We start from the raw sequence: 72,089 nt of genomic DNA, 5'->3' as shown, positions 1-72,089 counted from the left end.
GGTCAGCTGGGGGACGCCCCAGTCTCCTCCAAGACACTGTCCGTCGTGTGAAAGTTACTGTCTCATTTCTCTTTGGGCCCCGAGAGCCTGACGGCGAGCTCACTACATCAACAATGTGGTTGGTGTCACAAAGGGGAGGGCTTCAGTAGAACCTGGGAATTGCGAGGCGTGAAATACGAATGGGTTTACTAAGCGATTAACTCAGGAAGACGTTAGCCCAGGTATAAGGGTGATAGGGCTTGAATAAGATCATGGGTGTAAAGTGATCAGCGGAGCGCCTGGCACGTGGCAAGTGCGCGTAAATGTTATTTCACACCACGCAGCTCACATTTAACAAGCAATTACCATGTGCCAAGCACTACACTAAGTGGTTTATTTAACTAATTTAATCCTCATGTTAAGGCTATAAAGTCAGTACAATTGTCCCCGTCGCATTGGTCAGGGGCTAAGCAGTAAAACAGAGACCACTTCAAGTGTCACGGGCAGGGGGAATTAATAGAAGGAATCGGTGGGTGACGCAGGTGAGGGAAGAGCCGACAGACCCGGAAGGACGAAGCGACCACCTGGATGGCGGCAGTGGCGGGGAACTGAAGGGACCCCGGGAGGCCGGTTTGCTACAGAGCCTGGGGGAGGAGGTGCCCCGCGGAGGCTGGAAGCCCAGGGGAGGGAGGAGCCTGGTTGAAAGCAGCCCTGCAGGGTCTCCCAGAAACTGCGGGGATGGGGGTGGGGGGTGGGGGGGTGGGGGGGTGGGGGGGTAGAGGCTGAGACCCGGGATTTTTAGCGCGAAAACCAGCAATCCTGGACAACCTGGGACAAGTTGGGCGCCCTGGGACCCGGGGGAAGAAGGCAGAAGAAATCTCGCGGCTTCTCCCTTCCTCTTTCCTCTCGGTCTCCAGCTCGCACATCTCACAGGTTGGACCTAGTGGGAGGTCATTCTGGGAAACATCCCGCAGGGGTCAGTCCCCCTGCCGTGCGCAGGCAAACAGCTGGGAAGGGGCTCGAGGGGCAAAAGGCCCGGGCGGCACAGCTGCATTACAGGTAAAGAAAAGGTAAATAAAGGCAACGAAAGCCTTTGCAGCCTGGCACCTGGAGTAGCGCTGATCTCCAGGCTTGGGCTTGCACCCGCTTTGGACCACACAGGGTCCTCTTAGCCCTCGAAGGGCTGTGATTATTCCACGAGCATGTCACCTGTGCCCTCAGCCTCTGGTGCCGCCCATTCCCCTCCCACAGGATGTGAAACCCAGTTCTGTGGGGTCTCAGGCTGGCCAGCCCTCGGCACCAGGGCTGCGGGGCACGGGGGTGGCGTTCCGTTAGAGAGTTTGTGCCCATGTAAGTTGACTGCATCGCTAAGAGGCCGTTTAGTTCAGCTGATGTTTTATTTTCCTAGCAAGCCTGTCTTGATGAAGCAGGCAGTGCACTGACCGACTTTCCCGCACAAGCACCTCATCTTGTCATGGACCAGCAACAGACACTTCTAGAATGGCTACCAGTCCTTGGGCCATACTTCAGTTACTGTTGTCTTTGGAGAAGCAATGAAGTGGAAAGGTAGAGAAGAAAAACTCCAGATCAGGGCTTGAAATCTACTTCTGTGGCTAACTGTGTGGAAATCCCTGAACCCCTCTCTTAGGTCCATTTCCTCCTCTGTCAAATGTACCAAACCCGGCTGCCCTGTGGGCCACACCCGCCCTGTCACTGTCACTCCACTTCCGCAGGACGTTTCCTTCACTGTCGGGCTGAATCCATGATGGTTTAAGAGAGGGGATTTTATGAAGGGGCACGTGCACCCCAATGTTTATAGCAGCAATGTCCACAATAGCCAAACTGTGGAAAGAGCCTAGATGTCCATCAACAGATGAATGGATAAAGATGTGGTATATGTATAAAATGGAATACTACGCAGCCATCAAGACCCCCCCAAATCTTGAATTTGCAACGATATGGATGGAACTAGAGGGTATTACGCTGAGTGAAATAAGTCAATCAGAGAAAGACAATTATCACCTGATCTCACTGATACGAGGAACTTGAGAAACAAGACAGAGGATCATAGAGAAAAGGAGGGAAAAATCAAAGAAATTGAAACCAGGGAGGGAGACAAACCGTAAGAGACTCTTCATCTCAGGAAACAAACTGAGGGTTCCTGGGGGGAGGGGCAGGCGGTGGGAGGGAGGGGGTGGCTGGGGGATGGGCATTGGGGAGGGTGGGTGCTACGGTGAGCGCTGTGAAGTGTGTAGGACTGATGATTCACAGACCTGTACCCCGAAACAAATAATACATTATATGTTCATTAAAAGGGGGGGATTTTATATCCTATACCAGCCATAATACTTGGAGTGGGAAAGCACAGAACTGTAGGGACAGAGCCACGCTCAGGAACAGAGGCCACCGAGGAACAGAGAGAGCTCTCAGAAGGGAAAGGCTGGCACCAAATAACCCTCCTGCACTGGTCTTGTGACAAACTGTGTGTGTGTGTGTGTGTGTGTGTGTGTGTGTGTGTGTCGGGAGACAGGGTAGGGTTAAGACAATGGAGAGAGTGAGGAGTGGGGGGGTTGCCCGAGAGACTTTCCCAAGGGAAGGAGCGGGCAGGTGAGATGACTGAAGGGGATGGGTTCAAAGATCCCTGGGGGGTCCCTAGGTGGGCGGGCCCACCAATAGGACGATGCCACGTGCAAGCGACAGTGGACTATGCCGAAGAGTCAGTGGAAGTGGTAAGAAGGGTGTGCCTGCCCGAGCTCACATCCTAGCAGTGACACAGCGTGGGGAGCCAAATTCACCTGTCTTCCCAGATGTGGACGTGGCTACCGTGGCCTACCTACCTCAGCCAGGAGACTGGGTGAGGGTCAGAGCCGCCCATGGGCACCTGTGTGTTCACTCTCAACAGCTGCCGCCTCCTAAAGAGCAGTTTTGTATTCTTCTGGTCAGAGGCCAGTCCTCCAGCTGCCATCCTGGGAAGGGACACGGGTCATTAGTAAGGACAGAAGGGGACAAAAGGGACCCTCTTGTGTCTCTAGATCCTGGACCTCCCTAGCTGTTCCACTGGGCACAGACGTCTGTGAACTCTGTAAACCATGTCTGATGGCCAAGGAGGGCAGCGGGCTGGGCTGGGAAACCAGGATTCTGGCCAGCACTGTCTGCACTGGACTATTGCCCAGGACGGATCCCCCTGTCCAAATCCACACCAGGGGAATGTCCAGTGGCAGATCCAGGGATCCCAAGCTCTCCAGGCCCATGATGTCCTCACATGAAATACACTGTGCCTGTTCTAAGAGGGCCCCTCGATCTTGTCCGAAGGCCAGATGTTAAAGCTGGCATCTTGAGGCTGTAGCTAGAGAAGAGTGTTCTTGGGGAGCCAACAGCCCATCTGGGCACAAGGAATATGCTCAAAGTTTGGGGGAGTTCTGGTGATGGACCCAGGTCATCCTGTTGCTCTGATAGATCTGCTCCATTTGCTGAGATCCCAGGAAGCTCCCATGGAGAACTCCAAGTCCTTGGGGTTCAGACCTCAAACAGAGCTTTCCAGCCCTTTCTCTGCGATATTCCCCTCACTTAGTCTCTCTTCTCTTCTGTCTCTTCCAGCTCTTCCCATTTGATGCCCAGTGATCAGCAATTCTGGAGGCTCACCCCCACTCAGTTCCCTAAACTGGTCTCCTCCCTGCCGGCACTGAACTTGTTTCAGAATTTAGCTCAGATCTGGTACTAGGCAGTTCTGGGAGGGGCAGGAGGGCCCTTTCTGGGCAGCATACGGACTTGACAGCCCCAGAATCCCATGCCTCCTATTTTCGTAGAGGCAACCAAGAACGGCAGCGAATGTAGAAGCAACAGCTCTATTCACTTGACACGGTCATAGACAAGACATTGGCTCGGCTGTGTCATATGCTGACACACGGCCAGCAGGGACCAGTGGACTGTAACAGGACAAGACTGCCTGGGAGGGACCAGGCGATGGAACCATCATTCTCTTGCGGGAGTAAGTGCTAAGAGAACGGGTCCAACTCTAGGTGACAGTGTACTCCAATGGGCAGACCATGGGCATCGGGGTAGGCTGAGGGTGGGCATTAGGGCTCCAGCCTCCAGGTTGGGACCTGAGAGAAAGTCCTAGGAAGCATGTTCCCAGTCTTCAAAGGCCAGGAACACGAGGTCAGGGCAGTGTGGTGGAGCGAGCATTGGCTTTGCTTAGAGCATGACAGGCTTGTGTTCAAATCCCAGCAAAGTCACTTAGGACCCATGTACAATTGGGCAAGTGATAGAACCACTCTGAGTCTCAGTTTTCTCATCTGGCAAGTGGAGACACATCTATATAATCTTTCAGGGTTAATTTATGGGGTTCAATGAGACAAGGTCTGTGAAAGAACTTAGGACAGGGACCAACATTACTATTGAAACTTCAATCAAATGTAGGAAGTGCTCCTGGAAGAAGGCAGAAGCCCAGCTATTATCACAGAGTGGGGAGGAATAGATTTTCTAGAAGAGAACATGGAAGCCAATCCCAGAACCCTGGCCTGGGGCTACTTATAGATTAGGCTTAGCCTTGGAAAGGAAAGGAAGATTTTAAGCAGAAATGTTACCAGATCAGATTTAAGGGGGGTCAGAACAAAAGTTTTGGAGCTGGGTTGACTTGGGTGTAGATCCTTAGCTCTAGCACTGAGTAGCTATGTGACCCTGGACAAGCTGTTTAACTTCTTTGGGCATCCGTAAAATTGGAATTATGATGCCTACTGTGTTGGGTTGAATTGTGTCACCCCAAACTTCATATGTGAAAGTCCTGACACCCAGCACCTGTGAATGTGTCCTCATAGGGAAATAGGGTCTTTGCAGATGATCAAGTAAAGATGAGGCCAGGAAGGTGGGCCCTGTTTAATGTGACTGGTGTCCTGAGCATACGGAGAAATTGGGAGATGGAGACACACACGCAGGGAGAACACCACGTGATGTTGGAGGAAGATGAAGGTGGAGATTGGGATACTGTGTCTACGAGCTCAGGAATACTAAAATGTCAGCAAACCATGAGAAGCTAAGAGCTAGGCCTAGAACAGACCTCCCCCCACCCCCGCCCACAGCTCTCAGAAGGAGCCAATCCTGCTGTCACCTTGATCGTGGACTTCCAGCGTCCCAAACTGTGAGACAATACATTTCTGTTGTTGAAGTCCCTGCTTGTGGCACTTCGTTACAGCAGTTCTGGAAAACGAACAACCTACCTTAAAGGATGATTACAGATCATCTAGGTTCATCATCATGATTACATCATGATTACACCATCATTAAGTGGTGGCTATTATTAGTGTTATTTCCTTCAGCTGCTTAACCAGATGTGGCCGGGCAGCTCCTGAGGACAGTGAGTTGTGGAGCAGAGGCTCTGCGGTCCCACAGTTTTGTTGCCATGGTCAGGTCACTCAAACCCTTGACCATCGGGTTCATTAGTTGTAACATGGAGGAAAGAATAGGAACCATCTTCACAGGGTTGTTGTGAGAAACGCATGAGAGGAAGCAGGTAAAATGCTAACTCAACACAGTGCCTGGCACATGAAAAACACTCATGAAATGATACTATTGTTACTATTACTGCCACATTATTATATGCAGTATAGTTCTGTAGACTCAAGTGTTTTGTTTTCTGTGCGAATGAGTTTTCTTTCCTCTTAACTCCTGCACACCACTCCCTGACAGTTCATTACGTATTACCTGTGGGCCGCTTCGGCTGTCCCTCCCCTTATTCCAAGGAGACTGAAAGCTCTATGAAAGCACAGGTTATGCCTCATTATTTTCCTGCAACGCATACAGCCCCTAAACACAATGCTAGGCCTTTTGTAGGTGCTCGGTTGTTGCTTACTCATCAATTGACTGGTGGGTCAGCAGGGGTTTGAGGGCAGTGGGGAAGACTCATCTGTAAGTGTGCCCAGACTTTGAGTTACCCCAGCTTAAGGGATAGATTTTTAACGATCTATCCATATGCCTCGTTTGATGTCCCCTTTCCAAAGCAATAATGTTCTACTGAGTACTGCTAAAACCATTTAAGCACCACCCCATGTATATATGTTACAATTAATAAATTTCTTTCTCAAAAGAGATTAGATAATTGTTTTGTAGAGGAAGGGAGGGGCAGAGAGAGAGAGAGAATCTTTTTTTTTTTTTAGATTTATTTCTTTGACACACACACAGAGGACAAGCGGGGGAGTGGGAAAGGGAGAAGCAGACTCCCCACTGAGCAGGGAGCCCCACGCAGAGCTCTCTGGGATCACGACCTGAGCTGAAGGCAGGTGCTTCACCAACTGAGCCACCCAGGCTCCCCGAGAGAGAGAATCTTTTTTTTTTAATTTTTTATTTCTTTTCAGTGTAACAGTATTCATTATTTTTGCACCACACCCAGTGCTCCATGCAATCCGTGACCTCTCTAATACCCACCACCTGGTACCCCGACCTCCCACCCACCCCCCCGCCCCTTCAAAACCCTCAGGTTGTTTTTCAGAGTCCATAGTCTCTCATGGTTCACCTCCCCTTCCAATTTCCCCCAACTCCCCTTCTCCTCTCCATCTCCCCATGTCCTCCGTGCTATTTGTTATGCTCTACAAATAAGCGAAACCATATGATAATTGACTCCGAGAGAGAGAATCTTAAGTAGACCACGCGCCCAGTGTGGACCCCAATATGGGACTCGATTTCATGACCCTGAGCTCATGACCTGAGCTGAAATCAAGATTCAGATGCTTTAACCAACTGAGCCACCCAGGTGTCCCTTAGATAATAATTGTTAAATATTGATTCTGTAGATTAAAACATGTGGGTGGGTAGAAGAAATGGACTGAAAAGATGGGTATAGGACCAGATTGTGAAAGCTTCTGTAGTTGGTTCATGCCAAGGAGTGAAGATTATGTCTCGTTGTGGAAGCTGGAGGATCCTGCTTTCTCTGCAGCCTCTCCAGTGAGCTCAATTTCCCTCTTTAGCAGATGGCCTGGGGTCAGGTTCTTTTTTCTAGCTGTTAATTGGGGCTTCAAACTATTATTCTCTACCCTGCCATCTTCCATTCATTAATCTACTTCCTGGTCACTTCCCAAAATTTATTGAAGACTGTGGGCCCTGACTCTAGGCTTCCCTTCTACCCCACACTTTGTCCTTCTGATGGGGATTTCAGTGCCCATGGTGACAACTCACTTGCCACCCTAGCTGCTCATTCTCCTGACCTCATCTGCAGTGCCCTTCCCTACCCTCCAGCTGAGCCAAGAGTCCATGGCCATAGCCACAGGCTTAGTCTGTTCCTCTTTTTCTAGTTGAGATGTAAAATTAGATTGTCTCTGATCTTTATTTTTTCTTAATACGGGCATTTATCACTATAAATTTCCCTCTTAGGGCTGCTGTTGCTGCATCCTATAAGTTTTGTTATGTAGTGTTTCCATTTTTGGTTGCCTCTAGATATTTTTATCTCCCTTTTGATTTCTTCTTTGATCCATTGGTTGTTCAAGAATGTGTTGTTTAATTCTACAAATTTGTGAATTTTCCAATTTTCTTCCTGATACTGATTTTTAGTTTCGTATCATTGTGGTTAGAAAAAGGTACCTGATAGACTTTCTATCTTCTTGAAATTGTTGAGGCTTGTTTTGTGGCCCAGCATATGCTCTATTCTGGAGAATGTTCCATTCTAATCTATACATTAGAAGAATATATAAATTCTTCTGTTGCTAGATGGAATGTTCTGTATATGTCTATTAGGCCCATCGGTATAAAGTATATTTCAAGTCCAATATTTCCTTATTAATTTTCTGTCTGGATGATGGGGCCATTGTTGAGAATGGGGTATTGAATTCGCCTATTATTGTGCTTTTGTCTCTTTCTTAAAATCTGTCATTGTTTCCTTCCTATATTTAGGTGCTCTAATGTTGGGTGCATATACATTTACAATTGCTATAGCCTCTTGATGACTTGACACTTTTATCATTATATAATGACCTTCCTTGTCTTTGTCTTTTGTTACACTTTTTGATTTAAGGTCTATTTTGTCTAAGTATAGATACCCCTTACTCTCCTTCTGTTTCCATTTACATGTAATATCTTTTTCCAACCCTTCACTATCAACCTATGTGTGCTTCTTAATTTTTTTTCACTGAATGGGGGCACTTTTATTTGACACATGGGAAAGGGGAGGGCGCACCTTGGGGTGTACACTCTCAGGGCCCCACACAGGCCCAGAGCTCTGCTGCACCCTCTTCATCAGCTCTTCATTCTGCATAGACAACTCTGTTAACTTTTTGCCCATCTACTCATGGATGTCCAGGTACTTGGAGACACAGCGGTCCAGGCACACAGACTCGCCTTTGGACAACTCTGCTTCCTTGTAGTGCAGAGATGCACACTTCCAGTGGTAGGCACTGTTCATTCTGCTGTACATATCAGCCGTCATCTCTACCTCCAGCTCTGTTGCCAGCTGCTGGGCCCTGAGTGGATCCAACTCAGCCCTGAACCGTGGAAGAGATCTCCTTCTGGCCTCCTAGTCCACAGCTTGGGGCCAGGCATATTGACTGCTGTTCCTTAACTTCAGGCAAATACCTGTGCTTTTTAATTTTTTAAAAAGATTTATTTATTTAATTGAAGGGGGAGGGTCAGGGAGAGAGGGAGAGAGAAACTTAAGCAGACTCTGTGCTGAGCACAGAGCCCAATGTGGGACTCAATCTCACAACCCTCAGATTACGACCTAGAGCTGAAACCAAGAGCTGGAAATTTAATCATCTGCACCAACCAGGTGCCCTGTGCTTTTTAATTTTTAACTGAAGTACAGTTGACATATAATATTGTATTAGTTTCAGGTGTATAACAAAATGATGCACTGATTATATACATTACAAAATGCTCACTATGATAAGTATAGTTACAAAGTTATTATGATATTATTGACTATATTCACTATACTGTACTTTTCATCCCCATGACTTACTTATTTTATAACTAGAAGTTTGTACTTCTTAATCCCTTTAACCTTTTTCACCTATTCCCCCAAGCCCTGCCCTCTGGCAACCTCAGTCAGTGGGTCCTTAAAGCTGAAGTGAGTCTCCTATAGGCAGCATATAGTTGGGTCTTGTTCTTTTGCTTTTATCCATTCGGCTACTTTATGTCTTTTGTTTAGAAAATTTAACCCATTTACATTTCAAGTAATTATCAATAGGTAAGGACTTACAAATACTATCTTATTATTTTATGGCTTTTTTGTATTTCCTTTGCTCCTTTCTACTCCTTTTACCATCTCCCATTGTGAATTGATGATTTTCCATAGCGGTACACTTTGTCTTTTGTGTATATACTTTTGCTTTTTGGTTACTATTAGGCTAACATAAAATATCTTATAGCAATCTATTTTGAGCAGATAACAACATAATCTCAAACACATAAAAAAAAACTCTGCATTTTTAACCCCCCCCACACTTTATGCTATTGATGACACACTTTACATCTTTTTATGTGGTGCACCCATTGGCAAATTATTGTAGCTACAGCGATTCTTAATATTTTTTTCTTTTACCTTTTTTTTTTTAAAGTAGGCTCCATGGAGTTTGAACTCACAACCCTGAGATCAAGAGTTGCATGTTCTACTGATGGAGTCAGCCAGGCACCCCTGTCTTTTCACTCTTATACTAGACTTAAAGGTGATTTATGCACCACCATTATAGCATTAAAGTACTCTGGATTTGCTTATATACTTAACTTTAATAATGAGCTTTATACTTTCATACGTTTTCATGCTGTTACTTAGGATCCTTCCAATTGAGATATAACTCCCTTATCATTTCTCATATTCCAGGTCTACTGGTGATGAACTCCTTCAGCTTTGTTGTTTGGGAATGTCTTTATCTTTCCTTCATTCCTGAAGGACAGCTTTGCTGGGCATAGTATTTTTGCTTGGCAGTTTTATTCTTTTAGCATGTTGAATGTATCATCCCACTCCCTCCTGCCATGCAAGGTTTCTGCTAAGAAATCCACTGATAGCTTTATGAGGTTTCCCTTGTATGCATTGAGCTACTTTTCTCTTGCTATTTTCATAATTCTCTCTTTTTCTTTGATTTTGGACAATTTGATTATAATGAGTCTTAGGGTAATCTTTGAGTTCACCTTGCTTTGAGTCCTTTAAGCTTCATATATCTCTGGATGTTATATCCCTCCCAAGATTTGGCCTGCTCTCATGCCTCTCCTCTTCTCCTTATGGAACTCCCATAACGCCATACATTCATTTTACTGATGGTGTTTTATAGGTCCCATATGCTTTCTTCACTCTTCATTCTTTTGTTGTTGTTGCTCCTCTAACTGGCTAATTGCAAACATCTTGTCTTCAAGTTTGCTAATTCTTTTTTCTATATGATCATTTTGGCTATGGAATAGCTATTGAATTTTTTGGTTCTGTGGCTATATTCTCCAGCTGCAAGATTTCTTGGTTTAAACTTCTTCAGATTTCTCATTTTTTTTTTCATGCAATGTTTTCCTGATTTTACCTAGGTGTCTCTGTTCTCTTGTATCTCATTGAGCTTCTTTAAGATGATTGTTTTGAATGCTTTGTCACCAGTTCACAGACCTCCATTTCCCTGGAGTCTGTTACTCAAGCTTAATTAGTTTCTTTTTGTGGTGTCATGTTTGCCTGATTCTTCCTGATCCATGTAGCCTTGTGTTGGTGTCTTTGCATTTGAGAGAGCAAACCCTTTTCTAGTCTTTGTGGACTGGTTTTGGCAGGTAAAGATCTTCCTCTGATGGGCCTCTGGGCTGATGGTATTGCCTCTGGGGTAACAGACATGTGAGGTTGGAACCAGATCACATGGCTGTTAACTGGATCCATGCTGGGGCTCTTGGTTTGCGGACTTGTTACCAGGGGCTTTGGGTGGGTGTGGATTCTGATCTCTAGTAGGATGGGATTACTTCTAGGACATTGGTCATTAGGACTGGTGCTGGGACAAGGGTACACTTCAGGGTCCACAGTTGAGTCAACAGACTGTGTGCCTGTTACTATGTGCACAGATGGATGTGGCTCCTGCTGGGTCCCTGGGAGGGCCCTCTGTAGGTCACTGGGTGGGTCTACTGGGTGGGGCCCTGGACTGAAGCTGAGAGGGGCTAGAACTTAGTCACAACACTTCAGGGCTCACTGTTGGGACCAAGGTCTTTAGGCGCACCTTCAGGGACATGGATTGGTGTGTCTCCTGCTGGGTTCCTGGGCAGGCAGGGATGCTTTTGCACTTTGGCAAAACAGGGCTAGAGCTGGGTCACAGGGCTGCTTTAGGATTTGCAGTCAGATTCAGTTTGGCAGGCTTACCTTTGTGAGCACAGAGCAGTGTGTCTCCTGCCAGGTCCCTAAGCAGGCAGGCCAGCTCCCAGACTGAAAGGGGCTGGGGACAAGTCACAGGGCCACCACTTCAGGCTCCACCATCAGATCAGGTCACTGGGGCTGCTTCCAGTGGAACTTACAGACGTGTCACTTGGCAGGTCCCTGGTCAGGCAAGACTGCTCATAGACCATGGCTGGGAGGGACTGGGGCTGGGTATAGTCCTGCCTGAAGATCTGCAGCTGACAGAGATCAGCAGGCCTGTTTTGGAGACAAAGATGTGTGTGTCTCCTACCCAGACCCCAGGCAGGAAGTACTGTGCCTGGGCTGTCACTGGGAGAAGCTACAGCTGAATTATAAGATGTTTTTAGGATCTTCAGTGGGACAGAAATTGGCAGGCCTAACTTTATGGGCTGGGATGGACACGACTCCTGGTGAGCTCCTGGGAGGACAAGACTGTTCCTGGCCTGTGGCTGGATCTCTCAAAGCTCCCACAAAGGCACCCTTGTCCATGTCTGCTGCCAGATTTTTGTCACTGAGCAGAAAGATGAGCAGGAGACCTCCTACTTTGCCATCTTACTGACTTCTTCTCAGCATTTTCTTTCAAACCACTATCCTATTACCTCCACCCTCATTCTCCCTCACCCTCAGTCTTTTTAATTTAGAAGGAGAATTGGAGCTACCAGGTAGCTCAACCCCGTTTCCCTCTTCCCTACCACACACAGTACTTATGTTCAGCCACACCATTCTTTTCTATCTCATGGAAAAAGTATGTCTTATTACTTCTGAAAGCTAATTTCTTCCCTCGTATCCTGAATCCCTTCTCTGCTCCGTGACATTATTCCTTGTCTTTCCTACTCCTTTCAACCTCTCCTTGAATAACATGTAAATATATTTAAGTAATTATCAATCTAAAAAAAAATCCATATACCTCTAAACAAAGACCATCTTTGAAATATGATTGTCTAGTTCCTTTACTATATTAAGTTCCAAGGTAACATGCTAGCAATCCTCAAAGGTTGCTGCTATATTCTAATAGTTAACTTTTGGCGGGGGAGTGGTTAGAATTAACTCCTTCCACTCAAGGAAAGTTCTACTTTACTCAAGAGAAGATTCTACTGGGTGTTTTCTTGTTAGTCAAATAGCATTCCCGGCATAATCTTACCATTAATAGTTCAGTTAAACAAACATTTACCGAATGCCTATTACATGTGAGACATTGTTGATAGCTTCTCCCTTGCCTCTGTGTCAGCAGTGTAATCTGTATTAGGAAAACATTTTTCATGGTCTTTATCTGGCCAGTCCATAGTCTACACCCATAAGGATAATAATAGCTTTATTATTTATTAAGCTCTTAATGCCTTGCCCCATATCCAAATGGGCTGACTTGGAAATGTGGGAGAATTAGCACCCATGGGAGATGGGAAAGGATATATAAATGCCCATCCTTCCTGTGTTCTAATGGGACACTTCAGAGGCATGTCATACTAGCCTTCTCAAAGGGGGTTCCCTGTAGGATTGAGCCCCCCTTGTCCATAGCAGTAACCTGCCCATCAATGCACATATTATTGGTTATTTTTTTCTCTTCTTGCCTCAGTCTTCCCAATTCATGACTTATGCTACGTCCCCAATAAACCACCTGCAACCTAGTTCGTCCTTGTTTCAGGGTCTGTTTAAGGCATTACCCAAATGAGTACTTACTATGGGCCAGGTATTATGATATTCCCTTCATAGTACTTTAACACAGTGTTTAGGAGTGAGATTAGACAAGTTAAAACATATACAATTCTTATACAGGACCTAATACATAGTAGGTACTCAACAAATGTTAGCATATAGTATATCAATCAGGGTCCAGTCAGAGACAGAAACCACATCAGTTTTAGGAACAGAGAGTTTCGTATAAAGAATTGTTAACTAGGGGCGCCTGGGTGGCTCACTGGTTTAAAGCCTCTGCCTTCAGCTCAGGTCATGATCTCAGGGTCCTGGGATCGAGCCCCGCATCGGGCTCTCTGCCAACAGGGAGCCTGCTTGTGATCTCTGTCAAATAAATAAATAAAAATCTTTTAAAAATAAAAAAAAAATTAAAAAAAAGAATTGGTAACTAGGCATAATAAAGTTGTTTCTTAGGTAACTAAAAAAGTAAAAGGAGAAGGGTCTAAAAGTGTCACATAGATAGCAATTTCAAGAAGCAGGAACCGTGCCTGGGGGAACAAAAAGAAGAGGCTGAAATTATTAAAACTTGGAGGATTAAAGCAGCGGCCCTGAGGAACTGAAACTCAGATCTCTGAGATGAGGGCACTGCTCAGATGGTACCGCTGACTCTGAAACTGGAAGAGTGGCCCCATGAAGCTGAGACCTTGATTTCTCAGGATGCTAGAGCTGGTGTCTCTGAGAGGGGTGTGAGAAGGCTGGTTCTACAAGTAATGCAAAAATGAAAAGCTGGATTCAGCTACTGCTTCCAGTAGGAAATGCAACCGCTGGAATGAAGGAATGTTGTCAGGGAGATATACATCAGCAAATAAAACCTCTGAGAAGCACCCAGAGAGGAGCAGATCCCTTCTTCTTGCTCCAGACTTGTAGTCTTCCTCTAGTGTCTCCATGGGTAGAGCCTACCAGAAAGCCAGCCGGCAAAAAAAGAAATGTGGTTTGTAGGGTCCCTGTCCCAGCATCACAAAGCAGAGTACAGATGGATGGGTTTCAGGCTGAGAGACAATAACCTCATAACTGGTACACATGGTCTCCCCAACAATCCTTTGAGGCAGGTACTACTATTATCCTTGGGTTTATCTCTTAATAGATTTTATTTAGTAGAGCAGTTTTAGGTTCAGAGCAAAATGGAGTGGAAAATGTAGAGAGTTATATCCCTGGGTTTTGATGAGGAAACTTAGACTGCAAGTGAGTAGTCCAAGATCATATAGGTAGTCAGTGGTAGTGTCAGGGTTACAATCCAGGATGTCACTCTTAGCCGCTCACCACCCAAAAAATATCTGTTTCCTTCTCCTTTCATCCAAGCTCACATGCTCTTCTATGTCAGTGAAGTACTCTACAGCTCAGACCTTTCATGCACTGGGGTAGGACCACCTTCTTTTGTCTTTCCCTTCTTTTTCCAAATTAGTGACTCTCTTCTGCACGTAGAGATCAGAGCAAGCAAATGAGATGCTTATCAGGACAGCACTCAGAATCTCAAATAGTTTCATTGCCCTTAGTGTTCTGTTGGTCCCATTGATAAGCATGACGACGTGGTGATACCGTTAAAAATTTTGTTTGCACTTAATTGGCATGTGCCCTAAGTGGTAGGCAGAAGATGGGATTAGTGATCACGATTGCTGTTTGCAGCATTTGTTAAGGAGGAGAAATCCAGGTATATTCTAGTTTCCACTCCTGAAAGACCAGATGATTTTCCTATTCTGGTCCACCTTCCTCATGACAATCAGCTTGTTCTCCATTGACACTACCTTCGTCTAGATCCAATTTCTCTTTCCCATCATTCTAAGTCCTAATGCTAGGTCAGAAGTACTGGAATTGAGTTTGAAGGGTACGTGTGGGGTCACCAGAAGGTCACTAATACCTCTCAGCATGTTGGGGAGTTTTGAGACAAGTGATTGTCCAATTGTAAAGCCAACACCTGATAGCCTTCGTGCTAGAGGGTGGAGATCTCTACAAGGAAAACTGCAGCTGGAATCCTTCTCAGGGGCTGCCCTTCAACAGGAAGTCTGGTTTCACTCAGCACAGCAATGTTGACTCTGGGTCTGGACAACTCACGTGTGACCACATTTTAGAGACTACAGCTATCATCATCGTCTAAAGTTGTGATATTTCATGGTGCAGGAGTTCTTCCTTCCTTCCTGACAAGTTGGAAGCCTTCTACTTGCCCAACTTTCCAAAGAGGGAATTTCCAATATGACAATTTGGATAATCTTGAGCTTGGTGTATGACAGTCGCTGCTCTGAGGATCTGCCTTGTAGGCAAGGACCAGGATGTCATAATTAAGGCTATTCAAAGATACTCAGTGATATGTGACTGACATTCCAAGTTTCCTAACTAGGATGAGTATTTGATGAAATTTATGCGTAGGACAACATTTTTCCCCTTATAGTAAAGCAACCTGGGCCATCCACACTATCTTAAACAGTGCCCGTTAGTCAACCACAGGCATTTCATGGCAATGGTTCCCATCTCTAGCAGCCCACTATTAGTGCAATGTAGCTATGAAGGCTGATGCTTTAACAGCAAGAGAAGTGAACTTCCTTATTGTCTGCCACTCTGAGGTAAGTATTAGGTCCCAATACCTTCTATCCTTTCTCAGTATTCTCCCAAATCTTCTCTAATTCACTTGATCAGGATTCAATCTTTCAGATCTTCACTTATAGCCAAACTCACCAGATGGGAACTTTTCTAGAACACTACAAGATTTCTGATATATTAACAGAAGCTAGATATATCATATAACCTAGAAAAGCTAGATGGACTAGTGCCATAGTTTGAATCACAGGGCCCAACACTGAGAGAAAAAATCCTATTGATAAAAGCCAGGAACAGAAAAAAAAAAACAAAAAACAAAAAACAAAAAAAAAAGGGTGGCTATAAATCTTAGCCATTACAGAACATCACGAATCAGGAGCTAGGAGGAACTTGAACAGAACAGAACCTAGTTGGGGAATAAAGTGAGGAGAGTTGGATTGTGGGGAAAGTCAGGATAATTTTGATCTGCACTGTCTCCTCCACCAATTCCAATGACATCAACTTTGAAAGTGCAGAATCCCTCGAAAATTCTCATATTTGCTCTAGTTCTTCTCTGGTGACTTTAAGTGTTCCTAAGAAACAATATATCACTGTTTTGATTGCCCAATATAGTTCTTCAGGAGCTAACTCTTGTAATGGCATACTTCCTACCTTAAACCCTTACCATAGAAATGGTGGAAACCAATATTCAATTGTTGCTTTATTGCCACTGAAGGTTTGTAATGATATGTTACTCTTGGAAATAAAATAAAGGAAGTTCTCACATGGAAATGATACAGCAATAGGTGAAAATTTAAAGACTGGGTGTTTGATTTCAGTGAGAGAGAAAGAAAATACCTTCTCAGCTTCCCCTGTTTGACTATAGTTGACTGAAGTGGTATAAGATATTTACCGAAGCTCTACCATTACTGAGGAATATCAAATCACTAATACAGACACAATGACCTGTTTCTGGTAAGAAGGTCTGGCAATTACAGTCTCCTTTCATCCATAGAAATTTGATTTGAATTGCTGTACTTTTGGGGGGTAGCCTTGCTGTAACACATACCTCTATCTAAGTCATTTTTTAAAGTTTTTGACTTAGCAGCCATTAGATATTTTTGGAGAGAAAAATAAATCTCAAATACTTAAACACCATTGAGTATAAAAAATTGAGAAAAGGAGAGTTTACCCTCAGTTGGTCTCTACTGTTTGGCTAATTGCTCTTTTAAAACTTTTACAAATTTAACATTTGTAAAGTATTACATGAAGCAATAAGGTATTACTATGACACTTGAAATATCACAACATTTTTATTCCAGAATCTGAAAGTGTGTGACCAGCAAATACAAAATTATTCAGCCAAATTTTCAAGTATAGCTGGGAGATTATTAATAGTATTACTTACTGAGTACTTAAGTACAAGTATTATGATCCCATTTCACAGATGAGGTAATAAACCTATGGGGAGGTTAAATAATCCAAGGTCATACATCTACAGGGAAGTGACTTCTTCATGGAGACTGCCAGATAGACAACAAGCCCTGACCAATTCCTTGACTATACCCTCGTGAGACCCTAGGCAGAGGATTCAGATAAGCTGTACCCAGACTTCTGACCCCCAGAAACTGTGAGATAATAAATATATGTTGTGTTTTAGCTGCTAAATTTATAGTAATATTGTTATGTGGTAATAGAAAACTAACATACCTAATATCTAGTATCCTGCCTAAATTCACTTAATACTTCCAATAGTTTTTTGTTGTAGATTCCTTTAAATGTTCTACATACATAATGCTCTCTGTTATGACTATTTTACTTCCTTCTTTCCAAATGTTTGGTTTTGTTTTCTATATTGCCTGTTTTCTTTTATATTAATTTCCACTCTTATCCTCACTATTTTTCTTCTACTTACTCTGGGACTAATTTTCTCTGCCTTTAGCTTTTAAGGTAGAAATCAGGTAATTCATTGTAGACCTTTGTGACCTAGGCATTTAAAGCTATAGATTTCCCTCTAACCTTGTTAGCTGCATTCCATAAATTTTAAAATACTGTAATTATAATTCAGTTCTAAATATTTCCCAATTTCCTTTGTGGTTTCTTTCTTTGACTTTTCAGTAATTTAAGGAATCTTGTGAATTTCCAACTATTTGGGGATGAAAATTTTTTGGTATTTTTTGTTATTGATTTCTAGTTTAATCCTGCTATGTTCAGAGAACAGGCTCCAGTAGCAGGAGTGAGGAGTAATCCTGCAGATGCTGTTAGTTGAGCAGTATTCCCTATTGAGACAACACTGGAATCTGCGCTCCCGGGCTAGGATACGCTACTGCTGGTAAATGAGAACATTGCGGGTGTTACAGAGTAAGTCAGAGCTGGTAGTAGAGCCAAAAGCAAAAGGAATGAATGTTGTCACCTGGTTTGACTGGCGCCCCGGTGACAACAGCATTAGTAAGGTTGTTGGTACCCAGATCAAAAGCCCCTGCAATCACTGTAGATTATGTGGAAGCAGTATGACTCAAGTTTAATTTTGGTGCATTTATTTCTAAGGGAAATATAGTTCCTCCTGGGGCAGGAGTTGAGACAACTGATGCTGTGAAGATGAATCCTGTGGTCTGTGTAGCTGGGATTGGATTACTGAGTGAGAAGAGGGCAGAAGAAGGTGTGCCTGCAATTGATTGAGAGGTAGTCTCCAAATTAAGCCCTCCTGTACCACACGTACAGAAAGTAAACCTTATCATTGAAGTCGTGGCCGTTGTCTTTGTGGGGCCAAAAGTGAATCCACCTGTGGGGATAGCAGCACGTGATTTTAAAGCCTCGGAGGCAGCTTCTGCTCTCACCACCAGCAGTGCTCACTCTTTAGGCCCTAAAGTATCTTGGTAGGGCTTCAAGACTGCATAGGCACCAGAGAGGTGTGCCAGGGTGTGCATGAACTAGAAAGAAGCAGCTTCATCACTGGGTAGCTCCCAGGTCATATGTCTAGAATTTTTTATCCAGTCTGCCTCCCACTTTACACAGGAGAAACTTAATGCTCAGAGGGAGAAAGTGACTTGCCCAAGGTCACAGAGTTGGTAAGCCCCAGAGCTGAGGCTGGAAACCAGATCTGCCCATTCTAAATCCAGTTTCACAAATGATAATGATTTTTGCATGGATTATATTATCTAAGTCAGAAGGCAATTCAGAGAGAGTTATCAAAACAGTGTGGCTGAGAAAAGGACATAATCATCTAGGAGGACATCTAAGAATGACAGCACTCATTTACACAAGATTCAGAAAAATTTCACCTTTGTCTAAAAATTAGCTTTGTTACCTTCTATTCATATTTGATAAACTGGCCTGTGGGTTTATATCTCAAGACATTCCTCCTTTTCTCCACTATCCTGGGAATCTCTGAGATATTTCAACAGCAAGAATAGGAACAGCAACTTTAGGGTGGCTTTCATCACTGCTATTTCAACTCTGTGATTATCATGCAATTAATTGCAATCTCTTGTTCTTTAAAGGTTATGACATAGTCTTTAGCACCTGTTTTCTTGTTATGCATCCAGAATGTTAGACCCCCATTTGGGGTCAGGGCAGAACTTTTAGGTTTCTCTCCAGCTAGCTGATGAAGAAAATGAAAGGTAAGATAACTTGCTCAAGGTCCCACAAGCAGTCAGCAACTAAGTCAAGTTTGGAACCTGGGTTCCCCAATTCCAAATCGTGGGCTCTGCCATCAGTCCAGTGAGAAAGTCCTGCAGACACTTTGTCTTCCTCCAGGGCAAGGTATGCATGTGCAACAATTTAGTCTACCTCCAGCTCCACAAAGCCACAACAGGTCTTTCCTGGGCTGCATTATAACTTTCACAGATCCTAGGCACTTCTGCTTTTGTGGGCCCTTTCCTCCATGAAAAATATTAAAACTTATACTTCACTACTGCATTTACCACTGCATACTTTACTCCTGCATTCATAAAGATGAGTATGTTATATTTTATTCAAGTATTTTCTTTGATGTAATAGTTCAATTTTTTTCTTCCAACCTTAGAAGAAATTAAGACATTATCATTGGAGATGACACAAGGAAATGGAAAGAAATTCCATTCTCATGGATTGGAAGAACAGATATTGTTAAAATGTCTATACTACCCAAAGCAAGCTGTACATTTAATGTAATCCCTATGAAAACACCAACAGCATTTTTCACAGAACTAGAACAAACAATCCTAAAATTTGTATGGAATCACAAAGGACCCCAAATAGCCAAAGCAATGTTTAAAAAGAAAAACAAAACTGGAGACATCACAGTTCCAGACTTCAACTTATACTACAAAGCTGTAGTCATCAAAACAGTATGGTACTGGCACAAAAATAGACACATAGATCAATGGAACAGAATAGAAAACCCAGAAACAAACCCAGAGTTATATGGTCAATTAACCTTTGACAAAGCACAAAAGAATATGCAACGGGAAAAAGACAGTCTCTTCAACATATGGTGGTGGGAAAACTGAGCAGCTACATGCAAAAGAAAGAAACTGGTCCACTTTCTTACACTATACACAAAAATAAACTCAAAATGGATAAAGGACCTAAATGTGAGGCCCAAAACTGTAAAAACCCTAGAAGACAGCACAGGCAGTAATTTTTCTGACATTGGTCATAGTAACATCCTTCTACCTTAGATATGTCTCCGGAGGCAGGGAAACAAAAGCAAAAATAAACTACTGGGAATACATCAAAACAAAAAGCTGCACAGCAAAGGAAACAACCAACAAAATTAAAAAACAGAGTACCGATGGGACAAGATATTAGCAAAGGACATATATGAAGGACTTACACAACTCAACACTCAAAAAGCAAATAATCCAACTGAAAAATGGGCAGAAGACATGAACAGACATTTCGCCGAAGAAGACGTCCAGATGGCTAACAGCCACGTGAAAAAATGCTCAACATCACTTCGTATCAGGGAATTGCTAATCAAAACTACACTGAGCTATCACCTCACACCTCTCAGAATGGCTAAAACCAAAACTCTAAAAACCGATGTTGGTGAGGATGCAGGGGAAAAGGAACCCTTCAGCACTGTTGGTGGGAATGCAAACTGGTGCAGCCACTGTGGACAGCAGTAAGCAGGTACCTCCAAAAGTTAAAAATAGGGCACCTGGGTGGTTCATATGGTTAAGCATCTGCCCTCGGCTCAGGTCATGATCCCAGGGTCCTGGGATCAAGCCCAGCATAGGGCTCTCTGCTCAGTGAGGAGCCTTCTTCTCCCTCTCTCTCTACTGCTCCCCCTGCTTGTGCTCTCTCGCTCTATCAAATAAATAAATAAAAACTTTTTAAAAAAAAGTTAAAAATGGAACTACCCTACATTTCAGTAAACACACTACTAGGTGTCCACCCAAAGAATATGAAAACAGTTGTTCCAAGGGATGCATGCACCCCTATGTTTATAGCAGTGTTATTTACTACGGAAAGCAGCCCAAGTGCCCATCAATAGACGAACAATGAAGAAGAGGTAGTACAAATATATACAATGGAGTATCACTCAGCCATAGAGAAGAATGAAATCTTGTCATTTGCAACAACATGGATGGAGCTGAAGAGTATGACGCTAAGTGAAATCAGCTGTCGGGGAAAGACAAATGCCATCTGATTCCACTCATACATGGAATTTAAGAAACAAAACAGATGAACAAAGGGAAAAAAGGGAGACGAGCCAGAAAACAGGCTCTTAACTATAGAGAACAAACAGGTGGTTACCAGAGGGTGTGGGGGGGGGGGGCGATGGGGTGAAGGGGATCAGGAGCGCACTTGTCTTGATGAGCCCCGGGTAATCCAGGGAACTGCTGCATGACTACATTGCACACCTGAAACTCATATAGCACAGTGTGCTAACTACACTGGAACTCAAATTTTTAAAAAAGACATTATCACTGGGCCCCTAAGAGTACTGTGAAACCCCTAGGCTCCGGGCCTCCTGTGCCTAATGCAGAAGATCACCCTGGATATGCTTCTGGGGAGCGAGGGGCAGCAAGACGAGGAGGACTTGCTAGACCGGAAGTTCTTCTTCTGAGGTGCAGAGACTCCCGCAACTGAACCTGACTAACTGGCATTGAAAATTCTGACCACATGTAGAGGAGTGCACTTTTCTGAGGAGAGGGTGCATGGTTTACATTAGATTCTCAAAGGGTCCCATGATCCAAAAACAGATTAAGAAAAAGAAGACCATCTGTCATGATGGCGGTGTACCAAGGAATCCAACGCAAGACTGTCTTGAGTTAACCCAACCTCTGTATTTCTATGGATTATAGATGCGGTTCCCTAAGTTTCCATGCTCTTTGACTCGAGCATAGGTACTGCTTCCTTCCCCAGGACAGACAGACACGGGCAAATCCACGTCTCTGTACTAAAACAGCCCTGAAGGAATGGCCACGGTGAAGAGAATTTTGGAGTTGGTATCCAGGACCCCCGGATTAAGCCTCCAGTCCATCCCCTTCTCCACCAGCTTCTGAGGACAGTGCTCTGCTTGAGAGAACTCACCCTGAAGCAGGACAGCTCCAAAGGCTGTGAGCTTTGGCTGGGGGCCAGTGGCTGAGGGTTGGCCGAGTGCGACATCACTGGTGTCGCTGAAATGCCCTCAAGCCAGCCCTTGGCAAGCTGTCCTAAATTCCTCAAGAGAAGGCTCCATCAGCTAAAGGAGCCACAATACCTTTTAGGAAGTTAATAAAGAACTGCCAGGGTCGGCAGGGAGAGACGTCACCCGCACACCGGCAAGAGCCACAGTGATGGCGAGAAGTGCCTCCCGAGGCCAGAGGGCGGGGGTCAAGAAGCAGCTGCTGGTCGGGGCCATCAGGAGGCCGGCGGATGAGCGGCTTTGGTACTAGCGGCAGAAAAACGCAGCAATGCCCACCGTGACAAGAAAAGGGTACCGGCCGGAGTGCCGTAACTCTGCTGGTATGTGCGCGAGCACGGCCCCTTCCCCACCCCCCAACTCAATGGAAGACCCAAGTGGGGGAAGAAGCAGTGGGAGCGAGCAACCCCGCGGAAGGAGTCCTTTATCACTGACATGGTTTAGAATGGCTAGCACATGATGAACATGAAAAGCAGACTGACTTTTAGTCAGTTTTATTATTGTTTTTGAATTCTCCGTAGGGAATGTACCCCTCCCCCCCTTATTATTGCCTGCACCTGGGGTGGACCTCTCCCACTGCCAGCCCCCCCCTTGGTACACCATTGCCCCATTCACTGGGGCCTGAGCAATAACGGCGATGAAATTAGCCTCCTACTCTTAACAAACTGCAAAATAACTCTAACTGTCCCGGAGAGAAGGCCCATCCATTTGTAGTTCTTCCCACGTAGGTCACAGGAGACAATGGGCAAAAACAGAACCCGCCATGTCAAGCCCTGGCTGGAGTAATGGCAGCCAACATCCCGCAGACAGGAAGATCTCATCTGCTCCATTCTTACAGTTCATTTCAAATAAAAAAGGCATTGACCTATGTGGACTGCAGAAGACACGTGTGGGTAGAATAGTAAATGCGTGGCCTTAAGTGCCTAAAGTGACAGGAAAAATACAGAGCAGTCCTTTCATAATGGACCATTCCAATTATCTAGCAATTTTTTTTTCAGCCCCAAATTGTCTTTCTCTTCACCCTCATAAAGATGTCACAGAGAAGTTTCTTCTAACCTGTGGGAGAAGTACTTGCCTACCTGCTTTATATCTTTCTTCCATTAAATCTCTATTCCTTCCTGTTTTTTTTTTTTTTTTTACATTGTTTCTCTCCTCCAGCTTCACCTTGGACATGTAAGTTTTTGTCGGGGGAGTGGGAGAGAGTCTATCTCAGTCGATGCTGTGTCTCTTTAACTCATACACCAGAAACTCAGAAATCTGGGTTTTCATTCCAGAAGGATATTTTTTTGGGGGGAGGGGAGGACGAAGCTCATTAGCTTGTCAGTCAAATGTGTATTTGCAAACACTTGGTTCACATCAAACAATACCGACTTGGATGGGAAACAAATGTGTTCATTACATTATTTTTTTGTTGTTGTTACAAAAAGAAATGCCAGAGAAAACAATGCATTCCATGTACGTTAAGCTACTTTTATTTTTACGACCTCCTCTTTTTTTTTTTTTTTTCCAAATCTCTTTTCTTCAAACTTATGAAAACAATAAATTATTTCTTTCCATGTCCAAGTTGATTCCCTGGTGTTTGATTACTGTTACACCAAAAGGAAAATAAATACAATGTGTGTCATTAAAGTAATTCAGTGCAAATTGGGCATAACACAAAATTACATTATTAACAGCTGTTAAATGACTATAAAATGTAATTAGACACACTCAATTCACTACCCATGAACTGGACCTGATTTCTAAAATATCAATTTAGAACTTTGATTATTCATGACAAAAGAGAACATGATTTGGATTCTAGGTTTAAATTCCTGGTAATGGAGGTGTTCCCCTAAGACCTTTACTGGGATTCCAGATAGGACGAGGAGGAGGAGGAGGAGGAAGCGTTGTTTAAGCGCAGAAGGAGGGGGACTGGGAGTTCTCGTGGGGGTGCCCGCCAGGTTCCCACTGACTCGCTGCCAGCTGCAGTGAGGCATGAGTTCCTTGGTTAAATTTTAACTCCCTGCTCACAATGAAGCCACAAAGCCCCCTGCACAGAAGCTTCTACGATAGAATGTTTATGGCCATCGCTCTTCTTGACTGCCTCACTCTCTGGGCTGCCTTTTCAACGCCTCCCGTTCCTCTGCTTCATAAAAACTACAAAATAAAATAAAGTGAAATAAAAAAAAATAAAATAGAGCCAGCAAAAATACAGGAGGACGTGCCTATCTGTTCTTTGCTCCTCTGAGGCAGAACGGAGGCAGGATGACACGTGTCCGGTAAGTGCGCTGGGACCCGCGAGGGGCACGGCCTTGGTCTCATTCAGACCCCTCACTCCAGTCCTCCCTGTCCTTCCTATTCTGCTCCTTGCCTGCCTTCCCACTCTGATTTCCAGCTTCTTCTCTGCGGGGCCAGTGCCGCCTATTTATTTACCCAAATGCTCCTTGGCTAGATGACTTTCTCTTTGTCACAGATCGTTCTTGCCTTCAAGATACGAGTCCATGGGCACCCTCCCTCCCTCTCTGTAGTTTTGACTAAATCCCCAATGGGAGGTCCCCTTTTTTTCTTCAAATTTCCTGTACCTGGGGCGCCTGGGTGGCTCAGTGGGTTAAAGCCTCTGCCTTCGGCTCAGATCATGATCCTGGAGTCCTGGGATCGAGCCCCGCATCAGGCTCTCCGCTCAGAGGGAATCCTGCCTCCCCCTCTCTCTCTGCCTGCCTCTCTGCCTGCTTGTGATCTCTGCCTGTCCAATAAATAAATAAAATCTTTTTAAAAAATTCCCTGTACCCCTCAATCGGATTCTCTGTAATGACCATTGCTAAACCATGTTTTCTGGTGAGAGGCTGCTGTGGCTCAGGGGGTAACACGTGGACTCTGGATCCAGATAAAACTGGGTTTCAATCTTGGAGCCTCAGTTCCTGGTCGTGTGATTAAGGGAAAGTCGCGTCACTTCTCTCGGCTCCAATCATTATAAAATGGATACAATAACTATAGCGTTTCCTTCTCCAAAAATCCTGAGGCCGTGAGGGTTTGGGAATTCAGAAATTTAGGGATTTTTTTTTAAGTATAGGGCACGTTTTATGTCCTACAAAACACTCTCAGGGGGTCTGGGATAGAGCTTGAAAGCAAACACCTTATTATTTCTACAGGGAGACAAAGGAGTAATTACATTAAGTGGGATAAAATGACAGCCTCACGTCAGTTCGTGAATAACTTCAGGTCACCTGTTGCTGTCAGATTAGTTATGAAAATATCCTGTGACTCCACTATGGGTTTTTAAAGCTTTGCATTCTAGAACTGCAGAAAAAGGATGGCGTCCCCGTGAGGATTCAATGAAATGCGTATAACGTTTACCACAGTAGCAGCATCCACCCAATGCTTAAAGAAAGGCAGCCATCATTATCATGGTCATTTAGGTACTTGGCTTTAACTCCTTATGGCCAGGGAGGTCTTGGAGAGGCAGACGTCGTGTCCTAAGTGGCTAAGCCCTCCTGCTCACATTATACTTGGTAGGTGCTCAGTACGTGATTCAACGAAAGACGTCATCTCCCTGCTTAAATCCGCTTCTGTTCACAGAAACCTATAACCTTAGAGGTAGATGAATAATCAAAAGACAGACCTGAATTCCTCCAAAGGAAGTTTCCGACCTGGGCCACCACGAGGCAAAACAGATCACCATGAAGTCGGGGGGATTTTCTACAGGGAGGGTGAGACGGCTTCGTCTGTCCTGGCTGTCGGGCAGACAGGACCAGCTTTCACAAAGAGGGGGGAGACCGAAGTTGGAAGCAAGGGCACTATCCGCAGTGACCTGGCAGGAGCGAAAGCCAGGGCGGGAGACAGGCATTTGACCCAGGGGTCATGTGAAGCCGGACTGGGAACTGAGGGAAAGCCCCGGACTCCTGGGTGGGATGAGCACTTTGGTGGCACGAGTTGGTGGTCTGAGGGTAGTCACCTTCCGACTGCAGCCGGCACAATCAAGACTAATTGGTCTTTGTCGGCTGTCTCAATGCAGTTCCCAGTCTGAATAGGTCTCCTTCTCTCGGGCTGACACCCCAAGAGGATTCAGCACTTGTGAGTAATTTGGCCAAGCCTACCTCGAAGCCATAAAACCTTTAGAGCCCTTCTAAGATCTTTCTACAAGGAAGAAAGATCCTGCAGCCAGGTTAGAGGAGCTTGTCTTCCCTCAGCAGGCAGAAAGGCCTCAGTGGACCACCTTTGGGATGTTCACACAGAGGAAGGGAGAAGAGCTCCCTGAGGAGAAAAATGAGCTGTCTTCAAAACTGGCTGAGATATGGTTTCTTGAATGGTGGGTCACTTTGCCTGGATGACCAGCCATTTGTCATATGTCACCGGAGGCCTCTGGGAATCGGGGACTGGACGTGCGAACGAAATCAACGGGCGTTCTGGCCCAAGGGGAGCATTTTCCAGCATGAATTCATTCATTAACTCCTCTAAAGTCTTCTTTTGTCCTTTAACCTCAAGGCCACTCCTGAGTTCAAGATGGTCCCAAAGTGCACGCTAGTCCTATTAGCAGGCCACGGGGTCTGCCCAAGCTGGTGAGTGTGGGGTTCTTGCTCCTGCAATACTCCCTACAAAGATGGCCTTAGTCAAAGAGACTCCGGACGTGCGTGAGGCAAGTTGGATTCATTCTGAAATGATGGTCTCATATCTAAAAATATGCCTAGAGAGTCATGGGCCTAGATGACGACGTTATAGTTTTTGCAAATGCGGGAGGACGTTGCCAGCCGATGAGGGTCTGGCCCATCGCATCAGTGGTGCTGCCACTGTGGAAATATTGAAAAACCCGTTCTGGGGGGACTAGCTCCTGGGTTTCTACCACATTCTCAAGAGTCTCTGCCTATTTCTGTCTATTTGGAGGGTGAATTTGATGTTTAGAAAGAAGCCATGTAACCCCAGACCAAAAATCAAGTAGGTAGCTCAGGAAATTATCATTTAAAAATAGAGTAATAAAGAAGTGATGCTTTTCTTGAGTGGCCAACCCTGAAGGGAAAAGAGGGAACTTTCCCTGAGTTCCCACGTTACATGACCCTAGTTTCACTTCATCTTTAAAATAACCACCTTGGAGTAGGGATTATGACTCTCGCATGGAAAACAGGGCTCAGACAAGTCAAGTCATTTCTGCAAGGTCACATAGCTTGTCAGTGGGATGGCTGAGATTGACAGCCATTTCTTGTTTTTGTCTGCAAAGCCAGTGAGAGCTCCTTCTATAATAGCACCCTGCTTTCTTTTGAAAGTCATTACCATAGGGGGAAAGGAGTGCTACTTCCAACCCTGATGCACTCACAAAATTTCTTTATCATTTTCACATCAAATAAAGGAAGGTGTAAATATGCATAAATTATTTGTTTTGAGAGAGAAGAGTTCCAGGAACATCAGGAATGAACCAAGCATGAGTAAATCAAATAATTTTAGATGCTGAAGAAGAGGCTGTTATTTACAGAAGGTAAGCATTATTTAACACATCAATAAGCCTGATGGAAATGACTTATTGTTTCTAAATTAATTTATATTTTAACTTCCAAGTACCACTTCCAGCGGCAGTGGCTCCCAGGAGGTTTACATTCTAGTCGGGAAGACAGACTCCCCCTGCCCTACTAAATTCCAATAAACGTATAAAAAAAGCAAGTAATTGTGATGCAACCTATGAAAAAAAGGCAAGAAGTTGAGAAAGAAAAACCTACTTTAGGCTTCTCTGAGGCAGTGACAGGATGACAGGCCAGACACAGGAAGTATGAGGCCAAAGAGCATTCCAGCCACAGAAACAACCTGTGCAAAGGCACTGAGGCTAGAAAGAGTGTCTTATGTTTAAGGGGCGGAAAAAAGGCCACTGTTGCAGGAATATGATAAATAAGAGGAAGCAGAGGCATGAGATGAGGTGGAAGAGAAAATTAGAAGCAGATCACGAAGATTTTCTAAACTGTGGTAAAGGCGTTGAATTCTATTGAAGATCAAATAAGGAGTGATTGGAGGGTTTTAGGCAGAGGGCTGACATGATTTGATGAGAGTCACTGAAGGGAGATGACTGATCACACTTGTGGAAACTGGAGGGAAGAAAGAGCAGAAGAGGGAAGGCCTTCACTGCAGGTGTAGCGGGAAGTGATGATTGTGACTTGGTCTACTTGTACTGACAGAGGCAATGCACTTCCTAATTAAATGGATGGGGATCTGAGGGAAAGAGAGGCTTCAGTGATTTGATGAATAACGGCACCATTCACTGAGCCAAGGAAGACTGCATAAGGAAAGACTGGAAAACTATTGGGGGGAAATCAAGTTCCGTCTTGCGCTAGCTATGCTCATATCCACAAGGAGATGCCAGCCTAAAAATAGAAGTTTGGAAGTCATCAAAATGTGCGATTATCTATAGTCACAGGATGGGATGAGATGACCTGAGGAGAGTGTGTCTATAGTAAAAAGATGAAAACTAACGAAACCTTGAGGTTCTCCAACATTACGAGGCTGAGCAGAAGAGAGGGAGTCAGCAAAGAAGGCTGGGAATCATGGAGAAGGAGGAACAGAGAGCTCGGGTTTTTCTGACCTCCTAAATTACATGACTCCCAGGCCTCCAGATAAAGGGGATTGGTACGATCATCCACCATGACTGCGCTGGATCTTGATGGTTCTTGTTAAATCACAGGGCCCGTTTTTGTGCTTGATAATCAGTGCTAGACCCTGACCTCCAATTACTGGTCCTTGGGGTCAGTTCCTCTGCCAAATAACCCGAGAAGCTCTCTGGAAAGTTATGATACTTTGTTGGCACTCTGAGCACCACCGAGTCGGGACCGGAAGCTGCCTTCACCGCCCACAGGAAACGCTCATGACTGTAACCAAAGTCACAGCCTTGGGACTTACAGCCAAGGAAGACCCTGCAGCCACGGGTAGGACAGAAAGTGGATATTTGAAACACACATAAGAGCTCGCCCTCTAACTTCCTTCACAAGTTCATTACGTGATCCAATGAACTGTGTAACATTCACTTAACATTTGTCTCGCATACTAAACCTGTCCCCCTGAAGGAGGAACCACGCTTGGACTCGTTCCCCCACCTTCTCCCCAGTGTTCAGCATAGCGCCTGCTCATGCTGAGTGACTGACTTACGGGCCGTCTCAGCAGTGGGCTCGGAGCAGGTGAGAGCTGGGGGCTTGTTGGAGCAGAGGCCATGTCTATACAGTTCTGGCTGCCTGAAGACCACGATTATCGGGGGTCTCCAGGGGGCACCAGAACACATTTATCCATAATGTTTAGCAAAAGGGAGGTGAAGCTCTAGCGCTGTAGGATGGGGGCTGGTCCTGGTACCATCACACCTTAGTGTTTCCTGGGGGGTCGCAGCCCGTGCACTCACACAGAATGCAGCCAGGTTTGCCCATATTACAGCAGAGTCTGCCGTTTGTGGTTGCACTTGGCTGGGGAGAGCAGCATGGGGTTCTTTCAGGTGCTTGTGCTCCTGTCCGGCTTCAAAATCAGCTTAGCTTGCATGAAGAAGGATTTGCCAGCCACCAGATACAGCAAGTGGAAAGCCGACTCCAGCTGTGTACACAGCAGGCCCCAGGCTGGGTCTGGCTGCCCTCCGGTGAGAGGTGCAGCGACTGCGTAGGAGCCCATCTCAGAGCTGGCCAAGCTCCCACTGGCAGAGGCGTAGAGGCTCTCGTGGGACACAGCACACACCACCGGAGATGTCAAGATTGTTCTCTGGCTTTCTGCTAGGCACTGCCTAGCCGCCTGTAAAGAATTATCAGTCTCCACTGCCATAGTCAGTTAGGGAAGCGTAAAGTACCATGAGATCCACCTAACACGAGAGTGCCCAGTCACTGGGGGTCATGGAAGTGTCTAGATGAAGAAGCAGCCCCTTGTGGCTAAGAGGATAGGCTTTAGAGCCAGACAGAACCAGGTTCCGATTCTGACTGCACTAGCCATCAGGCTGTGTGACTGTGGTCTACTTATTCAGCCTCTCCAGCTTCAACAGCTTCATGTTAGTGGGGGACAAGAGTAGCCGGTTCTCCCAGTGCCACTGAGAGGGTGACTGGCATAACGCTTCGGCACCTGCCACGTAGTAAATGTGATACGTGTTTTAGCTCTTATTATTGTTATAAAAGTAGCAGCAGGCATAAGAGTCAAAAGCCAGTCTGGCATCAGTTTGCCTAGGCTGGAATCCTGGCTCTGCCTCTTGCTCGCTGTGTGACCTTGGGGAAGTAACTGAACTGAACCTCTCTGAGCCTCAGTTTTCCTGTCCGTAAAACAGGGAGAGTAAAAGTCCCTACCTCAAAGGCTTAAATAACTATGTGCTGGGTAGATCTGAATAGGTGTGTGGCGGTCAGGGGGAAAACAAACAAAAGCCCAGAAATGGTCAAATGGAAAGTAAGTTTGGGAATCAGGGCATACTAGCTGTCCCTAGAATGTCAGGATGCAGCCAGGCCTGTAACTAAAGGCTCTAACAGGTCCTGCAGCGAAGCGATCCTTTTAATCTTATGTAACTCCATGTGTCTCCAAGTTATATGATCTAGAACACGTTGGCATGTCACCTATATTAACACCCAGAAGGTACTCAGAGCAATGCATAACATAAAGTAATTTTTCAAGAACTGTTAGCAACCAATATTTATTGCTATCCATGAGTTCACTGAGAGGATGGTGCCACAAATGAGGTGGGGGGTGGGGGTGGGGGGCAGGGTCTTCCATTGTCTCTGTCTGAGGTCCTGTAGGCATCTCCAGGCTGTGTGGGGGAGGGGACATGGGGCTTCCTCAATTGCATATCCTTGCGGTCACTGAAATGAAGGCGCTGGGGACAACCACAAAGTCAGGGGTAAATCGGACGCCTGACACGCTGATGCTTCTTTTCCTTAACTCTCTGTTAACCAGGACTGAAGCACCTGTACTTTGCATCTAAGGTCAGTGGGAAAGACACCAAAGCTAGCAGTGGGCAGAGATACCCCTTCCCACTTTTTAGAAGAGGGAACGGGTCTAGACAGATTAAGTGGCTTTCTTAAGATCCCACGAACAGTCAGTGGCAGATCGAAAAGCAGACGACATCTCCTGACTTGCGGCTTCCCTCCCGAGAGCCACAGTAGTCTCCGGAGAGCCCCGGTGTTCTAAGAACTGCAGACACTGGACTGTGTCAACAAACAACAAACTATGTTGTTTAAAAAAAAACACACACATACACACACACACACACACACACACACACACATACACACACACTGGGAGCGCCTGGATGGCTCAGTGGGTAAAGCCTCTGCCTTCGGCTTGGGTCATGATCCCAGGGTCCTGGGATCGAGCCCCACATCGGGCTCTCTGCTCAGCAGGGAGCCTGCTTCCCCCTCTCTCTCTGCCTGCCTCTCTGTCTACTTGTGATCCCTCTCTTTCTGTCAAATAAATCAATAAAATCTTTAAACACACACACTCTGAAACCAAAAAACCAGAGCATGCATTCTCTCAGTCGTAAGGTATCCTCTGGCCGCACAGGTTCGTTTTCTGCATTTACGCTCCCACATTTGTGCGTCTTCTCTATACTGGGTACCTTCTCGCCTCTTCCTGTTTTTCAGTGGACTTTATATGTTTATCTTATCTATTACCTAATCCCCACTTCATCCCAAGGCCCAAAACTGGAAGGAAAAAAAAAAAAAAAGACCTTCATGCGGTTTGTGTTGTTCCAAGGTATGTCTTTTACCTGGTCTCACACTTGAACTTGAACAACCCTTCTTGTCTTTCGACCCATTGTCTCATTTTCTCTAATGTAATGGTTCTTAAACTTGGGTGTGCATTCAGAATCACGTCCAAGGCCTGGAGGAAAACCCATCGCTGGGCCCCACCCCACACTTTCTGATTCAGTGGGTCTGGGACGGGGCCCAAGATTTTGCATTTTTCCCAAGCTCCCAGGTGATGGCGATAGCGCTGGTCCAGGAACTACACTTTGAGAACCACGGCTCTAATGCAAGAGTTCAAAACTGCCACCTTCATGCTCCTAGCAGCTCAGCGCCCATGGAGAGTCAGCCACACAGGGCCCTAGCTCTAAAGAAGACTTTTACTTTGAATCAGAAACAAACAAAAAACCCTGCTATTTATTTGGGGAAAGCCTCATCCGAATGTGATTTGCTTTGATTGTGCTGATTGACAGGCATCATTTTCAAGGCACATTACTAATTCCAGAGCTAATGAGTATCCTGGAGCTTCAGTAATGAGCCAGTGATGGACACTTATTTGTTTATGAGAGATGACATCTAGGAAAGTTTCCGTGGCATTTTCCTACTCTCCGAACAAAAATACTCCCTGTTGTTTGGTTTGTGGTTTGCATTCAAATCACTTAGGAATGAAGTGAGCCAAGAGTGAGTCTGTAGAGTGTCTGGGGTGTGGAAGGGGTCTTGGACTCAGGGAGGCCAAGTTTTTGGTCTGGCTCTCCCAGTATCTAGCTGAGTGACTTTGGCAAGTCCCTTTCCCTCTCTGGGCCCTACTCTTACAGCTGTAAGATGAACTCACTTAAAGCCTGTGTTCCATACAGATTTCTAAGAGGTGTGGCTAGTTTGAGAGAAGAAAATAACAAAGCAATTCAGTGTAAAATAGGTCTGGGAATCACTTCATTCTCTAACACCCTTCCTCGAACGTCACACTGTACCTTGGCATAGTAAAGGCTCTGAGAATTCCTGAAATAACACAACCCTTGAATGTTTAATTCAACATTTCCTCTGAGTATATGACAAGACACCTTTTCATGACACTAGAGAATGTCTGTTATGTGGGGGTCGTGGGTACTCTTACCCCCACATCGGGGTTCTCTTAGTGTCTGGAACTTGGGCAAAGCCTTCTGCAGGCATGAGCCCTTCCTCCCGGTGAGGACTATGCCTGTGTAGGGCTGGATTCCACACATCAGGATGCTGCACTAACTTTCTGGAGCTTTTAGGAAGGGCCTCAGACTCACACTTTCACCAGGTGCTGAAGGAGAGGTGAGGTACTTCTTTCTTTCACTGGGACCTTATCTAAAGTACCTGGGGTTTTCTCACTAACTCTCCACCTTTGCTGTGGCTTCTGCCCATTCCCATGGACCCTTCAACCCAATGCAGCTTTGATTTCTCCTACCTCTCCAGCATGAGTGACTTTGCTATTTCATCCAGCTGTAAGTTGAGCCTCCAGGTGGGGAGAACCTCACATGGATACAGTGTTCTATAAACTGGGCATCACTTTTCAATGTAGTGTCTTACAATATCCTTTCAAGTCCATAAAGAATTGTAATTAAATTATGTTTTGCACATACGGAAACTGGTGTCCAGGGTGAACTAATGATTTGCCCAGCGTTATAGTCAGTGAGTAGCAGAGTTAGAACCTGTTCCCAAATCTTCTTACTCCCAAGCTCATGTTTTCTTCCTTAAGGATGCCCATATAATGCATTTTGTGTGCCTAGAGCACTCAGGCACTTCGGTCAATCCTTCACTGTCTTGACTGATTCACCTTTGGAGTAAGTCTTGACATTGAGTGGTGTAAGTCTCCCAACCTAATTCTTCCTTTGAAAGAGTTGTTCTTGGGGTGGGGGGGTGCCTGGTTGGCTCAGTTGGTAGAGCATGTGACTCTTGATCTCAGGGTTGTGAGTTTGAGCTCCGTGTTGGGTGCAGAGATTATGTAAAAATGAAATATTTAAAAATAATAAAAATAAAAAGTTGTTCTTGGATATTCTGGATCCTTTTGTATTTATAATAAATTTTACAGTGAGCTTGTCAATTTCTAGAAAGTCCTATTTTAAATAGGACTGCATTAAATCTGTATGTCAGTCTGTCCATATTTGATATCTTAACAGTACCGAGTATTCCAATCCACAAACATGTTATATCTATTTATTTTGATAGGTAAATTTTTCTCCCAGTCATACTATGTAGCTTTTACTTGGACATTCTTTGTTAATTTATTCTTAAGTACCTTATGTTTTTGATGTCATAATGAACAGTATCACTTTTTAAAAAGTTAATTTTCAAAACATTTGTTGTTAGTATATAAAAATACAATAGATTTTGTATCTTGACCTTGCAACCTTATTAAATTTATTTATTAATTTGTATAGCTATTTTGTAGACTTAGGCTTTTCTACACTCACAATCATGCCATGTCAAATAAAGACAGTTCTACTTCTTCGTTTCCAATCTGTACATCTTTTGTTTCTTTTTCTTGTTTTTCTGTATTAGAACTTCGAATGCAATGTCAACTGGAAGCGATGCTAACAGATATCCTTGCTTTTTTCTCATTGTTAAGAAGATAATAGTCAATATTTTGCCAGTCAAATTTATATTCACTCTAAGTTTTGGGGTTGAAGCCCTTTACCAAATTTAGGAAGTTCTCTTCTATTCTTAATTTGCTGAAATGGCTTTTTTTTTTTTAAAAAAAAGATTTTATTTATTTGTCAGAGAGAGAGAAAGAGAGTGGCAGGCAGAGGGAGAAGCAGGCTCCCTGCTCAGCAGGGATCCCGATGCGGGACTCGATCCCAGGACCTTGGGATCATGACCCGAATGAAGGCAGACTCTTAACTGACTGAACCACAGAGGTGTCCAGTTGAAATGTTTTTATCATGAATGGTAAATGGTAAATTTAATCATGAATGGTGAGTGGTTTTATATTAGTTTTCTACTGTCATGTAACAAATTACTATAACCTAGTGGCTTACAACAATACACACTTATTAACTCACAGAACTAAAGATTGTAAGTCTGGCATGGAGTGGCTGGGTTCTCTGGCCAGATTCTCACAAGGCTATAATCCAAGTATTGGCAGTTAAGAGTCTCCACTGGAACTTGGGATTGCCTTCCAAGCTTTGGGGATGTTGGCAGAATGGAGTTCCCTGTTGCTATAGGGCTGAGGCCACTCACAATAGGCGGTTTACATCCCAGCAGCTTGACCTACTTTTGATTTTCATTAGCTTGTGCCTGGGCTATTGAAATAGTGACCAATTTGGCCTCCTCCTATTTGTCCAACCCCAGGTCTTCTCTTACTTATGCTAAAATTTACATCTGATTATGTCACTCTTAAAAAATCTCTGATAACTTCCCCCTGCCCACAGAAAGAGGTCTAAACCTCTTCATATGGTACTAAAAGCATTTCTTTATCTAGCCCTGACCACCCTCTCCAGTTGCCAGCCATAACCAGCCCATCTTTGAAGTCCTACAATGTGCCATGAACCTTGACATGTTCGTCCCAGCTCATGTTATTTCCTCTACCTGGACTATTAGAAGTCGTCTCCCTGCGCCTCTCCCGCAGCACCACATGTTGTTTCTCCATCTGGACAGTTCTTATTCATATGTTCAGGCTAAGTTCAGATGTTCCCTCCTCTGTAAGACTTCTTCCTTGATCACCATAGGCGGCACACTTATTTTCATCTCCAGGGCCCACATATCTAAGTGTTTAATTTGGGGCACATGCTTCTGTATTTAGTTGGGTGTCTGTCTCCTCCTAATAATCTCCTAGAAATCCTGAGGGATGAGACCATATTATATTCATTTTCTGAGGAAGACTATGCTAGACAAGGCTCTGTGGAGGGGTTGTAGTCGCAGAAATGAGAATTATAGTCAAGAGGGAAATTCGGAGCACTAAGGAAATAATCACGATACAACTATGATAGGGACTGGGCTAGAGGGATCCGTGAAGAGCTGCTGGATACTGAGAAGGGAGCATTTATGTTCCACGGTGAGGACAGAGGTGGAAAAAGTTAGGGGAGGCTTCACAGAGGGAAGAGAAATGGCGATAACATTCTAGCAGAAGCAAAGACCCCGAGAGTCTCTAAGTGTATAGTGTATACAGTTAGAGGGGAATCTCAACCCAAGTGCAGGTAGAGTTAAAACGGTAACAGCATGGGGTGCCTGGGTGGCTCAGTGGGTTAGGTCTCTGCCTTCAGCTCAGGTCATGATCCCAGAGTCCTGGGATCGAGCCCTGCATCAGGCTCTCTGCACAGTGGGGAGCCTGCTTCCCCCCTCTCTCTGCCTGCCTCTCTGCCTACTTGTAATCTCTCTCTCTGTCAAACAAATAAATAAAATCTTAAAAAAAATAAAAAAGGGAACAGCAATGTCTGTCCCAGACATTTCACACAGATGGAATCACAGACTCTGTGGTCTTTTGTGTCTGGCTTCTTTCACTCAGCATCATGCTGTCAAGGTTCACCCATGCCTTAGCGCATATTGGTACTCCATTCCTTTCTGTGGCTGAGTAATATTCTATTGTATGGACGTACCACATTTTGTTGATTCACCCGTCAGTTCCAAGAAGGATTCTGAAACCAACTCTGAGAGCTGTGGCTGTGAGGGCTGCCGAGACAAGGCTGCGTGCCTCTCATGTGCTACGAACGCACCATCCTGCGAGTTCAGGAGTAGGTTCTTTGGGATTCACAGAGTCTAACAAACAGATAAAAACTGGAAACCTGGTACCTAACAGCAAATCTTCCAAGAGCTGTCCGGACATGGGCAGGATCCTAAGAAGTCAGAGCTAGAAGGACGGGCAGAGATCATCTGCCCACCACCCCTCGATTTTGTTTTTCTCTCAAAAATGCAGATAAAGCCACCAAGAGCCTTTCTAAAATTCCATTATTTCTTTTTGACACAGAGGCCTGGAGACTTCTGAACATGGGGAGACATTTTATACAGACCTGGGGAGAATGCCCGAGAAAGCCCTGTTGGAAGTAGAGCCCAAAGTAGATGTGCCTTTCCACTTCCTGCTGCAGAGTTTGGTGAGGCTCCAAGAATCCTCACAGTGCTAGCTCAAGTGAGTGGCCATTATTTGCAGCAAGATGCCAGAAAGTCCTGGGAACGTTTCTTTGGCCCAAATTGCTTAGGCTGAGGGAAGTCCTCCCTCCTCAGAATCGAGTATGTGTTTAGCCAAAGGAGGCCGGGGAACAGGGGTTCAGATGCATATTCAGAGAGGCTTGTTTATCAGTGGTATGTAGAGAATGTTGTTCCCCACTTACAAGACCCAGAAATCTGCTTAAATACCCACGTTCACCCACGTACCCTTCACCGACCGCCCTTACCCTGCACTTGGAGGGCTTATGATGACTAGAAATGTTATGACATTTGGATGGAGGAATGTGAAAATGATGTGAATGTGTTGTTTGAAGAGCCAAACTGCGAGTTAACCCAACGGTGCAAACGGTACACTCGTGTGGAAACGCAAGATATTAAACAACTGGGAATACCTCAGGGAAAGTAAGCTCCATTGTAAAGAGGCCCAGCCCAACTGGCCTGAAGGCAAAAGCCTATACATTGATCCCGATTGTGTGTCTCTGATTAAAACAAGAGGTAAATAAAGACACACAGAAACATGAACTGACTTCTTAAAACCCAGACTGAAAATGGTGAAAAGAAACAGAACTACAGTTAAAAAGAAATCATCTTTATTTTAGTGCTAATAAACTTGGTTTTCTTTTGCCCTGAGCATTTTCAAATGAGGGTGGGAATAGGGTGAAACCCAGGCAAACTTTCTCAAAAACAAAACATGCACAGGCCTTCTTCCCTTCTTTGAAAAAAGAATCAGTCTGACTCGAGGCAGACACCTGCTACCTGGCACTCAGCCAACTTGCTAACCAACCCTGTGTTTCAGCCCAATTAGCTAAGCACGCGTCATCCAGAACGCCTTAATTATTCCTGGTGATTTCCCAAAGTTTCCGACAGGATTATACAAGGAAAGGTGGACATAACCTTCTTTCACAAAGATCTTTAAAAATCCCAGAGACATCCCTAAAAACGCATAATGTCAGAGCTGGAAGGAACCTCTGAGAGTCTCATTATCCAAGCCTCTCATCAAAGGGAGAAACCAGGGTGCTCCACAAAGCCTCCAATAAACCAGGAGCAGAGAGAAGAGAAATAGAAAAGTGGAAAACATTTAAACGAAGCTGCTGTTTCAGACGCACTGCAAGGGGCAGAAAATGTTTGTCACGGAATTTTTGCAAATGAAGTGAAAAAAATCCACTTTTTACCCTGGTTTACGGGGTACAAAGAGGCAGAATTAGAGAAGACAGGGACTGATCATTTCAAATCCTTGCCTGCTAAATCTTTTCAGTGGTATTCTCGTGTAATCGGCGTAATCTGTCTTTGCGCCGGACACGAAGGTGCGTTTGGCGGGAGGACGTGGCTGATTTTTTGTTTTTGTTTTGTTTTGTTTTTATGTTAAGTCACAAAGGTAAGTAATATGGTTCAAAATAGCCTAATTTTCCTCCTAACATAAAGATAACGACAGCCAAACAACTAGAAAAGATACGCACTGGAAATTTTGTCCCAATTTTCTTCTCTGAATATTAATACTAGCCGTCATTTCACTTCCACTTATGGAGAACCTCAAAGTGCAAGACATGGGGTGAGGCACATTCCCTGCTTATTTCAGTGACTCCTCCCCGCCACATGGGGTGAATTCTCGAATTATTTTCATCTTAAAGATGGGGAAAATGTAGCAGAGAGGGCTGAGGGGACTTGCCCAAGGCCAAACGCCTTCGGAGTGGAACACCTGGATGAATTTTTTAAAATTGACAATTTGTTGCTCCGGATTTCACGTGAGACTTTCTGAGATCTCCGACATACGACATTTTAAAAATGTGTTAACGCAGAATATTGGTTCAGCAATCTTCAAAAGAGTTAAAATGTTAGAGTTACTTACCAAGGTTCAAGGTTGACGGAGGTAGAGGAGTTACACCTAATGAGGGAAGAAAGATGAGTCTTAACATTTATTCATCCCTTCTGGACTAAGCTACAGACACGCCCTCGGTACATTCGTTAGGCTCTCAGGTGCATGATCTCACTTAGTCACCAGCAGAACCAGATAAAATGTCATTATTCACATGCTGCAGCTGAAGAAATAGGGTCAGAGACTTCGAGTAGCCTGCCCAAGGTCACACAAGAAGTTAAGAGGCAGAGTGGTGACTGGAACCCAGATTTCTGACTCCCAAGTTCAAGTTCTTTCCACTACACCATGTTGCCTTCTGGAGACTCAGATAAACTCCACATTCTGTACCACACGCCCTACAGCACTGCCTACGCTGGCAGGTACTTAATCCAGCAGCTGCTTGAATAGAGAAGGAACAATTACTGTGATACAGGCAGTGTTTTAAGTACTTTACAGGTTTCAAACTATTTTTAGTCTCACAATCCTGTGAAGTTCATTCTATTATCTCAATTTTACAAATGAAGAAAGGAGGGCTTACAGAGGTTGAGTAACTTCCCCAAGGTCATCACACCAGGAAATGGTTTAATCTGCTGCAAATTCTGACTCTTAACTTTTGGTATTCTATTCAAGTAGTGATAAGGAATCTCTCTTCCTTTGGAAGGAGAAGCCAGTAAATACAAAAGGTGTAGTTCTGTTCTTAACACAATGGGGATGGGGGTGGACCAAGGCAGAGGGAGCCTAGCACCTAGGAGGTTAAGTCGGTCAAACCCAAGTTCCACACGAGCATTTCCATGCTTGTGCCACTTTTACCAGCAACAGAGAGCGGTCTAGTCCAACCGCACCCTTCTCTGTGGACTTCATTGTTAACTTTAGCAAACAGAAGTTACGTCTGTTGGTTTGGCTCTTCAGGTCAACATGGATTTCATGGAAAGGCACAAGGGAAGACCCTCCCCAACTAGCAGAGGGGGTACTTATTGTGCCCCTAATTGTAGGAGCGTGCCTACAACCCAGAAATGCATTTGAGGTGATTCCCCTTTGCATTCCTATCACTTCCTTCAGTTCCGTTTTTGTCTTTCCCAAATCTGTTAGAAAACAAGAATTGGGCTGACCTGTGGTCTTACGAATATCAGCTAGAGAGTGAACACAGTAAGAGGCCAGAGTTGGCTTACAGATTTCAAAGGCAACAGACAACGCTGTCTTCACCAAACTGATCAAACTGTTGGATTTAATTATACAGATATAACAACTCAGTGGCCTTTCCTAATGCTTTCCCTAAGGACTGTTGGGTCGGAAAGGCAATTCATTTTGTTGCTTGATTGCCTTAGACTATTAGAAACTGTTCCCTTGGGAAGAGCAGGAAATCAGTTATGATCTTTTGTGTCTCCTCCGAGGGACAGGGAAGTCACTATTCTAGTGAATGAGCCACAGATTTCCCCCTGATTTCACTCTCAATTTCTCAATTAGGTGATTATTACCATGAAAGCTGCTGAGATTTAACAGATGGAGGCTGCCCTCAGAAGAGGCCAAGGGACCACAGAGGTTTGTAAATGGTGGCACTGCCCCCCTAACATCTGGACGGGCAGTTAGCTCCTAATTCTTATTATGGCCCAGTTTCCCTTGGCTTTCTGGCCAGGAACCAATGTACAAGTATGCCTTCTGGAAAATGGAGATATCCACTGGGCTCTAATAACTCTCTCCCAATGGCTGGTCATGGACACTTCTGTTCTCCCGCCTACAAAGATGACAGCCGTCCGTTGAATAACCAACCACTCCCACCGTGTGCCCAACCCACAGCTCTGCAGATATGACCTGCTTGTACCCACTATGCACGTGGAGCTAAATGCACCAAGTAACGGTGTACCTTCCTCTCACTACGAGTGAGTCCGAGACTTGCCCTTGGGGTGGTTTAGGCTACAAGGGAAAGAAGGGCCCTTCTATTTTTCTCATTTGAGTATAGTCCGCACGCAAGGTTACATTAGTTTCTGGTATACAATGCAGTGATTCAATGCGTTTATACATTATGCTACATTCACCACAAGCATAGCTACCATCTTGCCTGATACATTACTATGACAACGTCATTGCCTAGAGTCCTTACATTGTATCTTGTATCGCCATGACTTATTCATTCTGTAGTGGGAAGCCTGTATCTCCCACTCCCCTTCACCCATTTTGCCCACTTCCCTCGGGCACCCATCAGTTTGTTCTCTGTGTTCATGGGTCTCATCAGCTTCTATTTAATGTGTCTCGTATTCCTCCCATGGGAGCAGAAGGTTCATTTCTTTTTCTTATTTTTAAATTTTCAATTAATTTGTTTTTAAGGATGTGCTGTGATGGTTTTTTAATGCATTAGCCGAGTTCTACAATCATCACCATGATTCAATTTTAGAGCCTATCACCCCCAAAACATCTTACGCCTGTTCGCCATCATTCCCCATGCCCACCCCCCACTAGTCTGCTCTTCTTTCTCTGCAGATTTGCTGCTTCTTACCATTTCGTGTAAATGGAATCACATAACACGTGGTCTTCTCTGACGGGTTTTCATCACTTCCGATAATATTTGAAGGCTATAGCTTATAGATCAGCAGCTTATTCCTTTTAATTAGCGAACAGTCTTTGAAAGCAATTTCTCAGTTCTTCTTCCCCCAACGGCCCCAAATAAAAAAACTGAGGTCCTGTGCCATCCAGCAGCTGCTCACTTCTCCAGACTCATCCCTCCCGACACCTTTCTGTTCCCCGTGCTGCAAACACGGTGGCCTTCTCCCAGACCCTCAAACGTGTCCTCACCTAGTCTGCTGCAGTGCTGTGGGAAAGGCTGTCCCGTTGCCCTAAACACGACACCCTCTGACATGCGCACCTGGCGTCCACTTGGTTAACTCCCACTATCCTTCGCATCTCTGTTTAAACCACATTCCCTCAAAAGAGCCTGCCCTGACCCTTTGAACCAGGTCCAACTTTTCTCTTACGCGCTCTCTTGACCTGTCAGTCGGAGAGTCTTACTATATGTGTAATCGGTTCATCCCATATGTAAGTACTTTCAGGCTCATCGCGCCCCACTCCCCCACCTCTTCTCCACTGCCATCTCCATTGTGCACCGGCTCCTGCAGGGCCGGCACCGCGTCTGCCTGGCTTCCCACTGGCCCGGGACCCGGCACACAGCAGGTGCACAGTGACCGTTTGCTCTTGCCTGCCTGCCTGCCTGCCTGCCTGCCTGCCTGCCTGCCGAGCCCTCGCCTCCGGTGCCAATGGACAGCTAGATCCTCAGCTGTCCGTGTCGCGGCAGGGCGAATCGGCACGTCCTATGCCACGGAGTTTCCCGAATGTGTCAGACTAGGAAGATGTGCTGTTTTCAACTGACAGCATCAGCGAGTTGAAGATCAACTCAGCCTGACAGCTAGAATGTAGTCAGGACAAAGTGTTCGGGGGGCCGTCTACACAGCCTGGAATGGAGGGAATGCGGCTGTGTGATGAGAACTCCCGTACACTTCGCAACTTTTCAAGTGGCTCCCGGGGAAGAGCTGGGGGCGACCTTGTTGGCGGAGGGGCTCACGAACACTTTCCCGCAGTGCCCATCCCAGTGCGCCGAGCGGCACTTTGAATGGCTGTTTGTTGGACTCTGCTTTCAACACCTCTTGTGAAAATATGACAAACGTCAGAACGAATCCCAGTAGCCTTCTCCCCAGCTCTCCCGGCCACACAAAGCCCTCCACCCGTGGGGCACACTGAAAGACACTCGACGCTGTTTGAGAACACTCCTCTTAATCTGCTGATAACCTTTTCTGGCTGGCTGGCAAGACAGAAGAAAACGTTTCTTTTCATTTGGGCTCATTTAAAAGAAAACCACCCCAAACCATCCACTGTTAAAAATGTGTCTCTTTGTACTTGTGAGTCTTTACTTTTGGGTCTTGGCAGGAGATGCTTAAGGGGCAAGTGAATGAATGCCAATCACAGCAGTTACTAAGTGCTTACGTCGTGCGGGGCCCGCGCGCAGTCCATGGGGGAGACATGAATCAACTACAGCTTCTGGCCTCCAGGAGCTCATGATCTGGAAGAGGAGACACATGTGCCCAGAAATAATGCTAATAAGGATGACGCTGGGCGACACCGGAATAGCAGTGCAAGCCAAGGGCTATGGGAACACGAGGAGGGGGAAATTAACCTCAACATCAGGAGAGATTTCTTGCCAGAGGAGGGAATAAATACGACACAGTTTCATTCTGACAACTTCAGAGGGAACGAACACCATCAAGAATTCAAACTATTCTGCCTGTATCTAGATGGGGCACTGGATTGTCTTGGAGGCCCAAGTTCCACCTCAATACAGTTAACAGGGTCCAGGGAGGAAGACAGAAGGAAATCCCCTGGGGCCCAACCCTGGAATGAGCAGTTCTACCTTTCCGTCAGAACACAGATCCCGTTCTGAGTCCCCGATGCCCAACCGCCAGCCAAACAGCCACCCAATCTGTTAAGATGCGGCATAGGTCGGTCCCCTGCTGGTGAATTAAAGTCACCTGCTCCTTTGAAATTGCCTTAGAACCACCTGGTTGGCGGGTGAGGTGCACCGGGGAAGGAACCTGGGCTCCTGGCTGGGGCCAGCCTCCTTCCAAGGTTCTCGTGGTCTCTGGTACCAATATGACCTCATCCCCACACATACCTGACCTTGGAAAAGGTCAGAAACTTCTGTGACCCAGGACTGCAAAGATCTGACAGCATTGCAGTGCCAGGGACATCTGTGTTTAAACCTCTACCGCTGGAAGAACGGAGGTCTGGTGGGGTCCACCCCTGGGCTTTACCTAAAGCTGGGCTGACTCCTGCTTATTTAGCCTGGGGGTGGAAAACAGTTTGCAGCTTGGTGTGAAATGGTGGTTGTCCCATTTAGGAGAAAAAAAAAAACACCTTTAAAGATTTAAGGATGAAAGAACCTGACAAACTGGGAACACCAGCTAATCAACATTTCAAAGAGGTAGATATCGGTAATAAACACTGTGACTCCCAGAACCCCAGGATGTGACCTCGGATTAACACTCTTGCCCCCTCCCAACAACACACCTCTGTGCTGTACCTGCTCAGGGCAGCATAAAAATGGCGGAGGACATGGGCTTCGGGTTCTTGGGGGAAACCAGGCTAGATTACTGATTCTACCACTTAGTAACCAGATATATGAATCTGGGCGAGTGGTTTAAACATCCTTACAGATGGGTCCAGGAACTGCTGCCCATACAGCTGTAGGGAAGATTCATTGAGCTAATGCACATATAGAGCGGAGCCCAGTGTTTGGTACAGAATGGGAAGGGAACGTGACTTCCCCCACATTTTCTTTCTTTCTTTTTTTAAAGATTTATTTATTTTAGAGACAGAGCATGTGGACGCAAGTAGGAGGAGCAGAGGGAGAGAGCAGACTCCGCACACAGCATGCAACCCGATGCAGGGCTCAATCTCATGACCCTGAGAGCGTCACCTGAGCCGAAGCCGAGAGTCTGATGCTTAACAGACTTCGCCACCCAGGCACCCCTTTCCCTCACCTTTTCTTCGGTTCTGTGTGGGGAAAGGTGTCACTTCTACTGTGTTGCTTCTTTCCCCCTCTAAAACTGGTCATTACAAGATAGAGAAGCATAATTTTAATATTTTCTGCGGTTATTCATTGAAGTTCCTTCACATTGAAAAAGCAGATTGGTTGAACAGTTGATTTTCTCTAAAGTGCTTTTTTTGTGAGGTTTTCTGTCTAGAGGTCATGATTTTGCAACAACAATAAAAGTTCCAGTTTCTGATTACAAAGCTGTGATCACTAAGACAGCATGGTGCTGGCACAAAAACAGACACAGACTAATGGAACAGAGTAGAGAGCCCAAATATGGACCCTCAGCTCTATGGTCAACTAATCTTCAACAAAGCAGGAAAAAATATCCAGTGGAAAAAAGACAGTCTCTTCAATAAATGGTGCTGGGAAAATTGGACAGCTATGTATAGAAGAATGAAATTCAACCATTCTCTTATACCATACACAAGGATAAACATGAAATTGATGAAAGACTTCAACGTGAGGCAGGAATCCATCAAAATCCTAGAGGACAACATAGGCAGTAACATCTTCGACATCAGCCACAGCAACTTCTTTCAAGACATGTCTCCAAAGGCAAAGAAAACCCAAGTGAAAATGAACTTTGGGGACTTCATCAAGATCAAAAGCTTCTGCATAGCAAAGGAAACAGTCAACAAAACAAAGAGGCAACCCACGGAATGGGAGAAGATATTTGCAAATGACAGTGCAGACAAAGGGCTGATATCCAAGATCTATAAAGAAGTTCTCACACTCAACATCCAAAAACCCAATAGTCATGTCAAAAAATGGGCAGAAGACATGAACAGACTCTTGTCCAATGAAGACATACAAGTGGCTAACAGACACATGAAAAAATGCTCATCACCACAGGCCATCAGGGAGATTCAAGTCAAAACCGCATTGAGATACCACCTTACACCAGTTAGAATGGCAAAGATTAACAAGGCAGGAAACAACAAATGTTGGAGAGGATGTGGAGAAAGGAGAACCCTCTTACACTGCTGGTGGGAACACAAGTTGGTGCAGCCACTTTGGAGAACAGTGTGGAGATTCCTTAAGAAATTAAAAATAGAGCTACCCTATGACCCTGCCAGAGGAGGATCACCCCACTACTGGGTATTTACCCCAAAGAAGCAGATGTAGTGAAAAGAAGGGCCATCTGTACCCCAATGTTCATAGCAGCAATGTCCAAAATAGTCAAACAGTGGAAAGAGCAGAAATGCCCTTCAACAGATGAATGGATAAAGAAGATGTGGTCCATATATACAATGGAATATTACTCAGCCATGAGAAAGGATGAATACCCAACTTCTGCATCAACATGGAATGGACTGGAGGAGATTAAGCTGAGTGAAATAAGTCAGGCAGAGAAAGTCAATTATCATATGGTTTTACTTACTTGTGGAGCATAAGGAATAACACGGAGGACATTAAGAGAAGGAAAGGAAAAGTGAATTGGGGCAAATCGGAGGGGGAGATGAACCATGAGACCGCGGACTCTGAGAAACAATCTGAGGGTTTTAGAGGGAACGGGGGGGGGGGGGCGTGGGGGAATGGGTAAGCCTGGTGGTGGGAGCACTGGGTGTTATATGCAAACAATGAATCATGGAACAGTGCATCAAAAACTAATGATGTACTGTATGGTGACTAACATAACACAGTAAAAAAATAAAGTTCCAGCTTCACTAAAGGAATGATTGCGGGATTCTGCCAGCAGCTGGGGTAGCTACTGCAGGGTGGGGGTAATAGGTTTTCTCAAAATCCCCGAATACACACCTTGGAAGTGGTTGCTTGCTTTGCCTGTATTAAATATCTCCATGCCTACCAGAGCCCCTCTGTTTTTTGTCATATGAAGGTCAAAGGAGCAGAACTACTCTGTAATCTAACCCAGAGGTCTCCAAGCAGAGCACATTGAAAAGGTGCAGGAAATATGTCTAAGCGATGAGTTCTCTCTCTGTTCCAGGAGCAGGGCAAGCAGGCGTGAGGGAGGCTGGGGAAAAGGAAGGGGGTGGTGGTGGCAAGAAAAGCCTAATTAGCAGCCCTGTTCCCTTGTTTCTCCATTCCCTAGGCTTTAAATATATATATGCTGGAAACTCCTAAATTTATACTCTAAACAAGACCATGCACCTAAATTCCACACTCATATATTTACCTCCAACTCAACATCTGCACTTGAATATCCAATAGATATCTTTTTCTTTCTGTTTTAAATTATACTTGACACACAACATTACATTACTGTCAGGTGTACAACATAGCGAATCAACAACTCTATACATTGTGCCGTGCTTATCACAAGTGTAGCTACCATCAGTTACCAAACAACGCTATTATAGTACCAGTGACCCCATGACTTACTGATTCTGGAAGACCAGACCTTCCATTCCCCTTCACCAGTTTTACCTATCCCCCCATGCCCCTCCTTCCCCTCTGGCAACAATCAGTTTTTTCTCTGTATTTATGGGCCCATTTCTGTTTTTCATTTGTTCTTTTGTCTGGTTTTGTTTTGTTCTTAGATTCCATGTACAAGTGAAATCATATGGTATTTGTCTTCTCTGAGTTATTTCACTAGTATAATACCCTCTAGATCCATCCATGTGTCACAAATGTAAGATTTCATTCTTTTTTATGGCTGAGTAATATTCTGATGTACGTATGTGTATACACACATACCTCACATCTTCTTTATCCATTTATCTATTGATAGATAGACATTTAAGTTCTTCTGTATCTTGGCAATTATAAATAATACTGCAATAAACACAGGGTACATTATCTTTTTGAATTAGTGTTTTTTTTCCCTTTGGGTAAATGCCCAGTAGTGCAATTACAGAGTCATATGGTATTTCTATTTTTAATATTTGGAGGAAACGCCATACTGTTTTCCACAGTGGCTGTACCAGTTTGCATTCCTACTAATAGTGTACTAGGGTACCCCTTTTCTCCACATCCTCACCAACACTTGTCATTTCTTGTCTTTTTGATATTAGTCATTCTGATAGGTGTAAGGTGATATCTGATTGTGCTTTTGATTTGCTTTTCCCTGATGCTGAGTGATGCTGAGCATCTTTTCATGTGTCTGTTGGCCATTTGGATGTCTTCTTTGATAGATATCTTAAACTTAGTATGTCTAACTCTCAGTCTTGAAGCCCAGTCTCTAAGACATGACCCTCCCTCAATTATTCCCATGTCAATAAATGGAATCACCTTTCATCTGTTTGCTCAGACCAAACATTGCGGAGTTATCTGTGGCTTTTATCCTTCCTTCTTCCCTCCCCCCCCTTTTCTTTCTTTTGTTCTTTCTTTCTTCCTTCCTTCTTTCCTTTCCTTTCTTTCTTTTCTCTTTCTTTCATGTTCAATTAGCCAACATACAATACATCATTAGTTTTTGATGTTGTGTTCAAAAATTCATCAGTTGTGTATAACACCCAGTACTCATCACAACAGGTGCCCTCCTCAATACCCATCACCTGGCTACCCCATTCCCCCAAACCCTCCCTTCTGTAACCTTCAGTTTGTTTCCTGGAGTCCAGAGTCTCTCATGGTTTGGCTCCCTCTCTGATTTCTTCCCAGTTTCCCCTCCTTTTCCCTGTGGTTCCACCGCACTATTCCTTATGTCCCACATGTGAGTGAAACCATATGATAACTGTCTTTCTCTGATTGACTAATTTCACTCAGCATAATCTCCTCCAGTCCTGTCCATGTTGATGCAAAAGTTGGGTATTCATCTTTTCTGATGGCTGAGTAATATTCCATTGCATATATGGACCACATCTTCTTTATCCATTCATCTGTTGAAGGGCACCTTGGCTCCTTCCACAGTTTGGCTATCGTGGACATTCCCGCTATGAACACTAGGATGCATGTGCTCCTTTTTTTCCCCACTACATCTGTATCTTTTCTCTCTTTCTTAACAACTTTCATCTACCCCATCAAAACTCTTATTGACTCTGCTTTCAACGTATATCTAGAATGTAACCCTGTCTCCCTAGCCCTGTCACCGATACTTCAGTCTGAGCCACAAACATCTCTTACCTCTATTACTAGAGTAACCTCCACAATGGTCCCCCTTGCTTGCATTCTTCTCCCCAATATTCTATTCAGCACAGCAGCCAGAGTAATCCTGATAAATCGTAAGTCACCTCATGCCACTTCTCTGCTCAAGACCTCTCAATAATGATCCATCTCAGAATAAAAGTCAAAGTTCCTGTTAGAGTCTATGAGGCCCTCTATGATCTGGCCCTCCTCTACCTGTCTGAGCTCATCTCCTACTAGTCCCCCTGTACTCTGAACTAGTGCCACTCACCCCACTGCTATTCCTTAAAGATGCCAAGCATATCTCCACATTAGAGCCTTTGTATTTTCGGAACTGTCTGCCTGAAATGGCCAGATATTTGCAGCACTTGCCCTCACTCTTCATTCAGGTGTCTTCCCAATTGTCTCCTTGGCACCACAGCAGAAAGAACACACATATATATATATCCACTCCTGTTGGTTACTCTCTGCCCCTTTTCCCTGCTTTGGCCTTTTGATCAATTACCACCATCTGACATATTTCTCTGGTTACTGTCTGCCCCCTTCCACTAAAAAAAGACTACTTCTCACTAAAAAAAATTCATGTTTAAAAATCTGAGTTTCTCTATGACTTCCAATACACACCTTCTGGTTGATGTAAGAATTTTCCCACGTTTTCCTCCATCCAGATCATTTATAGCTGCAGTCAGAGGGGCATTTCAGAGATCTTCCCAACCCTCTTGAATTGTCTTCCTGTAGAGTCTCATGCTTTTGACTTGGATATCAGACTTTTCTCAACCATCCCCCTTCCGGAGGTCAAGGACTTTCACTCGTTTTTTCTTTAGATTTTTATCACTTCTGCTTCCCAAAAGTTTCCCCCTATTGGTTAGAGTTAGGTGTAAACTACAGCCTTTCTAGTTTTTTTCTCTAGGCTTGGAAAATTGGCAGCATAATTTTAATAACTTTCCAGCTACTCTAGGGTCAGGTGGCCAATAACATGTCATATAGAACACCTATAATACATATTCTCAGATTTAAAGATTTCCAAACCCATGCATTTCTTAAAAATAATATTTCTTGAAAAATAGTGTCATTAAGAATAATAAATATATAAATATGAGCATATGTTTCATAAAATAGTTCTTTAAAATAGAAATATAATAAAATAATAATATATATGATATTAAGATAATATTTACTTAAAATAATACACGAAGATGGTATAAAATCAACTAATATAAATGCAAATTGAGTAAAAACTGAGATTCCCTCTGCTTTTTCTAATAGTTCTCTAGTTACTCTCCAGAAGCAGCCACTTTCCTCAGTTCTTTGCAGACCCTTTCAAAGAAAAATCCATTATTTGGGGGAAGTGATCCTCACCCATGTTTTAAAAGAAAATCAAACAATTTAGAAACAAACAAAAAAGAACTTTTAAAAAGTCTAAAATAAAATGACACCATCCAGAGATACGCATATTTTTTTAAAATATTAATTTATTTATTTTCAGCATAACAGTATTCATTATTTTTTTACCACACCAATAATAAAATCCCTCTGGGGTGTCTGGGTGGCTCAGTCCTTAAGCATCTGCCTTTGGCTCAGGTCACAATTCCAGGGTCCTGGGATTGAGCCCTGAATCAGGCTCCTTGCTCAGTGGAAAGCCTGCCTCTTCTTCTCCCACTCCCCCTGCTTGTGTTCCCTCTCTTGTTGTGTCTCTCTCTGTCAGATAAATAAATAAAATCTTCAATAAAAAAATAAAATCCCTCTAGACTCAAGACATCTCTGCTTTCTCCAATAATGTATAAATGGAACTTACTGTACATGTTATTCCATTTCCTACTTTTTTCACTTAATGGAATCTCATGGACTTCTTTCCATATCAGTACCTATAAATCTAAGTGAACGTCGATTTAATATACACTATGGCTTTACCTACACTTCTAGAAGATATGCTCTCCTTAAAAAAAAAAAAAAGATTTGATTTCTCTATTTAGAGTGAGAGAGAGAGAGTGAGCATGAGCCAGAATAGGGGTAGAGGGAGAGAGAGAATCTCAAGCAGACTGTGCTAAATAAACACAGAGCCCAGTGGGGGGCTTGATTTCACGAGCCTGAGGTCATGACCTGGGCCGAAATCTTGAGTCAGACACTTAACCAAATGAGCAACCCAGGCACCCCAAGATATGCTCCTTTTAGAGAGGGCAGCCCCTTCTGCTACCAGGATTTAAGCTTGTCCCACTAAATTCCAATGAGTACTATGATCCCTCATGTATTGCCCCACATTAGACCTTCAGGTTGGCTTTGTGTATCACATCGATCGAGTCATAGAAATTCCAAGATCTAAGTTTTATTTCTAGCTACTATTTAAACAGATTTTATGTATGTATTCATGTATGTATGTATGAGAGAGTGAGAGAGAGAGCACAGCAGCAGGGAGCGCAGCAGAGGGAAAGGAAGAAGCAGGTTCTCCGCTGAGCAGAGAGGCTGATGCGGGGCTCTATTCCAGGACCCTGGGATCATGACCTGAGCCGAAGGCAGATGCTTAACCCACTTGAGCCACCCAGGCGCCCTACCATTACTTTCCTAATCATTATTCTCATAGCAGAATTTTTTCTTATTAGGGCCTTCAGAGTCATACTGAAGGTGGAAAAATCATAAGTGGGTCTCACAGAAAAATGTTCTAAGAGAAATACCTAGGTATCATTAATTTTAAAACAAAATATTTATTTGTTTGTTTTAGAGAGAGAGGTGTGAGCAGTTGAGGGGCAAAAGGAGAGGGAGACAGAATCTAAAGCAGACTCCCTGCTGAGCACAGAGCCAGACCGGGGGCGGGGGGTGGTGGTGCTCAACTGCATGACCCTGAGACCATGACCTGAGCCAAAACCAAGAGCCAGACACTGAACCAACTGAGTCACCCAGGCATCCCTTATTAATTTTAACACATATTTATTGAGCATCTATTGTGTGACAAGCACTGTTGTAGCAATAAACAAAAATCCTTGTCCCTATGCAACTTATTTTCTAGTGGAACAAGACAGACAGTAACCAAAGAAATGTGTCAGATGGTGATAATTATTAAGAAAAATGAAGCAGGGTAAAGGGCAGAGAATGACCACAGGAGTGGGTATATGTGTGTGCTATTTCAGTGATGGTATTAGGGATGGCTTCTTTAATGAGAAAACAATTAAAAAGAGACACCATGAAGTGTTGCAGGGCTTCTGTGTTCCCTAGATGGTTGCAGGACAAAGCCAGCAACCATCTAGGGAAACAGCATTCCAGGCTAAGGTTTCAAAACATATAAAGGCCCTGATTTGGGGATATGCTTAACATCTTTAAGGAACAGCAAGGAGGTACTTATGGCTGGATTAGTGTGGGAAGAGTGGGAGGAAATGAGATTAAGAATGAACCAGAAGAGGATCACTAGCTGATGTGAACAATGTCAGGAGGGTGAAAGCCTTCAGGGAGCTGAGGCTAGGAGAAAATGTCTAGGATGAAAGCATGAGGCTTCATTAGTTATGTTCTGAGTAAGAACAAGGTCAGGCGAGAGGTATCCTGCTTATGACTGAAGGAATAATGTTGATAGAAGAAAGGAACTGCAGAACTCCAAATTTGTTGTCTTCTCTGACAAAGATAATGATCTTAAGACTGAAAATGTTAGAAAAGAACTTCAGTGAGAAGCAACAGAAGCCCAAACCTGAGATTGTAAGAGAATGCACAGATGCCACGTAAGTGAGTTTGAAACTCCTTACTCGGCTGACTGTGTCCCCAGTGGAGAGAACTCAGGAAAAAGAACATGTATACATACGCAGAATGCTATGCTCTCATGGCAGAGTTTGAGGAATCAGAGCAAATAAGAGAGGATCTGTAATCAAGGAAATAGATACTTATTTTGATTTTCAAAAATGGCAGAAAGTTAGATTCTGGACATGATAAATTTGTGATGATGTTTATATCGAATAAGATCATCAAATGGAATATTAAAGGGATCGTTTAGGTGAACCGAGTAGAATTTGTAGTCATTGTCAGGGCTAGGAATGATCTTTGGGACCCAACACGGGTTCACTAAGAACAAGGCATTTCTAACTTTAACTCCTTTCTTGACAGGGTTTCCAGGCTGGTAAATATGGAAATATGGTGGGCAGAAATCTGGAGAGCATCAAGGCATTTGTAGGGATTCACTTGGATACTGAGTTGGAAGTAATCTGCTGGTGGTATGCTATAGAAGTCTGTATTGAACAATGATCTTATGGATAATCTGTATATATAGAAAGCCCACTTTCTAGACTTAGATACGACATAAAGCTGGGAAGACTAGCACGTATCTTGGATGACTGAGTTGAGATCTTAAAATAATTTTTTTAAAGATTTTATTCATTTATATGATGGACAGAGATCACAAGTAGGCAGAGAGGCAAACAGAGAGAGAGGAGGAAGTAGGCTCCCCACTAAGCAGAGAGCCCAATGAGGGGCTTGATCCCAGGACCCTGGGATCATGACCGGAGCCGAAGGCAGAGGCTTTAACCAACTGAGCCACCCAGGCACCCCGAGATCCTAAAATATTTGATTTAATAGAATTACAGACAGAATTTAACCCAGTGAAATTTAATAGAGTAAATACATGATTTTGCACTTGAGCACAAAAAGAACTCATGATAAGGAGCTTTAAGTTTGGACTATAAATTCTCCTGTGTGATGATGTGAGATATGGCTGCCCTAAGAGCAAATGTGACCTTAAGACCTCATCATGCTAGAAGGACATCTGTAAGATACTAGACAGTGAATTCTCTGGAGGCAGGGACTATATTGAACTTGTTCACAGTCATATGCCCAGGATCTAGCATGGTGTCTGCTGCATGATGTATACTCACTGACTGAATAATGTGGTTTTTCTGCGTTATTCTGCCTCGGTCAGCTCATAGCTAGCTTTCTTTTTTTTAAAAGATTTATTTATTTATTTATTTATTTATTTGAGAGTGACTGAGAAAGAGAGGTGGGAGGGCAGAGATAGAGGGAGAGAGGGAATCCCAAGAAGACTCCTTGCTGAGTGCAGAGCCCAACACAGGTCTCCATTAAGACCATGACCTGAGACAAAATCAAGAGTTGCACACCTAATGGACTGAGCCACCCTGTGCCCTTCATAGCTAGATTTCTATTGTCAGTTCAGGCCATTGCACTTTGAGCGGGATACTGCAAGTCAAGAGAGTGACCAGGATAATGAAAGGAATAAAAAACATATTGTATTGAGTCAATCAATAAGTTTGATTGGTTATTATTGATTAATATTGATTAATATTAATATTGATATTGATTAATTAATATTGATTATTATTGGTTGACTCAATACTTCTTCTCTAACCTAATCTCCTGTACATGGCCTCCTTCTTTTCCTCAAACATGAACAGCATATTCCTGTCTCAGGGTCTTTATCCTGAGAAAATTCACAAAAGCTGGGAACATGTAGACTGAATGGTCGGGGAGAAGGAGGGGTAGAGCTATAGAAAAAGGAGGAAGGCGTATTTATAGGTATGTGATGCATAAGAGAGTTCAGACCCATTCTGGAAGGCACCTTTAGACTCCCACTGGATCAATAGTTGAATCTACTAGAAGAAAAATTTCCATTCAGTAAAAAGCCTTTCTATCTAACAGAGCTCTTCAGGATGGACTGAGCTGTCTTATATAACAGGGATCTCCATGTCACTAGAGAGATTTGAGCCGACAAGAGGCCGCCTCCACACTTGGAGGGAGTTAAGGGGCAGGGAAAGATCTGGAGGGGCTATTCCAGGCTCAGTGGGGGATTAGATCAGATGAACTTGAAGGCCTAAGAATCTTGTGGTCTACACCTGTTTCCTGAAATAACATTCCCTTGATAAAATTATGGTCAAGGTAAATACGTGCTCATGGGTGGATCCAAGATTACACACAAAACTCAAGCTGAATTTAATAGTCAAGACATTGAATCAGAATGTCAGAAAGCATCGGAAGGTCTTTTCCATGATATCTGAGTGAAAAGGGTCTAGGAGGCATCGGATTTACTGAGGTTAATACTATGTTTGGCTACAGGGACGCCTGGGTGACTCAGCTGGTTAATCATCTACCTTTGGCTCAGGTATGATCCTGAGGTCCTGGGATCTAGTCCCACATCAGGCTCCTCCCTCAGTGGGGAACCTAGTTCTCCCCCTGCCTGCAGCTCCCCCTGCTTGTGTTCTCTCTCTCTGACAAAATCTTTTTTTTAAAAATGCTATGTTTGGCTACAGAAAGGTCCCTAAGCCTCTGTTACTAGTGATAACAAAGAATAGGAGAGTTCCCCCACCCATGCCTTTTTTCCTTGAACAACTGAAGTATCGTTTAGGAGAAATGGAACTGAACTAAATTGTCACTAAGCCAGACTTTTAATCAGCTTGGGCTGGCCTCTCTGCTACCCAACAATTAGCATGTTACTCATGTAAAGGGAATATGGGAGCAAGGACACTTAGGAAAGGCCACTGGCACTGTGGACTCTTTGCAACGGCCATCCCCAGCTCCAATCACAGGAGGATTTCTAGCCATTGTAGCTCACATTCCCTTGATGGTAGCATTGTAAATAATCAGCACGATTTGCTTCTGTTTCAAAACATGTCCTCCTCATCATTCAAAAACTCATTATTCTTCAATGCTGAGCCTACAGGGGCAGCTCAATTATGAGGTCATTCTGAAAGAATTCTGAAAGAAAAAAAAATGCATCTGCCTGAACGGTTAGAATGGGTTGTTAGAGTAAGCCTAAATATATCAAATGACTGTGCAGCCCTCCACTTCCTTCTGGATCAACCTCAAAGATGGCTTTTTAGAAAAAACAAATTATAGAATTATTGAGTCAAATTTTAAAAATTTAGTCTTTGGTGACTTAGACCAATGTGTTAGAGGTCCGCGGCGCATTTGAAATGATCAAATAGCATCTTCCAACCGTGGAGGCACAGGGAATGAAAAGAGGGTCAGTTCATATTGGGTTGAGAAAGGCAGAATTAAGCAGGTAAATTTTTTCCCTGACCCCCCCCTCCAAAAAAAAAAGAGAGTCAACAAAATTTATACATTTACATTCTCCTTTCTTTTGGACTGAGCAAATGCTTTCCTCTGCTAGTATGGTTGATAAAGAATGGAGCACAAGGTTACTTTAAGATTAGAAAACATTTTTCTTTCTTTTTAAATACGGAGAAGTATAAATAAAAAAAGAAAAGAACTCACAGAAAAGGACTTGAGCAAGCAATTCACAGTTAAGGAAAGGCAAAGTACCTATGTACATATGAAAATATGCTCAAACTCAATAGTGATCAGAGAAATACAAATTATAACCCTAATAAGATACCATATTGCCTAAAAGGTGGGAGCATTTTTAAAGATTGATAATATCCAGAATGGATGAAGCTCTGAGGAAAATGGCATTCTTACGTGTTGGTCAACTTTACAACTTCCTTGGAGGGGAAATTGGAAATATCAGTCCTTGTTATCAACAACATGTCCTTTGACTAAATTTCACTACTAGGAATCTGTCCTAAGAAGATATTCATATAAGTGTGGAAAAATATATGTATAAGGATCAGAATCTCTGCAGTAATATTTGAGAATAAGCCAAAGATTCATTAGTGAGGAGATGGTTAAATAAAATATAAAACATACTCTAGAATGCTAATGCTGCCATTACAGAAAATTAGTAGGTCTGCATTACTGATGTACAAATATGTCCACAATATATTGATATATTGCTGAGCAAATACAAGTTGTTTAATTGTGTTCATCATAAACCCCACATGTGTGTATATACACATATATACAATTCCTGTGTATATACAACTAAAAATATAGAAAAGGAGTAAAAAACAACTTTACTTTTACAAGTGTATACACACCAATAAATTAATAGCTAACATTTATTGAGCACTTACTATATATACTAGAAACTCTTACAAATGTTTTGTAAGTATTAACTCTTTTAATCTCCATAACAACCCTAAGAAGTCAACACTACTGTTGCGCATATTTTATGGATGATATATCAGGAGCACAGAGAGTCTAGAGAAGTTGCCCAAGGTCAATGCGGATAGCCTGCAGTCCTGCTCCAGACCCAGTATTATGGTGCATTATTATTTTTTAACAATTCACATGCATTTCCTTTATACATTGTAATCTCCTTCAATTCTTACACCCAGAAGTAACCATAATAACATGTTGACATCTTTTATTCCAGTTTTTTTCTATGCACTTATATTGAGATCACACAGTATATATAGTTTTTTATTCTCATTTTCTCAATTTATATTATTTCACAAACTCTTCCTATGATATTTTCATGATAACCCAAAGAAAATTCCTGATCTTTATAAATATATGTATAAAGATATAAAGATATAAAGATATTTATAAATAAAATATATTCATACATTTAATAAATACAAATATATAAATGTCACATAATTTGCATATATTGTACATTTACTTACACATTCCCCCAGTATTATTTCTAACATTTATTATAAAAGATAACATGACAAACAATTCTGTGCATAATTTTTAGTCCCCTTCCCTTCCGATAGACTCTCTCAGAAGTGAAGTTACTGGGTCAAAGGGAGCACACATTTTTAAGGCTTTTGTTACATATTGCCAAATTTATTTTCTTTTTCTTTTTTTTTAAAGAATTTTTATTTGTTTGAGAGAGAGAGAGAGACAGAGAGTGAATGAGACGGCAGGTCAGAGGGAGAAGCAGACTCCGCATGGAGCTGGGAGCCTGATGCAGGACTCAATCCCAGGACTCTGGGATCATGACCTGAGCTGAAGGCAGTCGCTTAACCAACTGAGCCACCCAGGTGCCCTTATTTTCTTTTTCTAAAGAGATGCACTTTCTGGAACCTCAGTACCCCTTTCCTGTAATGTCCTGGTGCCCTTACTTGCTATAGCAGGCTTTCCACATATATATTTTATTTGTATAGGATAGACATATATATTGTGAAATGACTACCACAAGAAGATTAGTTTATACATACATCACCTCACATGGTTACCATTTCAGGTACATATTTTTAACAATTCAAGAAGGGCAAGGCTTAACCTGAAGACCTACATCTCTAATGGCAACATTTGACAGTATGGTGGCAACAAGAGAGGAAGGGTTGGAAGTATGGGACCTCCCTGGCACCTCTCTTCACACCACTAAGCTTCGGACTGTTGGGTTGATACTATTAATAAGTCACTGATAGAAATCTCTCACAGCTGTCGAAGGTTCCGGAATTTCTACTGAAAAGGAGCACCAAAAAGCCTTCAACTACAAGAGCATCTCTATCTCATCATAGCTACTCATTTCCAAGGTCCAACCGTAGATCTAGTCATCACTAAGGACAGGCAGTCCTCACCGTGCAGGGCAGTGGAGGACGTGGAAAATGACTGTCGGCGAAAAGAATGCAAAGCAATATTATTCAGAGGGAGAAACTACAGTTGTTCCCTGACATTTAAATTTCTTTTTGTCAAAACATTAAAAAAAACTCCTTCACTGTCCATTTCATTTTAAGTGTATAGGAGAAGGAACAAATTGTGAAACTAGTATTTGTTCAGTACACTGTAACTTAAAACAATAGAAATGTTGACAGAGTGTTTTCTTTATATATTAAAATAAAAACATACCAAGGGTAGTTTGAACAGTACTTGCCTTCTCCTTCTCATAACTTCTGATACCAAGAGAACATCTTTTCATGCTTGGTGAACTGCCATACTCCTTTTGAAGTTTGGATCAGCTTCCAACATTTTATGCTTTGCACACTTGATATTGTGAAATATCTCCATGGATTCCTTCAGTGTGAGCTCTTGCTGGTGTCACACCCTTTGGGAGATCTATTCTTTTTGTCACAACTTCCTTTGTTTATGTTACAAGCTTCACCTTCACGAAGTTCCTCTGTGTAATTCAACATAAGTTCCTTGGCATATCTAGGGTCTCTCGAATGGTGGCCATGTTAACATGGCAATGATCCCACAGACAGAAATGTCTTCTATAACCCCATATAAGTTTGATTTGAATTTCACTTTCAGTATCAGATGTTTTGGTTTCTTAGCTGTACTTTCATCTTTGTGGGCCAATTGCCCCTTTTCTGTGTATCCATTTTTGTCAGATGTCACATGAGTTTATCACTGTGAATCGAGAAGGTGACACACAAGTCTAGACTTTGCTCTCTGCATGAACCCAATAACATGAATCACCAAGGCCAATGACCAACAGACTTTGAAAGAAGTGACATGAATGGTCACTGATCCTTGCAGGCATCCTTCATTTACGTAGTGAGTTGCAGGCTGACAAGAGCCATCAGCACAACCTGTACTTCATACAATTGCACGGCTAGTATGTGATGATAACTGAAATTTGAAGTGTGTTGTTGGGTGGTGCTGTTACTTAACTAAACTCTGGTAAATCCATGGGTAGGGAAACCATACATTCCACTTGCTTTCAGTATATTCTGAACAAAGCAGCCAGAGCAATATTTTAAAAGCAGAAATCAGATCCAACATGCCCCTGCTCAAAACAGGTCAATGACTCTTGTGTTCCTCCAAGTCAAAGCCAAGGCCCTTCTGGTGATCTACAAGGCCCTCGTGATCTGCCCTTCCTCTACGACTACTCTTGATCTCACTCCCTCCCCGTCAGCCACACTGGCCTCGCAGCTATTCTGTGAACACACCAACCATTCTCCTGTCTCAAGGCCTTCCCATTAGTTGTCCCATAGGCTGTCCCCTTGGCCTCAGTCCCTCTCGCCCCAGATGTCCACCTTTCCTCACCTTTTTTTTTTTCCAAGTTTTTGAACAAAACTGATTTTCTCATAGAGACCTATGCTAACCACCCTACTTAATCCTGCAACCTACTTCCTGCTCTCAGCCCAGCATGCCTGATTCACCTTGCCTGGTTCTGCCTTTTCTTTTTCCACTAGCACTAACATACTACACAATTTACTGAGTTTTAAATACCTATTGTTTATCATTTCTCTCCTCTCACATTTAGACAAGTTCCATGAAGGCAGAAAACTTTTATGTGTGACTCACTGCTATATTCCAAGTAGCTAGAATAGTGCTTAGCATTCAGTAAGTACAGAGTAAATAATTATTGACTGTATAAACAGGATAAAACATACCACTATTCCCAAGCATGTTCTTCTCAAACCATATGTTGCAAATATTTTTCAGAAAATAAGATCACCCTAGGTATATGGCACAAGGATTGATTTTGGGGGAAAAAAACCCCAAATAGATAAAATGTCAAATTATATGTCTTGTAGACTCGCCTGAGATGAGGTTAACCCCAGGAAATTTATTCAAATAAGTGACAATATGAAGCTTATAACAGTTGCTTTTAAGAGCAGCAAAACTCATCGTTCACTCTTCTAAGAGTTCCAGCCATTTCCTAAATGAACACACCTGTAATTTAAATCTTTTACCAGCTAAAATAGATTTTGGGAAGAGATGTGACTCTTTTCTTAAGATGGGTCTATGATTCAAATCCCCAAAGGTACCCATAGTTCCTTTCTAGTTTATCTCAACCCTTAGTGAGGGCCATAGACACTACCATTGTGCTTTAAAAGGAGAGCTCCAAGAGTCTTTGACTATCATCTTCCACACATAAACAGATGGCGGCTTTTTTTAACCTTTAAGCAAAGGGACTCCTAATCCTCTTCCATAGCTTGTTGTTCTAATTATCAGAGAGCATTTCCTCATTCATAATCTGTCTGCAAGTGAAGGTCACTTATCTTCTCTTCCTCCCACAGAGATTAACTGATCTTCATCTTGATTCATATATTCAACTCTAATTCATTTTTTTCATCCCCCAACTGAATAACACCAACTCATTTTACTTTCTTCATATAGGTCCTATTTTCCAGCCCTTTAAAATGTCTTTTTTAAAAAGCTCTCCATCCACTGGGTGGGATGACCTTTCTGATGCAATTCCTCCACCCTCTAAGCTGATTTCTTGTGGTAGCAATACTTCCCAACTTGCATAAGTATCGGAAGTATAGATACTGGGGAATGGTCTGGTCATTCAGAAATGCTTATTTTTGTCTTGGATCAAACTCTCCCTATCTTGGTGTTAGAAGACTCCTAGTTTAGTACCTAAAATATTCCTGAAAATATATGCTAAAGTCCAGTGTTTTCCCCACTTGGAATTTCAGAAACGATTCTAGGGGATGAGATCTCCATGAGAATACTTTAATTTTATGTTATTTTAATGTTTATCTGAACAAGACCTTTATGTAGGCATGCTATGAATAATCTGGATGGCCACCTTATAAGAGGATTGACATAGGATTCCTGGGCTTGACTCTGCTTTTGATTTAAGATCAAGGAGGCTCCAAGCAGTGATACTTGGATTGTACTGGGCTTATGGGTAAAGAAGAGAAATAAAGGCCAGATGTGTGTTGTAAAAGCAAAGGTTTCATCCTAGTATGAATGGGCAAAAAGGAGGGAAGGCTGGGTTACCACTCAGTAGTAAGCATCCCATTTTTTGTTTAAGTTAATTTAAAATCAAATTCTTGCCACTTACAACCCAAAGAGTCTAGACTAATACAACTTCTAAATAAGACCTGTGAAAGTTTAAAAATAGATCCACAAATAGAAAAGACTGGAAATAATTCTAGGGTCTATCAAACAGAAGAGGTGAAATAAACAATGGCATGGATATTCCCACCCTAGGACGCTCGTCAGCTGTAAAAGAGAACAAGGACACTCTTACTACACTGATATAGAAAATTCACCAGGATATACTATTAAGTGGAAAGTTCATGGTGCAAAACAATATATATAGTATGTTGTCATTTGTTTAAGAAAGGGTTGTAAAAACACAGATGTTTGCTTTCATCTCATGAAGAATCACTGCCTATAGGGTTGGGGGAGGGTAAATGCTAGTCTATGTGAGACTAAGACCTTTCTGGGGATTCCTTGTTATATCACCTTGACTTTTTTAAAAAAGATTTTATTTATTTATTTGACAGACAGAGATCACAAGCAGGCAGAGAGGCAGCAGAGAGAGAGGAGGAAGCAGGCTCCCCACTGAGCAGAGAGCCCAACGCGGGACTCGATTCCAGAACCCCAGGACCACAACCCGAGCTGAAGGCAGAGGCTTTAACCCACTGAGCCACCCAGGCGCCCCTCACTTTGACTTTTAAGCAAAACCACAATAAAAGCAAATATATCAACAGATTATTAGAGGGAGGCATCTGTTTCCAGTGAGCTAGGAAATATAACCCTTCATTAAACTTTTCCCTTAGACACTCTCTTCTGTGATCTATTTCTAGTATTTGGTACTTTTTCCCTTTAAAATTGAATATGGCTTTCTACCTGGTAATGTCCAGAGCAGCTGGTTGCCTCAACAAACACATCTCTTCTGAGAACAGTTTGAATAAATCCAACCAGAAAGTAAATTATGTATGTTTTCAGTATTGAGTTGGAATTAAAGTATTTAGATAAAATTTGAATCCCATTAGTCCAGTTATTAAAAGGACAGTAATAATATATCTTTGTTGATCACATTTGAATAGGAAGGGACCACCAAAATACTTTTCTACAGTGAAATAACCGTCCCCAACCAAGGTAGATAATAGTTAAGTCTAAGTCAGCTGTCATCATTTCAACATTACTTTTACCTTTTTGATTACTCAACATTTGGATTTCATGGGTAAATTAAATGGTTAATAATACCTTAGGACAAAATTTTACAGTATTCTTGTTAATTTAGAGATTTGATTTTATCTATAGTAAGGGTTCTTAACCTAGGATCCAGGTAGAATTCAGAGAATCTATTAACTTGGGTAGGAAAAAACTACAAATTTACTTCTACTAACCTCTAACTGAAATGCAGCGGTTCCTTTTGTTATTCTGTAAGCAACAGACCAAAGTAACACCAGCCACACCTATGATTTGGTCACCAGCAGAAATCACAGATACTTTCCTATCACATTAGACTTATAGATACCTCAGAATATCATCATGCTCATTACTACTTCAAAATTATAGACCTACCAATAAATCTTGTTATTTACTAAGTTCATAAAGATATATCTATATCTATGTAAAATTATATTACAGATTTTCAAATAGTTGGATAACTTTTTCCATGTGACAATCTTCTCGGAAATCCTATGTATTTTACTTGTGAAATAAGTGTACATCTCCATGACCTTGGGTTAGGCACTGGTTTCTAAGGCATGAACCAAAAGTGTAAACAACTATTTAAAAAGTAGATAAATTGGACTTCATTAAAATTAAAAACTTTTACAATTCAATGACACCATTCAGAATGTGAAAATACAGCCCAATATGGAAGAAAATATTTGCAAATCATATATCTGACAAGAGACCTCTTTCTAGAACATATAAAGAACTCTTACAAACCAATAATAAAACTACAACCCAATTTAAAAGTGAGCAAAGCATTTGAATATACATTTCTCTAAAGATATAAAAGTGGCCAATAAGCACATGAAAAGGTGCTCAAAAGCGTTAGTCATTAGGGAAATGAAAACCAAAACCACAATGAAATACTAATTTACACCCACTGGGATTGCTATAATTTTTATAAAAGTCGATAGCTAGTACTGGCATGGATGACAGAAATCGGAAGCTCACATTGCCAGTGGGAATGTGAATTGATGCAGTCCCTACGGAAAACAGTTTGGCAGCTCTTCAAAAGGTTAAACATAGAGTTATCACGTGACCCAGCAATTTCTACACAAATGCCCAAGAGGCATGGAAACATATGTCTGCACAAAAACTTGTACACAGGTGTTCATTGCAGTAGTTTTCATAATAGCCCAGAGATGGAAATAACCCAAATGTCCATCACCTGGTGAATAGGTAAACAAGCTGTGGTATCTCCACACACTAGACTATGATTCTGCCTAATAAGCCAGACACAAAAAGACAAATATTGTGTAGACTGTCCAAACATGAGGTAACGCCCACAGTCAAATTCACAGAGACAGAAGTAGAATGGTGGTTACCAGGGATGGCGGGGGGAGAGGGGAATTGGGCATTATTGTGTAATGAGTACAGATGATAAAAAATCCTGGAGATGGTTAGTAGTGATGGTTACACAACAGTATGATTGTACTTAATGCCCTTGGGCCATATGCTTAAACATGGTTAAATTGGCCAATACTAAGATATGCATGGCATATAAGTGGGATGATGTGATCCGTAGATTCTGTGTCTGGCTTCTTTCACTTAGTATTATGTCTTCAAGGTTCATTTGCACTACAACATGTATCAGTACTTCATTCCTTATATGCCATGTCCAGAAGAGGCAGATCTATAGTGCTAGAAAGGAGACTGGTGGTTGCCCAGTAGGACAGTGGTCCGTTTCTCTCTGAATGAGAGAGAGAGAGAGAGGAAAAAAAGAGCATGTGTGAGCGGAGAGAGGCAGAGAGAGAATCCCAACTAGACTCCGCACTGAGCGTGGAGCCCAGCATGGGGCTGGGTCTCGCAAACCCGAGATCACGACCCCCGCAGAAACTAAGAGTTAGATGCTTAACTGACTGAGCCACACAGGCGCCCCTGAGCCTGCCTTTCTGATTGTGAAACAGTAGCCCTGAACTAGAATCTGGGGCAGAGGGAGCCCTCATCTTCTTAGCCACACCTAAGGATGCAGCCGCTATCACTAACCTGGGCTAAGGTGGGGGGTGGGAGCAGGTTTGGCGTCAATGACACAGATTCTCATTTTTCTTACCAAGATTTGGTAGATTTTCTTGAAGAAATATTTCTCCATTTTCCTTATGCTTTGAGGCAATTTCCAGAGACTTTAAATGTTAAATAATTTTCAACCATTAAATTATTGTTTTTGCTGGGGGAACATTCTAAGATTCTCTTACTGTTATCCCAGAAGTCTCTCTTCCAATTTTTTCTAACCTCTTCTTTTTCTCTTGCCTAATCACATCATTCAGTATGTCCAGAATAATGGTAAATAGTAATAGTAAACATCTGGGGCTTGTTCCATACTTTCAAGAGAAGGGAAGGTTTAATTTTAATGACTCTGTCATTAAAGCGTAATGGCCCCCAAAAGTTCTAAGGAACGGAATTTTGAACTCCCTGCCTTACGGAGCCATACTCAGAGCCTATAAATCATGCTCCTTATTTAGGGTGGTTTGTTCACAAGTATAGGTAAACAGTTCTAATACCATTTCTTGCTTCTGCTTTGACCTCAGGTGACTTCACTTGGCTTAAACTTTTTGTCCTCCACAAAGCACATTTTTTAAAAGCTTTTTTTTTTAAGATTTTATTTATTTATCAGAGAGAGAGGGAGAGAGAGCGAGCACAGGCAGACAGAATGGCATCCCCACAAAGCACATTTTTAAAGTGACCACAGCCTGGGGCCGCCTATGACTAACTTCTGAAGAGACCCTGCTTTATAAATACGACCTGCCTCTCCTGTCTTATCAGTCTATTCTTCGCTGGTATCATTCCCTTGGCCAACAACATGCTCGGGTTTTAAGTAGCCCGAATCACCTTCCCTTATAACTCCTACCCCTTTGAGTTACTGTCACCTCTATCCCTCTTGTTTCACGGTCCATATTGAAAGGGTTCCTTTTCCTTTACTGTCTCTACTGACTTACCTTCACTTGCAATTTGGCCTCTTATTTAATTCATCCCTAATTCTCTGAGGTCTCTAAAAGTGACTTCCTAAAGGCCTCATTCATCTCTGTCTCCATTTTCTAGAATTTTTTACTGCATTTGACCCCATGGGCCACACCTTCTGCTTCCGAATTATTTTGCCTCCCTTGGCTTCATTGACAGCATGCTCTCAGGTTCCTTTGCTAGAGTCCTTCCCAAATTTTCAGGAAGTGTGGCTTCTCCTGTATTATGTCCTGGCGACACCATCCTCCCAGAAACCCTGGGAAAGCACTATCTGTGTTTTGCGGTTAAAAATGTAACAAATGAAAATAAAACACTTTTGGGCGCCTGGGTGGCTCAGTGGGTTAAGCCGCTGCCTTCGGCTCAGGTCATGATCTCAGAGTCCTGGGATCGAGTCCCACATCGGGCTCCCTGCTCAGCAGAGAGCCTGCTTCCCTCTCTCTCTCTCTGCCTGCCTCTCCATCTACTTGTGATTTCTCTCTGTCAAATAAATAAATAAAATCTTTAAAAAAAAAAAAAAAAAAAAAAAAAAATAAAATAAAACACTTTTGCATCCTAAACATGTAACTTGGGATCTGACATCTCTCCTGAACTCTCCCTTGTTTCTTAACTGCCTCTTAAACATTTCTATCTCCATACATCCTCCAGGGAAGAGAAATGAACTCTTGCCACTTGGCAAGATATTGTGCTAGATACTTTCTATATATGCTCCCATTCAATCCTCTTACTAATTCTATAAGGCAGATATTATTGGCCTAGATCTATAGATATGGAAAATAAGAGTCAAGGGGAAAATTCCTTACAAAAGCCAAACCCATGTGTTTCCAATTTCTATCTTCATGCTCTTTTTGAAAACGCATCACTACAAGTTATGGGCAATATGTTTTAAAACGAAACTCACGATTCTCCTCTACTCTAAAACCAATTCTTCCTCCAGCTTTTTTATAGCTCTGCGGATGACGCCATCATTGCTCCATTCAGCCACACTGAAAATTTCAGAGTCCTTCTCAGCTTCTTTCTCTTCTCCTCTGCCCACATCCAACCAGTGCTCCTGTCTGGCACTGCCTTTTCATTTCCTTCCGTCTGCCTTTCTCTTTTGTAGACCAATTTCTACCACCTTATTCTAGGCACCTCTATTGGCTACTGAACTAATTTTGTGGGATCTGATTTCACTTACCTTCCATTAGTCCAATCCATTTGTCCAACTTCTTCTAAGGCAAGTTCCATCTGCTCTAGGCTCTGTTTCCCCATCTGTAGATGAAAGGATCAGTTGGATTATAACAGAAGTTCCCAACTTTTTCACGATCCAAAACTCCTTTTGTTTTTAACTTGTGGAGTCCACGACTAGAAAAAACTTCTAATGTTAAAATTTTCATTTGCTAAGAAACAATTAACTTGTTTTCCCATTAAAAAAATAATTAGGGGCACCTGGATGGCTCAGTCAATTGGGCATCCAAACTCTTGATTTCAGCTCAGGTCCTGATTTGAGGATTGTGGGATCAAGCCCGGCACCGTCATCGTCATTGTCATCGTCATTGGAGGGGCTCTGCGCTCACCAGGGAGCCTGCTAGAGATTCTCTCCATTTGCCCTCCACCCACTCACACACACACACTCTCTCTAAAATAATATAAGAGCCTTTAAAAATAAAAATAAGCAGACTTTCATAATTGCCAATCAATGCTTCTGATCACTATCTTGGTCTGATCCATTCTAGCCCCAAACAACATTGACATTATAGTTGAAATGTACAGTCTTATTATGGAGAAATGCATGACTCCCTTTAGTCTTTCTGAAATCTTGACGATTCCTCCAGAAACTTCAGTGTGGTTGCCAGTTACCCCCTGGATGGTGACCATTGGATAAGTAATCTCTAAGGAATCTTTCAGCCCTGTGAGTCTGTGATTCCTAAAGTACAACACTGGTCATGTATCTTCCCCGTTGATTATTCTCTAAGGGCTCCCCATTGCCTCCTAAATTAACTACAAACTACTTAGCCTGGAATTCAAAGCCTGCCACGCTCCAGCCCTAACATAATGTTTTTTTTTCAAATTGTGAGCTGACAGCCGTGCTTGCATGAGCAGCAAACTATTAAGTACAAGCATACATGCAGAGTTTACTGTTCTAATCACAAATAAAACTGACAACAAAGTTAATCTGACACATACTTAATGATATACCTAATGGTTATTGTGTTGGGTGGTAATTAGTCATAAATGGTAAGCAGTTCGCATAAATGATTGTAATTAGTATTACTTTTCCACACTCAGACCAATTTTTCCAGTTTCCTTCCATACTATTAGTTCTTCAGCATCCCTAATCAGCATCCGTGCTGACAATTTTCGCTGATACCATGTACCATTTAATCATCATCATCACATACATGCGCACACTCTTCCATACATTATGAAACAAAAGGTCCTGGCTCTCCCTCTCCAGCAGCTGAGGTTTTGCTGTGCTCCCACCCCCCACTGCCTCCTGCTGCCTGGGCCTGAGGTCCCCATGATAGGGTCACGTGCTTTGTCTCCTTTCTCCTGCCCAGCCCCCAAGCCCAAGCCCAAAGCCTCTTCTACTCACCCCTATACTAGGGGTGCTCTGAGTGGCTCATCTCTATTTCAACACCGGAAGGCTCAAAGCTGCAGAAATTCAGTGCTTTACAATTATATTGTTTCAGAGAACAGAGGAAAGGCTACATGACATTTCCTGGATTGTGCTGATGGAGGGGAAAGGTCAATAAGGGAAGGGCCTTTCAGGGTTGTCAATCTTGGATAGAAAGCATAATAAAGGGAGGTGCCAGACACTTGGGGCTCAGTGAGGAGATATGTATTTATATCAGAATATGGTCATGACTAAAACTTTAGAACTCCAAACACAGGTATCAAAATGAAGGCAAATGAGATCTCAATTATACAGTTATTTGAAATATTCAGGTGATTTCTTCAAGTCAGCACTCATATTCGCTGTATTATGGGCAAAGGCTCCTGAACCAGGAGTCAGAAGAACAGGAGAGCAGTACTGGGTATATTTGCTTTACTGGATCACTGTGGGACAGTGGACAAGCCAATGGCCTCTCTAATTGTGCATCTGTAAAATGGGTTTTAATCCCAATGGCGCTGCTGTTTGACTAGAAGCCAAGCCTTAAATCCTCAGAGACATCCTCCGTGCCTGTCATGCATACCTCATCTCATTGTCCACCAAGTCCTGTAAACACTAGTTCCTAAATACCTTGAATTAATCTGCTTCTCTCTATCCCTACTGCCAGCACCTTAATTGAGGCGACCATCATCTCTCATCTGGACCACTGTGATACCCTTTCACTGGTCTCATGCTATTTTCAAATCCATTCTCCTCACGGCACCTAGAGTGATTACTTTTTAAATTTATTCAAAATTTGCATTACATAAAATTAAACATTAAGCATGCAATTCAAAGGCATTTAGTACATTCCCAATGTTACACAACCATCACTTCCATTTAACTGCAAAATGTCTTCATCACTCCAAAAGGAAATCCAGTACCCATGAAGAAGTCACTATCCATTCTCCCTTCCCCCAGCCCCTGGAAACCATTAATCTGCTCTGTCTCTATAGATTTACCAATTCTAGATGATTTCACATAAATGAAGTCATATAATATGTGACTTTTTCTGTTTGGTTACTTTCGATTAGCATGTTTTTGAGGTTCATCCATGTTGTATCATGTATCAGTACATCATTTCTTTTCATGGCCAATAATATTCCATTGTATGGCTATACCACACTTGATTATCTATTCATCAGTTGATAGACATTTGTTATTGAGTTGATAGACATTTGTTAATGAGGCCAAAGTGAATAGTGCTGATATGGATATCCATATGCATGCATTTGTTTACATATATGTTTTCAATTCTTTTGTAGGAATGGAATTGCTGGTTCATATGGTGATTCTATGTTTAACATTTTGGACCCAAAGTGCTTTCCAAAGTGACTATACCATTTCACATTCCCACTACCAGCATGTTGGCCATTCATTTATATTCACTGGAGAAATATCTATTTAAATCCTCTGACTACTCTTTAATCAAGTTGTTTGTTGTTGAATTATGAGAGTTCTTTATATGTTATGGATAGACAAACCATAAGAGACTCTTAATCCCAGGAAACAAACTGAGGGTTGCTGGGGGGTGGGTGGAGAGGGATAGGGTGGCTGGGTTATGGAAATTGGGGAAGGTATGTGCTATGGTGAGTGTTATGAAGTGTGTAAGACTGAGGATTCACAGACCTGTACCCCTGAAACAAATAATACATTATATGTTAATTTTAAAAATTAAAAATGAATAAATAGATAAAAATTAAATGAAAAAAAACCTTAATAGATATATGATTTGCAAATATTTTCTCCTATTCTTTAGGTCATCTTTTTACTATCTTGATAGTGCCCTCTGAAGTACAAAAATTTTGAATTTTAATGAATTCCATTTTTTTCTTGTGTTTTCTGTGTTTTGATATCAGATCTAAGAATCCATCAACAAATTGAATGACATGACGATATATTCCTATGTTATCTTCTAAGAGTTTTATACTATTAGTTCTTACATTTAAGTCTTTGATCCATTTTTAGTAAATTTTTATACATGGTCTGAATTAGGGGTCCAAAGTCAACATTTTGCATGTGGCTATTCAGTTTTGCAAGAAACATTTGTTGAAAAGACTATTATTTCCTAATAGAATGGTCTTAGCACCCTCGTCAAAAATCAGTTGATACATGAATCTATTTCTGGTCCAACGTCAACATTTTGCATGTGGCTATTCAGTTTTGCAAGAAACATTTGTTGAAAAGACTATTATTTCCTAATAGAATGGTCTTAGCACCCTCGTCAAAAATCAGTTGACAATAGATACATGAATCTATTTCTGGACCCCAGTTCTATCCTACTGATCTATGTGTCCATCCATTTGTCAGTACCACACTGCTTTGGTTACTGTAAGTCTGTAGTAAGTTTGAGTCATCCAATGCTATTTTTGTTTTTCAAAACTGTTTTGATTTTTGGGGTCCACTGCAATTCCACATGATTTTAGGATCTGTTTTTCCATTTCTGAAAAAAAAGAGGGGGCATTGAGGTTTTGATAGGGATTGCACTGAATCTGTAGATTGCCTTGGATAGTGTTGCCATCATAACAATATTAAGTCTCCCAATCCATGAACATGAGGCACCTCCATTTATTTAGGTCTTTATAATTTCTTTTGAATATGTTTTGTAGTTTTCAGAGTATAAGTTTTACATTTTTTTGTAGTAGAGCAATTTTTTAAATTTATGTTTTATTTATTTTCAGCATAACAGTATTCATTATTTTTGCACCACACCCAGTGCTCCATGCAATCCATGCCCTCTATAATACCCACCACCTGGTACCCCAACCTCCCACCCTCCACCCCTTCAAAACCCTCAGATTGTTTTTCAGAGTCCATAATCTCTCATGGTTCACCTCCCCTTCCAATTTCCCCCAACTCCGTTCTCCTCTCTATCTCCCCATGTCCTTCATGCTATTTGTTATGCTTCACAAATAAGTGAAACCATATGATAATTGACTCTCTCTGTTTGACTTACTTCACTCAGCATAATCTCTTCCAGTCCCGTCCATGTTGCTACAAAAGTTGGGTATTCGTCCTTTCTGATGGAGGCATAATACTCCATAGTGTATATGGACCACATCTTCCTTATCCATTCGTCCCTTGAAGGGCATCTTGGTTCTTTCCAGTTTGGTGACCGTGGCCATTGCTGCTATTCCTAAACACATTATTCTTTTTGATGTTATTGTAAATGAAACTGTCTTCAGAGTATGAAAATTCAACATATTTTCAGGTGATTTGGTGTGTCATTTTAAGATGAGTATGAAAATTCAACATTCTCAGGTATTGATTTGGTATACTACAACTTTGTTGAATTCATTTATAGGCTCTAATTTTTTGTGGATTCTTTAGGGTTTTTTATATATAATTTCATATCATCTGAAAATTGAGTTTCCTTTCTTCCTTTCCAATATAGACACTTTTATTTTCTTACTAACTGCCCTAGCTAAAACTTCCAGTACAATGTTTAACATTAGTGGTGATAGTGGGCATCCTTCTCTTATTCTTGACCTTAGGGGGAAAGCTTTTATTCTTTCACCATTGAATATTATATTAGCTATGTGTTTTTCATATAGGACTTTCATATTGAGGAACTTTTCTCTATTTCTAGTTTGTGTTTTTTTTTTAATTTTTAAAAGATTTTTAAAATTTTATTTATTTTTTTCAGCGTAACAGTATTCATTGTTTGAGTGTTTTTTTTTAAATCTTGAAAGGATATTGGGTTTTGTCAAATGCCTTTTCTGTGTTAATTGAGATGTGATTTCTCCCTTTGTCTAGTAATGGGGTGTGATATACCAAATGATTTTCATATATTGAACCATTGTTGTACTCCTAGGATCAACCCCATGTGGTTATTGTGTATAAAACTTTTAAGATGCTGCTGATTCAGTTTGCTGGTATTTTGCTGAGGATTATCATTACATCTATATTCCTAAGGGATATTGTTATATACTTTTGTTTTCTTGTGATGTCTTTTTTTTAAAGTTTTTATTTGAACTCCAGTTAGTTAATGTACAGTGTAATATTGGTTTCAGGAGTACAATTAGTGATCCAACACTACCATATAACACCCAGTGTTCATGACAACAAATTCACTCCTTAATCTCCTTAACCTCCATCCCCTATTTAACCGACACCCCCCGAGCCACTTCCCTTTCTGGTAACCATCAGTTTGTTCTCTATAATTAAGAGTCTGTTTCTTGGTTTGCCTCTCTCTTTTTTAATCCCTTTGCCCATTTGTTTTGTTTCTTAAATTCCACATAGTTCTGAAATCATATGGTACTCATATTTGTCTAACTACTTATTTAACATAATACTCTCTAGTGCTATCCATTTCCTTGCAAAAGAATGGATTTCATTCTTTTTTATGACTAATAGTCTACTATATATGCATCGGTACATATACATATATGTATATGTATTATATATATAAACATAAATATATACATACATAATATATACACACGGGGTGTGTGTGTGTGTGTGTGTGTGTGTGTGTGTATCACATCTTCATCCATTCATCAGTCAATGGACACTTGGGTTATTTCCGTAA

This window comes from Mustela erminea, chromosome X, assembly GCF_009829155.1.
Source record: "Mustela erminea isolate mMusErm1 chromosome X, mMusErm1.Pri, whole genome shotgun sequence".
NCBI lineage: Eukaryota > Metazoa > Chordata > Mammalia > Carnivora > Mustelidae > Mustela > Mustela erminea.
This window is presented reverse-complemented; position numbering follows the sequence as displayed.